At 38.5% G+C, this 72,089-nt stretch overlaps 3 protein-coding genes across 4 annotated transcripts in view; 2 read left to right on the top strand and 1 right to left on the bottom strand.

Moving 5' to 3' along the window:
• The first annotated feature begins 3,523 nt into the window (after positions 1-3,523).
• Positions 3,524-5,189, top strand: LOC123236262 (inositol 1,4,5-trisphosphate receptor interacting protein). The gene has a single exon (XM_044662564.1). It carries the CDS (start codon positions 3,537-3,539, stop codon positions 5,187-5,189), a length of 1,653 nt encoding a protein of 550 aa, XP_044518499.1. The 5' UTR covers positions 3,524-3,536.
• Positions 5,190-18,858: 13,669 nt separating this feature from the next.
• LOC123236261 (glutathione S-transferase omega-1-like) lies at positions 18,859-42,779 on the bottom strand. 2 transcript variants are annotated; one of them, XM_044662562.1, is made up of 7 exons: positions 42,715-42,779; positions 38,564-38,717; positions 38,168-38,276; positions 36,905-37,127; positions 34,539-34,640; positions 20,317-20,423; positions 18,859-19,167 (listed from the first exon to the last, which is right to left on the bottom strand). In XM_044662562.1, exons 2-7 carry the CDS (start codon positions 38,595-38,597, stop codon positions 19,014-19,016), a joined length of 729 nt encoding a protein of 242 aa, XP_044518497.1. In that variant the 5' UTR covers positions 38,598-38,717; positions 42,715-42,779; the 3' UTR covers positions 18,859-19,013. The 2 variants fall into 2 exon arrangements, with proteins under 2 accessions (XP_044518497.1, XP_044518498.1); XM_044662563.1 differs by lacking the exons at positions 34,539-34,640; positions 42,715-42,779 and having other exon boundaries at positions 38,564-38,829.
• Positions 42,780-62,409: 19,630 nt separating this feature from the next.
• The window catches only part of LOC123234247 (cilia- and flagella-associated protein 43-like), a 178,095-nt gene continuing 168,415 nt past the window's right edge, over positions 62,410-72,089 (top strand). Inside the window, exons 1-5 of the mRNA XM_044660174.1 lie at positions 62,410-62,435; positions 63,184-63,437; positions 65,457-65,553; positions 66,610-66,777; positions 71,139-71,289. Coding sequence (XP_044516109.1) covers positions 62,410-62,435; positions 63,184-63,437; positions 65,457-65,553; positions 66,610-66,777; positions 71,139-71,289 — 696 coding nt within the window. The remainder of the gene's footprint in view (positions 62,436-63,183; positions 63,438-65,456; positions 65,554-66,609; positions 66,778-71,138; positions 71,290-72,089) is intronic.

Raw genomic sequence — 72,089 nt, 5'->3', positions numbered from 1 at the left:
AGCAGTGGAAGACAAGAGCTCATGAAAGTAAAATAACTGTATTTGAAGTCAGAGGACCTGAGTTCAAATCCAGACTTTGCTATAAATTATTTGTGTGAAAAGTTACTTAACCTGTCTAGGGCTCAGTTTCCTCATCTGTAAAAATGAGAAGTCTGGACTAGATGATGTGGAGATCTTTTTTCCAGTTCTAAATTCTTTAAGCCTCTTAAGTAAGGCTGCAACCTTCTAGAACACAGGGTGGGGAGGAGAGGGAGAGAGGAATTTAGCAGTATTTCCTGGCTATTTCCTGGCAGCCTGATAAAAACCCTACCCCACAAGGTGACCCTGATTTATTTTTGAATCTGGTTGCTGCTAACCAGATCCCTCAGTCTGTGTACTGCTGACTGAGCTGAGATGAACTTAAAGTGGTAGGTCTACCCAGAACTGGGAATCTAACGGGGGAAGTAAAGTGATTTTTTCCCCTTTTTTTAGGTATTGTTTTCTCTAAGTCAGGAAAATTATAGTTTTTGGCAAGTGTCTCATCCAGTTATTCTGAAGGAGTTGTCCTCCTGGGTTCTCATAATCAGAAAAAAATTCTTTACATTGCCACACACATACGCATACATTCTTTTTTTCCCTCACTGAGGTGTTTAATGATTTGCTTAGGGGTCACACAGCTAGGGAGTGTTTGAGTTCAGATATGAACCTGGGACATCCCATCTCTAGCCCTGGTTCTCAATCCACTGAGCCACCTAACTACCCTCCTTCTCTCTCTCTCTCTCCCTCTCTCTTTTTCTTCCTTCCCCCCTCTCTCTTTTTCTCCCTCCCTCCCTAGCCCATCTCCCTATCCCCCTCTCTCTTTTGATTCCCACCTGTTCTTTCCTGAAAATTCAGACCCCATGGAATTTAATATAAGGCTAAATTGGAGTGAAAAGATAACAGGAATTTCAAACTCTGGTCCCCTGAGGGAGATATGGTGAGCCACCAAGGCCCCACTCCCTGTTTTGGACCAGGTCCCCAGCCTCATCATTGTTGTGATGGTAGAAACAAAAGGGGCTCATAAAATTTAATGAGGAAGGAATAAAAGCTCTGCTCTCATATGGGAATCCTGGCCCAGGCTACCCAAGACCTGTTAATTTCAAAAAGGTGATGAGTCAGGAGCTGCCAGCCCAATGCCTCCTCTCCCCCATGGGAACCAACAGCCGTCCATCCAGATCCTCTGCCTTCCTCCCTTTGTTTGGGTTCAGAGTAGGCAGTGTTCCATTCAAAGGGCCCAGATCACCTTGTACGTCATGGCAACAACTCCCATCAACACTGTGCTTTAAGGTCAGCCCAGGGCTATTTGTACAACTCCTCTATGAGGTAGATGATATATAAATGGTATTAGGCTCATTTTAGGGGGCAACTGAAGTATCAGAGAGGTTAAGGAAATTGTGAAAGGTCACACAGTTTAGAAGCATCAAGGGGACAGGGATTTGAACCCATTCTCAAATAATTATATTATTTAGTCCTCCCAATATTCCTGTGAAGTCAGAAGGATGGAAATTATAAGCCTTATTTTTTTATATATATTTTATTGATCCTTTTTTGTTTTTAAATCAGAGTCCAAATCCAGTTTATGCATACACACTCTAGATTGAAGCCTTCCTTAAAACAATGGCAACAACAAGGCATTTAAGCCCAAACATCCAATGCACTGACCACATCAAACAATGTATATGGTGGACTGGCAATATTCCTTATCAACAGATGAGGCAACTGAGGCCCAGAGGAGGAGAAACCCAGGACTAAGATAATTTCTCCATGTTGGGTTTCTAGTCATTGACTTTCCCGAGTACTTAAGAGGCTAACTACAACTCTTTTCCAGTAATAAGAAAAAAAGACTGTTTTAGAAGCCAATTCTATTAAGTGAACAGAAGACTTCCTTATTATGAGTACTGATATAAGTATGGAGACTTCTCTCCTCCAGGTGGTCACTCATCTGTCCTATGGAGATTTCTAATGAGATGTCATATCTTAGTCAGATTTGGTAGATGACTTAGATTTTAGATTATACTCGTTAGAAAGGTGCTGTTAATATCACTGAGGCACTGAAGGCCTTGGTGATGAGCAAAAAATCCACCCCTGATTTCCACTGGCTACTGCCTGGAAGGATAATAATTAATAATGATGATGATAATAATAATAATAGCATTTATATAACATTTTAAGATACATAAAGTGCTTTGCAAAATTAACTCATTTTATCTTCATAACAACCTTAGGAAGTAGAAGTAGTTATTATCCCCATTTTACGGATGAGGAAACAGGCAAACAGATGTTAAATGACTTGCCCAGGATCACACAGCTATTAAGTGTCTGAGAAAAGTTGTAAGCCTGAGTCTTTCTGGCTCCAAGTCCAGCATTCTACTTTACCTAAAAAAGTTTTGATCTCAGGTAAATGTCCATCCCTCTGGGAGAGATTTTAATCCCTTCATTAGCTTGTTTTAATTTATCATAAACCATTTATATCAACAGTAGTCAGAAGAGCCTAAAAGCAGGTTTTCAAAGAGGGGAGACCAAGAGAGTGCTGGTGACCTAAGAGGGAGCATCAGGAAGAGAGGATAGCTTGACGAACAAAGAGCTTGCAGGGACCAAACACAGACTTTGCTGGCTTCACCCTTTTGCCAGTCCTGACTTCAGTAATTCTTTCCAGTGTGGTTTCTCTGACAGAGCGAACAGACCATTTGCTTGGCTCTGTTCCTTGGAATAATACTCCACAATCCCTCCCTCTGGATGCTCTACTTTCTCATCCTTTTCCTAGGTGTTCTTCTGAATGGGACCCTGGAGAATTCCTCTTGGATGGCTGTTCTTTTCCTGCCCTAAATTATACAAGTTTCTTTTCCCCTTCTGACTCCTGCAATCCCACTTTGCTAAGCCATATCTCAGGGGAGGCCAGCCTAACTGAGAGTGGCTATTGGTCAGTTATGGGGAATCTGTGGCCAGTCTCCCAAAGAAGATGCCTTCCAGAGATGGTCACTAAGAAAACCTTTGCTGCCGCTCCAATCACTAATACAACTAATGGTTTATCATAGGACTGTAAACCTCTCTGAGTGTGAATTAGTACACACCAAAGAGGAAATATTGAACTACGACCTACAACCTTTCCCAGCATGTGTCATCATGCAGCAGAGGGAAGGGTGGGAAAGGATTGTTTGTTCTCCTTGTCTTAAAAGAATGGCCTCAGCTGATTTCAGCTTGGGTGTCATTCAAGGAGCCTAGCCAGCTTAACAGTTGGGGAAGGACTATGAAACCCTAAAGACAAATCTGAACAACTTCATAATTATCATAGGCTGACCCTGCCTGTGCTATCTTGTCTGGGAGGTGGTGGGCAAATAACCAAGATCAGAAGGGAGGAGGAAGCCAGGAAAGGAGAGTCCTTCACTGAGAAGTTTTAAGGAGAGAATAAGTTTGCAGCAGAAAAGATCAGAGACAGCCCAATAATTGGGGCAGAAGTTGGCTGAATATTCATCTTTTCCTCCCTCATCTCTCTTTCTCCCATTAGGAAAGTTTTCAGCATGACAGCAGGAATCTTCAGGGTCTGCCTAGTGGTGGTCACCGCCATCATCAATCACCCAATCCTGTTTCCTTGGGAAAATGCCACAATCCCAGAAAATGAGGAGGAAATCATTCACAAGATGAGGGCACACCAGGAGAAGATGCAGCTGGAACAGCTGAGGCTGGAGGAGGAGGTGGCCAGGCTGGAGGAAGAGAAGGAGGCCCTGAAGCAAGCCACTGAGGATGGCCAGCACCAGAATGAAAGCCGGATGGCGTGGGACTTGTGGAGTACCCTCTGCATGATCATTTTCCTGATGATTGAGGTGTGGAGGCAGGACTATCTGGACGGCATCCCACCTGACTCTCCTGGAGAGGAGGATGACCTTCCCAGCTCAAGGAACACCTTCCAAGGCATTCATCTCCCTGACAAGGTGACACTGTCCCACTTTTATGAACGATGCATCCGAGGGACTACTGGAGACGCAGTCCGGACCCGGGAGTTTGTGGAAGGCTTCGTGGATGATCTGTTGGAGGCACTGAGGAGTGTGTGTAATCGGGACTCTGACATGGAGGTGGAAGATTTCATTGGTGTAGGGAGCATGTATGAGAACTGGAGAGTGGACAAGCCATTGCTCTGCGACCTCTTTGTGCCTTTCATACCCCCAGAGCCATACTGCTTCCGCCCAGAGGTCTGGTGCACCAGCAAGTCGGTCCCCTTGGATCTCCAGGGTTATGGCCAGATCAAGGTAGGCTGGATCAATGAAGACTCCGTGGGTTGCATCTGTGGCAAGACCAAGCTTGGGGAGGACTTACTCTGCCTTCTGCACAGCAAAAACGACAAGACAAGTCCTGGAAGCAAGATGGAAGACTTGCTGTGTTTCAAGGATTCTCCATTCCTGGACATGGACCAGGTCATGAAGTGGTTCCAGACAGCCCTTACCAGAGCTTGGCACCGCATCTCACGCAAGTATGAGTTCGACCTGGCCTTTGGACACCTGGATACCCCGGGGTCCCTGAAGATCAAGTTCCGTTCAGGGAAGTTCATCTCCTTCAACCTCATCCCAGTGGTCCAGTGTGAAGATTCAGACCTGTACTTTGTGTCTCACTTCCCCAGAGGACGGCCTCTGGGGGCCCCAGCCTCTACCACGCACTGGTTCCTCTCCTTTGCTGTCTATGAAAGACACTTTCTTAAGATGATTACCAAGGTACTGCCCGAAAATGCCTGCCACCTCAGTTGCCTCCAGATTGCCTCCTTCCTGCTAATAAAGCAAAATCGCTTGACAGGTGTCAGTGGCCTCAGCAACTACCACTTAAAGACAGCCTTGCTTCATCTGCTGCTGGCCCGGCCAGGTTCTGACTGGGGGCCTGGACACCTGGAATCCCGACTGAATGACCTGCTCCGCTTCCTAGAAAAGAGTCTTCTCGAAAAGAAGCTCTGCCACTTCTTTGTGGGCAACCAGAAGGTACCCAACACCATGGGCATTCCTGAGATCTTCAGATGGGCAGAGCCCTTAAATCTCTTCTGTCCCTTTGTCCTTCAGCGAAGCCTCTATCAGAAAACAGTAGATTCTTTCTATGAGATGCTGAAGAATGCTTCTACCCTCATTAGTGAGTACTCCTTGCACATCCCTGCTGACCACTCCAGCTCACTTCAGAAACGGACCCTCGCCTAGGGTAGCAAGAATGCAGCAGCTAAGGTCAAGGCTGGGGCAGGCATAGAATATTCCTCTCCCAGGTCCCAGGCCTTCAGAATTTCTTAGAAACCCAGGCCTGAGAAGAAGGGCAAACTTAGGAGTTGGTGTTTATCCTCTGGAAGAAGCCAGTGGCCCGTAAGAGCAAGGAATGTGGTACTTGGGTTCCCCAAAGCCAACAATTCAACTGCTTTTATGCTGGTTGGTGATTGATGGTTCCATTTAGTTTAGGAGTCATTCCTTTTTAAGCTCTGTTTAATTTCTCTCTCCTTTCTCCTTCCTACTCCCTATGGAGTTGGTGTTCTACATCAGGAAAGTGAGGAATAATTCCGAGCATTCTGACTTGGGTGTAATTGTTTTTGCTAGTTGTTTTTTTGTTTTGTTTTGTTTTGTTTTTAAATCAGGTCCATAATCTCTACTTGAATATCTTTGCTTTAAAGAAAGCAGAGCAGGGAGTCTCAGGAAATGACAGGAAGAAGAAAAAGGACCAATGCTGAAAGAGGCCCCTAGTTTTTCTTAAAACCTACTAAGTCCTTGGCTGTGGGCTTTTGTAAACAGAATTACCACCAGGGTCCTAATGTTAGAACTTCCAGACCTGGCCTCACATCCTTTATAGCCATCCTAGCTAATATTTACATAAAACCAGAAAAGGGGGATGATGGGGACACAAGGCAGTGGTAAGCTAAAGCCTCAGTTACATAGAGAATGAGTAAATGGTTAATTGAAAGGTTTGAAATGAGGCATGTTCCTCCAGCAGTCACAGTCAACTCCCTTGCCCCAGCCTCATAGCAGATGGGTTCAACAGACCACAAGAGCCCACTGTGTGTGCAAGTTCAGGCTTCCCCCTCCTTCTGCCCTTTCTTTTCCCTGTCCCCTTTCTGTGGTGGCCATTAAGTTGGCACTCTTGCCAATAGAATAATAGGGTATATATAAGGTTGGGTTGGGATATAGATTCTAGCTAAATATTAAAAGGATGAGGGACAGAAGCAAGATTAGAAAAAGATGTTGAGGCAGACTGAGAGAGGAGAGGAGAGGGAAGAAAATAATAAGGACTAATTTCAGAGCCGAATGATGATTGTGAAGAAAGCATTCACTTCCTACAACATTTTTGGTGCTAAAATCCATCTGTTCTCACAGTCTAGCCCGAGTGTCTGTCTTTCCCAGTCCTCTGTGTCTCGTGATTCTGAAGTCACAGAACTGAAGAAGGAATATTAAACAATGAGTGAGAGAACCATAGCCTAATGGGTAGCAGATATACCAGAAGGAACCTGCCCATCTTTCTATGGGGTTTCCATAGGACAAACATCTGGAAGGGCTTTGAAGGAGCCTGGGATGGCTTTTTGTCATACTGGATTTAGCCTTCTGGTCAGGTTTCTGCAAGATGCAGAAATGTGCATTGTGGAACCCATCCCTGCCTGCATTTCACTATATAAATGACTCAGAAGCAAAACCACATAATGTCTCAAAAAAGACAAAGAAAAAAGAGCCTTCCTGGGTCTCCAGTCAGCAGGCTCCCAGCCATTGTTGGAAGAGTAGCAGTGACTTAGCCAGCCTGGTCTCAGATGTACATGAACCCCAGCTGGTGATGATGGAGGATTTGGGCACAGGAATAAGCAGTTCATAAAGGAATAGACTATAGAAATGCTTCAGCATTGGAGTCTGGCATGGGTGGCACTGCCCCACCGTAGTTTTCACTTGCACCCTAGATTTCCTCTACTGGTCTCCCCTTGACGATAGCTCCTTCCCTGCAAGTGAAGCCAGAAAGAAAGGAGAGTGGGGGAAGGAGGAAAAGAACAATCAGCTTGGTACCGTTTCTCAATTCTATCCCACTCTCTGTCCTAGCAGTACAGTTACCAAATAACTCATCTATTGATCTTCAGAGGCAGGATCCCTGTCACTTCCTGAGAAAAAGGAACCATTTCCCCATCTACCTCTCTGTCTCTTGACAAAAATCACTCTCCTCCCAGAGACTCCGGACAGTTTGCTAAATAAAAGGTAATTCTCAGAAAAGGAATCCTGGCAGATGAAGGTCCTGGCTGGAATGAGTTAAATAAGCTTTAAAAAACTTATCTTCTAGTCCACAATGGCTACCACACAAGGGTACTAACTCGTCCCTGCCTATCAAGGCAGTTGGATTGAGTGAAAGTGACTTATGTGAAAGTGGGAGGCAAGAGGCAAGTTCCCTTTCTGCACTGATCTGGTCTCCCACAAGGAGCTACAGCCATCCTCGGGGTGCCCTCTTGGAGTATCTTGGCCCAGTCCTCTAAGGCACTTTGGCAGTGGCAACCCTCGAACCATGGATGGTAAATAGCCTTATTTATTATAGTCTTTTTTCTTTTCATACCCCTGTTCTGGACTTATCTAATGGGCTTTGAAGAGACTACAGGGATCAAGGACCAACATCTGAAATCCAACACGGGACCCAATCCCCTTTTGAGTTTCCTCTTTGATTCCATGAAATATTTTACTAAAGAATATATTCTGCCTTGGGGTTTTTATTGTTTTTGTTTTTTTGTTTTTGTTTTTAAGATAAATCCTAAAGGGGCAAAAGGGATCTTTTTTGTATCCAAATGCTGCCTCTAAAGCAGAATGTTTGTTGAAGTTTATGTCTGCACTCGGTATTTTATGCCGCTTTATTTATATTATATTAAAGAGTTAAGTCTTGTAAAAAGTGGTAATGTTGGTAGTGGTTATTTATAGCCTCAGGAAATCTCAGGGGCCTCAGAGGGCAGTGTTCAATGGGGAGGGTTGTGAATTTCCTATTGACACAAGGAAGCTTTCACTCCCTCTATATACTTTCAGGAAGCATTAAAAAAAAAAAAAAAGATTTTGGCTGGTCTTTGAAGCAGGCAGGGTGCTTGTGAGCTGTCAGCTATGGTGGAGAAAAGAGCCTTGTGAAAGAGGGTATCAGCATGTGGCTGCCTTGCAAATTGTTCATCCATGGAAGGAAGCACTGGCCCTAGAAGCAATGGAAAGTTTGGAGGAACTCTTAAAATGGAAGTGTTCTGGCTCCTTGGCATTTGACTTCCCTAATGGCACAAACATTCCTGTTACCCCCTTGGGAGTTGTCTGCTGCTTCCCAGGAATGTCCTGTCCTCCATATCACTACCTCTTCCAGAATTTTCCATGCTGTGTGGGAGACCATCAGATCCTTTCCCTGCCCCACTTCCATGTTGGTACAAAAGATGACAATGCCAAGCCTGGTCAAAATCATGGCAGGCTCATAAAACCTTAGAGTTTAGAGAGTCCTTTGCCATCATCTAGTTTCCCGGATTGATTTTAATCTAAGAATCTCAGAGAGATTGACTTTAAAAAGTTTAGTTTTCAAAGAACTCTCCCTTTTCTGCATTCTTTCCTCTTAGTTTGCTTCATTTTATTACTTCAATATCTCCTACTACCCCTAGCATCGTTAGAAGGGGAAAAAATATCTGATAAAACTCATTCAGCAGGTAAGTGATGGGCTAGGAAATTCTTGCAGCATGACTTACATTTTTAAAAGAATTGGGCAAGGTTCCAAGTCCAATGGAATGAGCTTCTAATGATGGAGTTTTCAGTTTCTTTTAATCTTGGAGCTGGAAAGGACCAGTGTGAGAGTCTTAAGATGTAAATTTTACTTCTAGATCTGAGATGGAAGAGAGATATACGAGAGTAAAAGGTCCTTCCTAGCATCCCTCAAATCATACATCTGTAGAAATCATCCTAATTGATCTGTATCTAGTTCTAGGAATTAAAGAACAAGATTTGGGTTCTATTTGCTATGGCAGTCACAACCATCTTACAATTAGAGATGCATTTTTCAAATGACCAGTATCTGAGAGGATCTACATGGAATAAAAGCTTCAAAAAATTTGCGAAGTGCTTTATGCACATTAATCAAATCAAGCCAGTACTAAAAGGGATTGCAGTCCCCATTTTAAAAAAGAAGAAGCTGAAATATTTGCCTTTGGTCACATTGCTAATATCCAAGGTTGAATTTGAGCCCAGGCTCTTGAGTCTAGCATTCTACTCTCTATTCCATATAGCTCAACAGAAGTATATGATTGAATGGCATCTAAAAAAATCAAATTTGAGAGGCATCTCTGTGGGAAATTGCAGACTTTTTTTCCTGCTGTATAGATGGAAAGGAAAAGGGACTATAAAAACCAAACTTGGAATGATCAAGTGCTCCAAGAAGGAACCCTAAATTCATAGGATTTAGAGCTAAGATAGACCTCAGATTATATCTGGCCTATGTTTTCCTTTTACGTATGAAGAAATTGAGGTCCAAAGAGGAGAAGTGATTTTTCTGAAGTAGGTAGCATGCATGCTTCAGAGACAAGCTACAAGCACAGATCCTCTGAGTTCAGGCCTTCTTCCAAATTCACTCCTGCCATCCTTGAGGAGCAGTGGGTTAAGATCAAGTATCTGCCTTCTGATCAGTTTAGCCCTTGACAAGTCATTGATACCCCCATTGCCTAGCCCTTGCCACTCTTCTGCCTTATAGCCAATACATAGTATTCTAAGAAGGTAAGGGTTAAAAAAATAGATTAAATATCTGCATGTGTAATTATAATCCACAGAGAGGGGCCAGTGGAATGAAGTATGTGTACTCAGATTTACCATTTGGATCCCAGATATAAGGAAGGGTCAGTTCACATGCACAGGAAATTTGCCTGGCTTTAATTTATTGAAATTAAAACAAAAGATACATGAGAACATGTGTCTCCCTTTGGTAGACGCCTGGGTATCTTTTTGTTCTGATTCTGAGGCATGTCAGATATAAGAGATCCATCTAGGGGATCTGCTAGTACTGACCGTTAGCCTGTTTTTTAGTTGTTTCAATCATGTTCAACTCTTTTACCCCATTTATGGTTTTCTTGGCAGACATATTGGAGTGCATTGCCATTCCTTCTCTAGCTCATTTTACAGGGGAGGGATCTGAGGCAAACGAGGTTAAGTAATTTGTCCAGGATCACATGTCTAGTGTCTTGAGAGCAGATTTTAACTTGGGTTTTCCTAACTCTAGTTCCAGGATTCTCTCTAATTTTTCATTTTGCCACTTGTGAACCCTGGTTCCATTCTCATCAAAGTACAAGCCCTTGGGATGAAGAGTTCCAAAGTTGTATCTCTCTTACTGTGGAAAGAAGAAACTGCCTAATTCCAATGACCAAGATCCCCAGTCAAAACTAAAGACTTTTCATAAGTACTTGCCACATTCTCTTTCATGTTAATATTATTTGTGTACCAGTATTATCACATTTTTATCACTAGGGCAACTTGGTGGCTCAGTGGATAGGGTACTCGAGTGGATAGGGGGCGTCAAGTCAGAAAAACTTATCCTCCTGAGTTCAAATCTGACCTCAAACACTAGCTGTGTGATCCTGGGCAAGTCACTTAACCTTCCTTGCCTCAGCTATAAAATGAGCTGGAGAAGGAAATGGAAAATTAATTTAGTATCTTTGCCAAAAAATCTCAAATAGGGTCATGAAGAGTCAGACATAAAAGAACTACAACTTACTACTCTCTATTAGAGACTGTAAACTTCTTGGGAGCAGGTACTCTTCTTTATCTTCATTTGTCCCAGAACTTCCAGTAAATGCACTGTACATAAGAGATACATAATATTTGTTTCATGTCAGTTGAATGAATTTGTCTCTCAAGTTCCCAAAGGTGTTCATGGTTCTAGAAAAGGGATAAACAAGCCTGTGTTCAACAAGTATTCAGTTTTCTCTTCTCTAAAATTAGGGGATTAGAACTCTAAGGTCTCTTCCAGCTCTAAACCCTAGAAAGCTGTGAACATGCATGATTTGATATCTACAGGCCCTTTTCAATTCTGAGGTTAGCTCCCTTCAACATATGAAGACTCAGATACCCTATCCTAGAAAATTTTGAAGCAAATATAAAGACCTTAAACTAATCATATTCTGTCCTCCACACAATGCCAGGACCCAGGACCAGTTTTGTTATCTAGGTAGAATATTCTGACCCCATTTGAAAGGCTGGTGTTTTATAAGTGAAAATGGATTTTCTACCCTGTCGATGTTCATCTCAAGCTTCACAAAGAGACAAATAAGACTGTCAAAGAGAAATACAACAAAAGATTTCACAAAAAAGACCAAAACAATCAACCTTAGAGAGCCAAGTTCAAAGATATTTCTATAGCATCTGTGCCTGAATGAAAAGGCAGCTCTTAAATAGATAAAGCAAAATTTTCAGGGGAAGGGGATTGGGGAGGAAGGTGTTAGAGTTTGGAGAGTTTCATTCTTGGCACAGTCATTTCTTTAAAGTCAACCATGGAATTAAATTCCATTTTGTTCTTTATGTCACCTCATATCTGTCCTATAAAAACAAAACCAAGATTTGGTTCCTGTGTTTGAGGAGGCTGTTGTTTCCATCTCATAAAATCCTCAGCTTCGTTGCTCAGACTTGTCTTCCCATTGAGCCTTAGGCTGCAAGGACTTGGGGTTCTGAGAAGATGATTCATATACCCTCCCTGCCTGAGATCTGCCATTCATTCTTTCCTGTAGGCTTAGGCTAGGTTGGGCAAGGCTCGATCTGAAAGCCTGGGAAATTGATTGGACTCCAGGACAGACTCAAAACCATAGGTCTCCTTTAGGTGAAATCAGAATGTTGAGACTAACAAGCCCCTGAAATACAGGGATCTCCAAGTCAGCTCTGTAGAAGGTCCAAACCAGAGCTAATTAGGTCAGGATATGATAATCAGGGCTCAGGCTAACCAGAGAATATCTCAGAGAATCATCTCTAGGTCTGCAGTATTATTCACTCCCAGGTCATTTAATAGGCAGAATTAGAGAAAGAACTAGAAGGCAAGTTAAAGATGGCCTATCTTTCCATTTTACAGATGAGAAAACAGACCAAAGGGGCTAGTGATTGTCACATAATCAGTGGCAGAGCCTGGTCCCTAGACTGCTTAGTCCAAGGCTTTTTTCATTTGAAACTTTCCATTAGGAATTTTTTTAGGCATAGTTCCACATATTTGTTTCCTGCTTTTTTCTTATAATAGCTTTATTTCTATATTCATTTTGGGAAGTCTATCTACCAAGCCCATCTGTGGTCAAGACCTAATTTTCAGCAACAAGCCTGCTGCAACCCAAATCTTTAATGCTAGAAAGAGAAAAGATATGCCCTGCCCAAGGACAACTCAGTCCTATGTCCTCTCTCTATGTTCCAGATGTGGAAGTCCAGATGTGATATTCTGCCTGCTTTCTAAGACCCATTGCTGTCCACATTTCTCTAGAAATTAGACAATGCTTTTCCAATTTAAAAGAAAAAAGAAACAGATTGATAAATTCCTAAATTGAACTTAAGTGCCTTCCAGGCCGGTCCAGACGATACCCCATCCTAATTAACACTGGCTTTTTTGTTTGGGGTTGTGTTTTGGGGAGGAAGGATTACTCAGCATGTTCAATTCAATAAACAATAAAGCATCTACTGTTTGCTCCACATTGCATTTGCTGCTCTGTTTGGTTTCAAATCCAAAGAAAAAGATGCCCCAGAATAAACTCATCACTTCTAATTTTTATTATCAGGGCTTAATCGGCTCCACCTTTCTCAACCTCCTCTCTCCTCTGTTAGGAGCACCAGAGAGTGAAGTACCAAATTCCTCTTTTATAGCGGGCAGAAAATGGACTCAACTCACTCCACTTGGCATATGCTGCCCTGCCTGATTTAAATTCCATGGAACCAGGTATTTCCTAGTGTCTTCCCTCCACTCCTACCCCACTGCCACCCCCCAAATCTGCTTCTTTTGAATGTTGTCTCACCCTATTAGATTGTAAGCTTTTTGAGGGCGGGAACTCTTTTTATTATTGTTTCCTCAGCACTTAGCACAGTGTCTAGCACATAGCAAGCGCTTAATAGATGTTTCCTGGATAGATGGATGGGTGCTAGGCACTGTGCTAGGTGCCGAGGATACAAAGAAGAAAAATGAAACAAACCTTTTACCTCTAGGAGCTTTCTTTTTTTTTGGGGGGGGGTATATAGATATCATTATTTACTATATTCATAATTAAAACATTTTAGTATCATTTATATAAATAATTTTGACCCTCTGGCCCTTTGCAAGGGTGTTAGGGACCATCAAGAGTCTCCAGACCACACTTACTTTCAAGGAAATAGAGGTGGAAGGGGTGAATGATGCAGTGTCTATGCAAGAAAACACATAGTATATACAACATAAAAACAAAGATTTCAAGAGAGGGAGAATACTATTAACCAGAGAGTTCAAAAAAGGCTTCATGTAAGAAATGGAACCTGAACCATTTCTTGAAGGAAGGTAATGATTCAAAGAACAAGATGTGAAGAGAGCACATATCCAAGATATCGAACCATTTGTGCAAAATTCACTGAGGTGGGAGATGGAATATAGTTTAGAAAGAATATCTAGTATGCCAATTTAATTAGAAGAGACTGAAGTTCCTCAAGATTGATCCCAACTCATATAGCAAAAGAAGTTTCCTACCAGACATCATACACACACATACACACCACACACACACACACACACACACACACACACACACACACAGAGGGAGATATCTTTTGTACCATATTTGCAACTTTTGATAAACTCAGATACTGGATAGTCAAGGTTAGATATAAAGGATAGGAAGATTTTAGGCTCCTCTTTCCTTGATTATTTGCCTTTATTTTTTATTCTTATTCTCCTCACCACTAGAAAGCTTCTGTTTGGAATGGTTTGATGCTTGGCATTTAGAGTCACCACAATCATTGAGCCAATGTGGCTCTGGCCAACTTTGCCACATCGCTGATTGAAGAACAGGGATGAGAATAGAGTAGCTGAGGCTTTTTCCCCTTGTTAGTGCCTTCTCCAGCCCCCAAGGCAGGAAGCTAGCTGTCTATTGGCATTTAGTCATCCCTGGCCTTGGAAGGTATTCCTACTAACAACCAAATAGACTGGGGATACACACTGTCTGTATAGGGGTCGGTGGTAATGGCTGATATTTTAAAATAAATTATAGGGTGGAGTATTTCATATTTCTTGTTTACGTAGCAAACTTATAATGGTTCTTTCCTGAAGCCAGAAGAGACCAAGGAAGGATTTTGTGTTCTAGCAACAGATTAAAGCTGCCTGGTAACAGAAAAAAACCCTGCTACCACTATTAATCATCTTTCAAAACCCTTACATTTTAAGCCTTGCCCTGGTAAGATGGGAGAATGGAAAAAGGAATCTGAATCCTCCTGTGACTTTGGACTTCTACATCAATTATAAAAACTATCACCAACAAGTATTTGAGAGTCTGTTATGTACCCACCACTGTATTAGGCATTGGAGGGAATTGTGGATAGGAGAAGAGAAACTACAAAAGAAATGAAAGACCTTTCTCTTAGGCAGCTTTCATTTAGTTAGAAACAAAACTAATACACATGAAACAATCAGAGAACAGCTACCAATTAACAAGTATTTAATATATTATATATTATATTATATAAGATAATATAATAATAAAGTATCTACTCATAAAGTATCTATTTTATGAGAGAGTCTATGCTAGGAGCTGATAAAGAAAACAATTCTTACTTACAAAGAGTTCACACGTGTAATCATGAAGCAATTTGTAAATACTTGTGGCTCAGTATGGCACAAATTGCAGACTAAGTGATGAGAGAAAGCAAAATGAGTGACCACTTCGGGGTGGTGTTAATCTTCTTGGGAGATACTAAATTTGTCTCATTTGTGATTATTTGAATAGACACGCAGTGGTGGAAATTCTGGGTAGGATCAGAACACAGAAGTGACAAATGATATTCCTAAGACAGAATCCAATCCATAACATTCTGTTCCTCATGTACCAAAATATTGGTCCAATGGTTACAAAACGGTAGGCCTACATAACATAACTCCAGGTATAGCCAAGAGGATTTTTTAGAACCCATGAACAAATGGCATTTTTAGAAAGGGGAAACAGCATTTACAAGGGTTTAGGGGTTCAAATAAGATCTGTTTGAATATGGCCAGAATCAATTTAGATGTCATAGTTCCTGTCTTCTAGGAATGACACATTTGAATTAGTGTTATGACCTCAAATGTAGAATTTAACTCTTTGGGTCAAACTGCCCAAATCAATCAGAAGCCAAAAACCATTCATTATTGGGTAGTGGCAGTACCTGAGAAGCCCAAGAGTTCTTGAGACCTGCTGCCACAGCTTCCCTTTTATCACTGGATTGTTATCATGCTTTAAAGCCAGTGTGGTAAATGTTTGCTTTGTACTATTATACATTGTGAAGATCTTAGTCAAGGAGAATCTAGAATTCTTGAAGAACCATTTACCAAGAGAAAAACAGAAAGGACTCATACTAAATAGGTGAGATAAATCTCATTGCCTTTCTAGTGGGCTTCCATTTTCTTCAGGAATTACCCCAAGATTTATATTCTATCCCTCAAGAAGAAAACAGTAGGGGTTGACCTCTTTCTCTACTGATAGCCATCTTTTCCAGATATTTAATCTTCTAAACTTCTTGTATTATTTTGTGGTTGAGACCCCCTCAAAAGAAAAAACACTCAATTTACCCCCTTTCCTGTGCCTGCACAGTCCATGTAACTCACAGTACTAATGAAGAGTAAGTCTGGGTTTATTCCTCCACATCATGATTCTCTCTCTTGCTACGCTTTGGCTCCTATATGATGATCAATCTTCTCCATTTGGCACAGGAACTTGACATTTTCAGTGACTCCTCCTTTTCTCTGGAAGGCTTAATAGAATCTTTGTGTTGTACACAACCTTCGCTAGTTCATAACTATCTCTCCACTTTCTTGATTAGTGGAATAACTCATATAGCCCCAGTATAGCTAAGTGTTCTTAGGAGAAATCCTGGGTAGGGTCAGGACACAAGAGTAACAAGTGACATTACCAAGACTGAATCTAGTCTTTAAAGCTCTTGTTCCTCATGTACCAAAATATTGGACTATAAACTATAAACAGGAAAGTGGCCTATGTAACTCCAGGTATGGCCATTATAGAGGATTTTTTGGAACCCATGAACCAAGAAAAAATGGGAGGGAACTTGAAAGCTATTTTCAGTGATTTAAAGGACTGGCACATGGAAAAAAGATTGGACTTGTTTGGCTCCAGAGGAAGGAATTAGAAGCAAAAGGAGAAAAAGACATGTTTAGGCTTGCTAGGAAAAATTTCCATTTAAGAGCCCTGTCTCTAACAGTAGCAGATTCCCTTTCATTGATGGTCTTCAAACAAAAGCTAGATGCCCAAAGAAACATGATTGAATCTGAGTTGGAAGGACTTGAGATAAATATTTGGGAAAATACATGGGGTTCTCTAATTATTGTTCCAAGGATGGTGACTTGAACTAAGAAAATAGTGTAGTGAAGATATGGAGGGGAACAATCAATAGGAAGCTTAAGTGGCTACAAGGAAGAAGTCAGATGATGTACCCCAAATCAGAGGAAAATAATCCACACCTTATAATTTAAGTCAAACTTCCTTTTCTTCTGCACAATAATCTTCCACTGTTACACAGCAAATTATAGAATCAGAGAACCTTCTGGCTGGAAGGAACCTGGAGAAACTACTTTGTCTGGACATCCTTCTACTTTAAGGTGAGACCCTACTAAAATCATTCCAGGCAGATAATAATCTTTCTTGTTTGAGTACCTGAAAAAAAATTTCTATATTCTCATGTTCTCATCTATATGAATATTTAACTATGATCACTGCTATGAAATTCTTCCTTATGACCCAGTTTAAGATGATTTGGATAATATTTCCCCTTCCCTGTATAAAAGCTTTTCTTTTCTGACTTTATTCCTCTGACCCATCTCTTCCCAGCATCACAATACTGTTTCCTTTTAATTTTCCTCACTGAATTTTTTTCTAACTCTTCATCTTTGTGGCTTTTTTCTAAGTTCTTCTATAGTTATGGACTCCTAGAATTGAACAATTCCAGCAGAATATCTTTTATGATATCCAGCATGTTGATATGAACTCAATAGGAATAAGGCTTTGGGTATATAGAGTTCCATATTCACATAATAACAAAATACAGTCTTTTAACAAACTCCAAAACATGGACTCTTTGGCTGTAGACCCTGCCAGAGAAGACCTTCAATTCCATGAGAACAGATGACTGACCACAGAAAATTTTCTCCTATTCTCTACCAAAGATCTGAGGGAAATGATTTACACATCAATTTTTCACAGTATAGCAGTCACATCGTTCTTGTCTAGGCACAACAGAACTCCAGTTATTTCTATGTCATTTCTCCTTCACTTAAACTGGTTTTTGACTACTGTTAGGGATAGGATAGGGATAGGAGTTGACCCTTTGGTTATATTGGTATAGGGAGGTGTTGGGCAATCTCTTCTACCAATGTAGGTTGCCCCTTTCGCCACAACTTTTATAAGCTGTGTATGTATTTACACAACTTATGTGTATTTATGTATACATATACGGTGTGTGTATACAGAATATATTCTCAGTTGCCTGGAGCTAAATGTAGTGACTTGTCCAGGATCACATATCCAGTATGTGTCTAAGTGGGGGGGACTTGAACTCAGATCTTCCTGACTTCAAGGTCAGCCTTCTATCCATTATACAACAATGCCTCTCTATTAACTCTTAATTTTTTAAAGCACTCAGAATCAGCAAAATGGTAAGAATGTATAAAAACGTCCATCGATAAATGTTACCTGGGACTGATAATGAGATATCATGGGAATGAATTAAATGGCTAAAAACTGCATATAAGAAGTCTTTTTGTCATCACAGCTGCCTAAAGGCTAGAAAAGAGTCAGCTTTCAACAAATCTGAAATTATAACAAGACAGTCCTGATACTAAATATGTCACTGGAAGGAACCAGAGGGAGAGGTAACCTGGCCTCAGGCTCTATGGCTCAGTTCCCTTTGTTGTCCTAAGTTATCAAGTATTGTCTGACCGATATAAGTGAGTGGATACTCTCTTGGGCTCTTGACAGGGATGATGTTCAATTCATCTGAATAAAGACCTACTGATCAACAATCTGATAATACAAACTACCAAATCCAAGATTTCATATGTACAAAAAGAATCCTGCTAAAGGAGACCATTTCTTTTAGCAAAGGTTAAACTGGGAAACAAGTTTATCTGAGTGACATTTGCCTAGGACTACATTTGGAATGTGCTTTATATTTATATTTTCAGCCAGGAAGTCTGTTAAAGAATATTATAATGCAGACATCCTGGCCCCTGACAATGCCAGTGAAATATGGGCTTGTTTTGCTCAGCAACATAAAGTAACCTGTTACTTCTGTTTGGGAGTTCTCTGTGTCATTAGAACTCTGGCATCGTCCCCAAGATCCATAAACTTTGCTTTAAGTAAGTTAGGATAACACACATCCCTACATGGATATAAACACAAACCTTTTGGATGATCCTAAATTTGAGTTCCTCTTCCCTCTCTCTCACCACTGGCACCTTCAAAGGTGTCTGGTGTATAATGGCCCACATCAACAAGGTTCTCAAACTCAACATACCAGCCCAAATAAAATGGGGAAGAATCAAAATGTCATACATGTTAAGTGAGAGAAGTTCTGAGCTGAACGTTTTCTGTTTAAAAGGTTCAATGCTTGGCATTTTCCAAACCTAAAAGTTGGGAACCAGTATTTGGGGAGAAGATGAATAGTTTGCTTTCCCTTAGAACATTTTAAGATTTTTATTGAGAGCTTCTTGGGAAAAAAAGGATTAGCAATCCTTAACACGAGCTCAAACACAATTATTTTGTTGTGAGGCTATAATTGGAAATATCCAAAGTGAAGCAGTAGATTCTGCAGCTAGTGCTCCAACAGAGCCCCTCACAGACCATAATCAAAGGCATCAGGATTATTCTGAAAGTAGAGATCATAGAAGCCTTTAAATGTCTTCACATCAGTGAGGAGAGCTGCAACGATGGGGTCATTCCTCATGGCAACAACCCATAGCTTCAGAGCAGGGGTTTGGTCCAAGCAGCTGTGCAAAAGAAACAGAAGCATGAGCAGAAGGAAGGGAAGGTGCCCCAAAATGGCAGACTCTGATACTGTGTTTGTTTCAGTTTTATTTTGTCCTTTTAATCCACTCTATAGAAGGACCTCGCTTTAGCTTCAAAGGACGTGGTTTTGTTTTGTTTTGTTTTTTAATTTGAGAAACAGGATTTAAAAGAGCCACATAGATATTATACCTAATTCTTCTATACTTCCAAAGAGGCTAATGCTGAGGACAGTATCCAAAGACTTCAAAGCCAGCTGGTATCCTGTGCCCCAGGCTAGAGCCTCAGTTACTCTGCAGAAACAGCAGCAGACTTCCCAGACCCCATGGATGGAAAGGAAAGATTCTCCAACTTTGGAATCATAGAGCCCTGACTGCTCTAAGGAGGAATCAAATGAGTTCTTATTGAGTTGTTCCTCCCCTGCCTGCATAAATAAGCACACCATCCAAGTTATTGCTGTAAGGGTCCTCATCTCCTGCTCTTCATGATGGCCTTCCATACCTATTCCTGTGCTTGCTAGTTACATATTTCTTCAACATTAAAGGGTTATGGCATTGTGGTGTTAAATAAAATGTACAATAGCCTGTGTTTTGGCAGATAACCTTCATGAGTTAGGAAGAAAAAACCAAGTGGCGGCCAAAGTGTGTTCTAGCTTTCAGACTCCCTTAAGCAATCTGGGCCAAGTCAGTATTGTATATAGACATTAGACCTAGAGAAACATCAAAGAATAACTGGACACATGGGCCTACAGAAATATACTCAAAGGACCAAAGCAGAAATATGGATGTAGCTTGGCCCTGGACATAAGTGGCAGAACAATTCATTTATGTTTAATACAGCAGTATCTTATTTTAAAAATTGGTTCTTATATAATCATGAATAGATAATCAAAGAAACTACAAAGGGACAAAGGAGTGAGAAATTGTTGTTTGTATGCATAACACTTTATGGTAAATAGTTTTGAAATTTTGTTGAATTTTGTTCTTAAAAGTTTAGTATAGTTATTTCAAAAAATGCAGAAGATGACTATCATAGCCTGCAAAAATCTAAAGGCTAAATAAGTAATACACTACTCCAACAATAATTATGCCCTACTTATAGGAAATCTACTACAAAGAAGTCAAATGTCTTACTTAGGTATCTCATATAGTTCCAACCGTTCAAACCAGGGCCAGATGAGGTAATCAATCATAGATACAGAGTTTCCACCAAGAAAAGTTGTCCTTTGTCGGTTAAGAACCTGAAAAATTGGACAGAACAAAATGTAAAAGTTTTCATTTATGTATCTATTTGATGCAGAAGCATTAGCTGAATCAGTCTTCATTTGCTGCTTTCAGTTATGTGTGCTCTCTATTGCCTCATCTGAGCAATTTAAATGAACAAGACAAACCCTTGATAAGGAGATACCATACCTGAGGGAATGGTGTAAATCATAGTTAGTAAAAATATCAAGAGTTTTGGGGAGTTAATAGCTATGTTAATGTTGAATTTAATTTGGCTATGTCCCCCAAAACACTAGGAGACACTTTAGCTATGCTACACTATAAGGGTAGTTAGATTTCCATAAATACAAGCTCTAAATGATAGCCTACTCCACTTCTGACCATGCAACAAAGCATAAAAATGTACCAGTTTTAAAAGAATTAAGGAGAATCACTTGGAGACTTCTCCAACAGAGTCCAAGGATGCATAGAGCCTCTAGAATCCTGTAGGAATGTTGAAATAGGCAAACTGGAATGGGTAGAAAACTGTAATCAAACAGTGCCAGGATTCTGGAGAGGTCCAGCATAAGCCCCAAATCCAGCAGGGTGGCCCTAGTCTAGGAGCAGAAGGGCCTTTGGCAAAGACCAGCCCAGAGAGACTGTGATGCCCCATGAAAGGAGCCCAGTGTCCAACAGCAGTGGAGAAAGCCCCTGGAAGAGCCTAGTACAAACAAAAGGGGCAGCTCTGATCTCTATAAGAGGAAGGCCCCAGGTGGGCCCCAATTCCATGGGAACCAGAGACCTTCAAAGGACAAGTCTAGTCTTGGCCAACACATTCAGGGCTAACAAGGATCTACCAGGGCCTTTCACATGTGCAGCAGCAGTGCAATAATCCAAGCACAGGCCCCCAACCTAAAAGCTGCTGCTGAGATAAGCAAACCAAGGAAAACATCAAATATTACCAGGAAATACCTTGAACTAAGAGATGAATAGAAGATAAACCCTGAAAAACAGCAATCCCACAACAAGATGAGAGAATCTGGCCAAAAGAACTATAATAGTACCTGGAAGAAATATAACAAGAGGTAAACTAGAAGAGCTAGGGAAGGAATAATGGTAATGAGAACTTATACCTTCAAAAAAATTGTGGGAAACCTTACCCCAAAACTGAATGCACTGAAAATTGGAATAAGGCCAAAGAGAAAACAACTACACAGGACAATAATAAATTGTATTAATATATAATTAATACAGAATAATAATAAATAATTAAATTAAATTAAAATATTGAACTCTTAGAACTAGAGTAAAGTAAAAATATAAATTTGTATCAGTCATCTCCTGAAAGAAACCTCAAAATAGAAGTTGTCAAAAAAATTATAGCCAAAATCCAGAGCTTGCAAGAACAAGAAAAAATATTACAAGCAGCCAAAAAGTAAGTTCAAGTAAAGATCACATAAGACTTGACACTTATTCTATGAAGAGGAGGAGTTTGGAATACAATATTCCAAAATGCAAAAGACAAGAGTTTCACAAAGTATAAAAATAAAAATAAACTTACCAGAAGAAAAACAGACTTTGAAGGAAATAGGATTATTACTAAACATTCATGATGAAATAGCCAGAATTGCATAGATATTGTGAAATGGAAATGTAGAAGCAAAGAGAAACAGGAAAGTGCACACTTTTTTTAAACTGTAAGGGAATATAGAGGGCTAAATTATTTACATGTTTGAAACAAATCTCCCAACCCTATTATCTTTAAGGGTCATAGAGAAGGTTGATATGACAGAGGACTTAGGTGTCACTTTATTTTGTTTTGATGGCTTCAGTTACTGATAAAAATGGAAGGGACAGAAGATTACATTGGAGAAGGAAAAAATGATTATCATATAATATATGTACATAAGATGAAGAGTACTTAATCATGGTAAAAGGATCAAGGTGAACAGTTATCTCATGAACTTCACTTTCATCTGAACAAAACTACACACACACAAATCTTATTACAGAAGTACCTTAAATTAAAAAGGAAACAGGAGAGAAAAGAGATAATGAAAGGAAAGAGAAGGGCATAAGAGAGAGGGCATGATATGTAATAGTTATAAGGAAAACAAACCTGAATGTTAAAAGAGTGTCAAGATGGGGATAGGAAAAAGGGCAGCTTCTCAGTGAATAGAGCCAGACCTGAAAACACAGGGTTCTGAGTTCAAATCTGCTATGTCACAGAAGGGATTTTTTTTTTTATCAAGTATGGGTTAAATGAAGGGACTCTGATATCCCTTCTAACTCTATGATTATGTAAAGTCATCTTACCCTCTCTGAGCCTCAGTTGTTTTATCCCTAAAAATGCAAATATTATTACCTGCAATACCTACCTTCATAGGGTTGTTTGGGGGGAGGGGAATCTTTGTAAATCTTTTGAGTTATTACAGTCAATTAATGGTTCAGATTTCTTCAGAGTAAAGAAGGCAACTTTGGTTAAATCTAAACCCCAAAATCTTCACTGCAAAATTCCAAAACTATTCTGAAAAATCACCTTCAACAAAGTCAACAAACATTTGTTAAATATCTACTATGTACAAGATAAATGTGTTGGGAACAAAGAATTTTATTCAGAGAAATGGCTCTGGGTGGTCCGTTAACTGCATAGTTACCAAGTTCACCAAACACAAAAGAAAGCAGGGAATGGTTCCAATTTATTCTACTTCACACACATTTAACTAGAGAGGTAATATATATAAAAGCACAGTGCTAAGCACTTTGGGATATAAATAAAATCTGGTTCATAGGAAATGCCCCCTCAGTAGCTATTCCCCATCCAGAATCTTCCTTATTTTGGTTTTATTCAATCATTTTAATAATTACGTAAGTTTTTAGCACTGTGTACTATAAGATTTTAAATTTCAGTTTTATGCTAAATATGAGAATTCTAAAGTAATATTGTGATCGCTGATTTTAAAATATTATAGCTCAAGTCAAAATGGCTTTTAGCAGCTTTTATTTACATAGATGTGGAAAGAGCAAAAGTGGAAAAATGTAAGAAGGTAGAGAATTGTCTAGCCTACCACCCTAAGTGCTGCTCTAGTGTCCAGGCCTCCCCAAGTCCAATCTCCACATGGATTTCCCCGGTAATCCTCAACCAGAGGTCCCAGTGGTGTCTTCAGCCAGGGTTCCACCAATTTAGCCTCCTCCAAAGCCAAGGCAGGGATCTCAGCCACTTACTCCAAATACCAGGAAGGGAATGAATCTCTGGAAACAAACTCTCCAGAAGCCAGGAAAAGAATGCATCTAGACCATGCTGGTCTCTTCTTTTTATGCTCTTTTTTTCCGCATCACTTCCTATCACTTCCTGTCATTTCCCCTTCTCCCTCTCATTTAAAAGCTCTTTCAGAACTTGCTATTTTAAAGGATTCCTCTGAGAAACTCATGTCAAAATGTGTTTTGTGAAATGAAAGGCAACGTGGTATAATGGAAAAAGGATACTAGACTCTTTCCAGTGAGGAGACTCTCTCTGTTCCTGTCTCAGTTCCAGTAAGTATTGTGTGACCTTAGGGAAGTCATTTGATGTCTTAGCATATTTACTTAACTGTAAAATGGATAATAATACTACAACATCATCCAACAACCTACAGAATTCTGCTAAATTAACAATGCTGTTATTCAGATGGGTCAGAAAATTCCAACTCACTAAAAGAAGTGACTAGATTTAGACCCTGATTAGATATCCTCCTTCCAACAATCACCAAAATGTCAATGCACAAAAAGCCACATTTAAATCTATTAGACCAATACTTCAGGGTGAGATTCTTAAATTGGGTGTGGACAACTCTTTAGACCTAGCTTAGCTAACAAGAGATAATCATACTAAGGAGTTAAGGAATCATCTCTGCTTAGAAGTCAAACTCATACAAGGCAGCATGACAAAGTGGATAATGATGAACTGGGTTTAAATCTTGCCGCAGACAATTATTAACTGTGTGGGCCTGCGCAACTTGATGAATCTTGGTCTGTTTCCCAAACTGCCAAATGAGGGAGAGTTCAATGATTGCTGATTCCTTCTAGCTCGAAACCTGTGATTTTATGTTCTTATAATAAAGGCTTTCAGTCCAACTCCTTCCCATTAATGACATAAATTGCTTAATGTCCTCTCTTTGTTGAATGAATGGTAAAGCAGGCTAAATTTGCTTTGGTACAAAGGTACATACACATTATCTATCCATGTCAGAATCATGGAAAAGATGGGCATCAAGTAGTTCATCTGACCTCAGTTCTATTTGTCAAAACCCAAATGAAGGAACTCTCTCCTCCCTTTTATAGCTCACCTTGAGAAAGCCAATTACAGTAAGTACCTCCTCCTCCTCTAAACTCACACCAAATCCTCTGCAATCTGGTTTTTGACCTCATCATTCAACTGAAGAAATTGCTTTGTCCAAAGACACTAATGGTCTCCTTCAAGTGTCCAATCCAATGTTCAGGTTTTTTTTTTCCAATCTTTTCCCTTCTTGACTTCTTTGCCACCCTCTTCCATAGAATATTCTTTCCTCTCTGGGTTTTCAGGACACTTATAGATTCTCCTCCTACCTATCTGACTGCTCCTTCTCAGTCTTCTTTGCTGGATCTTCAACCAGGCCACACCCACTAAACGTGAGCACCCCCCAAGGGTCTGTTCATTTTTGCATGTGTGGTCTCATCAGCTCCCATGGGTTCAATGATTATCTCTAAGATCTTTATCCAGGCCTAACTTCTCTTCTCACCTTCAAGTCACACCACCAACTACTTAATGGATATCCTGAACTGTATGACCCATACAAATCTCAAATTCAGGATGTGTAAAACACAATTCAATGCCTTTCATGCTAAACCATGGGTCTGCAACCTTTTTGGCTGTGAGAGCCATAAATACCACATTTTTTAAAATGTAATTTTGTGAGAGCCGTACAATATGTTTAATACTGAATACAAGTAAATATGCGCATTTTATGTAAGAACAACACTTTTAAAGTACAATAAGTCTCTGAACTATTTTTAATAATGTTATTATGTACTAACCAATGATGAATAAAGTACATTAATGTGACTTCTGGTGCTGCATGGTTTTGCTGATTATTAATCAAAATTATTTTGATTATTAATCAAAAAACAAGAATTAATGGGGCACTATAGTACTGATATAACTGCACACATACATATAAAACTCCTTTACACTAAGAAAATTGCTGAAATAAAGAGAGAAAAATTCAGGGAAGAATACTTTTTCCTCTCCCTTTCTCAAGTCAGGCAACAGGAGAAGAAAAAGCTGCCGGCCTGCTGGTTAAGCCATTTGGCCACATAAATTAAGTAGGAGATCAGGAGATTACAGAAAATAACATGACTTGTGTACAGGCATTAGTAGGTAGTGGGGGAGGAGGGTACCTTTTCATGGAAAACTGGTCAGGATACATCACACACATTTCCTGGCACAGGTGTTTATCAGAGCTGCCTACTCAATCATTCTATATCAAATGAAACAACTACTGGGGAGAAATGCTTCTCACTAATGAAGCATATGTAAAGATGTAATCTGACTATAGTTCCCCCTTAAGAGCAGGTAGAAAAGTTAAAAAGAATAACAATCCCACAAATAGGGAATGCAGACCCCATGAATGTACTGAGATAAAGCCATGTAAATCAGAGGCAGAGGGGTAGAGAATGTAGACAAAAGTGATCAGTCACTATACAGAACCCCAAGATGTCAGTAACAGGTGTGGAAAGAGTAAAAGGAGGGCAGAAGGAGGAATACACAGCACACCTACCAAGCCGAACTAAAGACCAGGATTTGTCTCATGCGGTAATATCAATGAGGGAGCTTCTATCTTAGAAGATAGTTGTGGTACCGAAAGGATCACGTGAAGTATCACGTGACGCACGATGTCATGCATAAACTGTTAGTTACTATGCTGCGGTTGACTTTATGGCTCCTGCAGAAAGAGCCATATCTGGCCCTCAAAATAGCCAGATATGGCTCGAGAGTCATACGTTGCTGACCCCTGTGCTAAACTCTCCCTTCCTCTGAACTTTCCTATTACTACCCCAGAGTACCAACATCCTCCAAAGCATCCAGGCTTGCAGTAATTATGTCACACTTGGCTCAATACTTGCACTCACTCCACATATCCAATTTGTTGCCAGATCTTGTTTTTTTTCATCACAATATCACTCATACGCATTCCCTCCTTTCCTCGGAACCAGCCACCACTCTCACTAGGCCTTCAACACCTCACTCCTGGACTACTGCAATAATTTTCTCATTGATTTTCCTGCCTCAAGCCTCTTCCCAATCCAGACGATCCTCCCCTCAACCAGCCAGCAGATCTTCTTGTGAATTACCAGGTCACCTTCTGCTCCATAAACTCTAGTGGCTCACTATTATCACCATGGTTAAATGTCAAATCTTGTTTAGCTTTTCACAAACTGGATCCTTCACACACTTCTAGGCTTTTTAAGCTTTATTCCTCTCCATGTACTCTAAAGATCTGGGCCACTGATTGACCCTCTTGTTGTTCTCCCGTCTCTTGACCCCATGCCTTGTCCTGGTTGTCCCTGATGCCTATCTAGACACAAATGGAAGGAAGGCTATACAAACACACATACACACAGAGGAACCTGCCTTTCTTTCTTCTTCCATGCCTAATACAGTGCCTGGCACATAGGAAGCTCTTAATAAATCCTTGTTATTATGATGAAGAGGTTAAAACTCAACAAAGGAGAAAAAATTCTATGGTTTTTAGCAGTGAAAGAGACAGTACAGTCCTTAAGGGAAGAATGATGTGCAGATTATGACATATTAGACAAACTGATTTGAAAGAATGAATGAGTAGGTTTGGGATGAGGTTTTAACTCAAGTAAAGGAAAAATAATAATCCCCAAAACCTATACAATGAAAGTCCCACAAATTTATCCTTGAAACTTTCTTAAACAATCTGCAAAGGACTATATGCTATCTTCAAACAGTTATAGATAGAAAGGATCTGAAATCTCTGAAAAATAAGGTATATGGATCTAAGACAATTGCTATACAAATTATATTATTATTTTCATTTTCACTATATCCAGCTAAGTTAGGAAAGAGGCAGGGAAAAAGGATTTCTACTCAATAAAAGAAAACTGGCAGAAATACTGGATGGACAGATGAGGATGAATTCTTGGAAGGATTTTGTCATATCCAGCTGTGATTTTTTTTTAGAGGAAGGTCTCCCCAATCCATAGCTGCTTCTTCCTGCTTCACTAAGAGGAGAGAGATGCAAAGACGCCAAAGGGAAGAGAGCAAATGAGACAACCAGGAATGCTGGGAAGACCCACAATGGCCTCCCTCCTACGAGTCTTCCCTATAAGCTAAAGCAGAACAGAGATTGTCTGTGAGTAGAAGAGGACAATCTAGAGGAGAGGAGGGAACCTAGACTGACTTGGGAAACAGCAAATTCTCATCTCCCAACCATCCCACACTGATTGCTTCCACGAAAAAAATAGTCTTCTCTCCTGGGCTCTGAAAATTGTTTTACTTTTTCTTTTTTCTCCTCTCTGTCTCTCACCCAATGGAATAATTAATTCAAGTGAAATAAATCTCCATTCCATTATTATATGTCTATAGGACAGAGCTGGAGGTTGGAGGTAGAGGGAGAATTATAATATTCAGTTATGATACCTGCCCTCGGGAGCTTACAGTCTGGTACACTTTCTACATAATAGCAACATTAGAGAGTTATAAGATAATGTGCTGCATGATGGCAGGTTGAAGGAAAGACTGTTACTATATAGGATTAAGGGTCAGGGTAAGGAAAGGCTTCCCACAAGAGGCATATTTGCATTCTTCACAAAGTTTTGAGGAAAATAGGTAGGTTATTATTCCATTATTTAGTTATCAGCCTCTTCCAGGTCCCTAGATAGTATTGTCAAAAGGCAGGCCTATAAAGGAGTGGTGGCGGTGTGAGTGGAGTGGGAGGAATGGCCAATTAGGAACTAGACAGTTTATCTGGAATTGGAAACCCTATCTTTAGGTCCAGTCCTTAGGGGAACTGAGGTGCCTGCTTCCTAAATCCAGGTTTGTAAGGATGAGCACAATCTCTGATTTGACAACAAAGGATCTGGTCCATTAGGCGAGAGGCTGGAAGTCAAAGCCTTCTGCTGTTAGACAATCCAATAAAGCTTTCTGCTTTCCCCTGCAGTGAAAGATAACCAGATAGTTGCAGGGGAGCAGCTAGACCTGAAAAGGAAGTGCTAGTCAAAGGGAGGCAGCACAAGTCACTGTCTCCTGTCCTTCCAGCACCTGCCACGAAGGGGCCCCATTCATCAAGAGATTCCAGCAACTGGGCACCAGGCAATGGAGAGTCAGGCAAATAGGACCTGACTCAGAGGGACTGGCTCCCTCTTGTGGAGAGCACAGGGGAGAGGCAAAGGCACAAAATCACCCATCTAAGAGAGAACAGGATCCTTAGAGATTATGGAGTCCAGCCATCTCACTTTACGGTGAAGGAAACTGAGGCCCAGATAGGGGAAGGGACTTGCCCAAGATGACATCAGTATTAAGTTAGATTGGCAGTGTGCCTGGGACTGAGGAATAAAGGCTGGATGGATGATTTTAGCTGTTATGTTTCCTGTACAACAAACAAAAATAGATCTTATCAAAAGCTGCTAGATCTATCCATCAATCCAATACTAGCACCTTTAAGTTGCATTGCTATGTGCCAGCGACTGAGCTGACATTCTGCTGAGGGGCTGGCGAGGAGACAGTATAGACATACATAGATAAAAACAGAAAAAAGAAAATCAATTCAAGATGGCTCGGGGGAGGGCACTTGAAGTCGGGGAGACTTGGGAAAGGCCTGGAATGGGACAGCATTTGAGCTGCTTCTAAAGGGATTCTCTGAGGCTGAGGGGAGGAGAGAGCAGCCCATGGGAATGGGGGACGGAAATGGAGACGAGGTTCTGAAGAAGCAGACACATGGTCCATTGGCCGGATCAAAGACCGACATTAGGACGTTAATGTGTAAAAAGGCTGCAAAAGAGGCGTTGCAGACACTTTGTGAGGAGCTTTAAAGCTAAACAGAAGGGTTTCTCTTTTCTCCCAGAGCAAGAGGAAGTGCCTGCGGTTTAATGAGTAGACATCTTCCCTTCAGAAAAGTGGCAGCTGTGGGGAGGATGCACCGGCAGAGGGGGGATGTGAGGCCTGCAGAGACAGACGTGGTGGTGGTGGTAGAAATGACAAGTTTTGGCAAGCCCTTGGATATGAGGGTGGGATTAAGAAGTCGAGGGTAAAATGGAGGTTCTGAACCTGCAAGTTTGGAGTGAAGGGCCTCTGGCAGAAGGGAGTTTGGAAGACAATTCTGTTTCAGGACATGAGGAGTTTCACATGTCCAACCTGGGGATATGGAACTGAAAGTCAGGAGACAGCCTGGGGCCCAATAGAGCAATCTTATCAGCCCAGAGATGGGAGGAGGAACTTTGGGAGTCATCAAATTCCTTTATTTTCTGGATGAGGATGAGGCCCAGGAGATTCAGTGACTTGCCCAAAGTCCTGGAGTAAGTATTAGAGGCAGGCCTGGAAACCAGATCTTGACTCTATAATCCATGTTCTTTCTACAGGAAATGGGTTTTGAAAGTAGAAGTTAGGAGGGAAAGGTTTTTGAAAGCAGGCATCAGAAAGAGAAGCAAAAGATCCTATATCAGTTCATTATGTCCCTAACTTTTACAGCTTTACTCATGTCACCTTAACATTCATCCTATGTGACAGCTTCAAAGCCAGCTTTTCCTCACTGGAGGATGGAAGCATCTAGGAAATTCTGTTAATACTAATTAGAATGAACTGAGGAGGAAGCATGGGCACAATGCATTTGACAAACTTTAAAGCATAATACAAATATTAACTATTGTAACTGTTAAAGCTTTATCCCTCATAAATTCTTATTCAAAGCAGAAAGTCCCCAAACAAGAACAAAAACAAATACTAATCACTGGATGACAGTCTATTCAGAAGAGAAACAGAACATGTTATGGCTCATTCTAGGTTAATATTTTTCAAATGTTTTATAAGAATCAAAGCTAGAAAGTTGCATTCAGCAGGCACTTAAATTCTCCCTATCAAATATGGCCTCACACTCACATGTTAAAAATACATGAGGGGGTAAACAATTTAAAAATCAAAACTATGAAATCAAGATTTTAAGAATATTTTTGTATCTTTGTTTTACCTATATCCTGTAGGTGAACACTACTGCAATCACTTTCTGTCACCTGGCTAAGCTACTTTTAATAGATTGAAAACAATCTTCTATTTACAAAAAATAAAAATATCCTGCTGTTACTGTATTTGGGCCAAAAAGATCAGAGCAAATGCAGAAAGTACTAGGGATTAAAGGAAATTACTTTCGGAAAAAAAACCCAACCATTCCCCTCTCTGAGGCCCACACTGCACTGATTAGTGGATGTGAGTAATAATCCACATTCTATCCAGGCATCCTGGGCCATGACTAGACATCCCAGCTATCTTCTCAAAAATAATCGGATTTCAGGAAATGGATTATTAATTTATCTAGGAAAATTCAGTAATGTTTGCTTACGTAAATGAATAAGATAGCAACATGCTGGATTGGATTAAAACAAAATTTACTGGAAAGGAAAAAGCATGGATGGATCTAAAATGGGAGATAATGACTAATTTTAATGTTAAGAAAGAACCTATTTCTAATAAGGCTCACTATCTCCAAATCTCACTAAAGTAACAAAGAATTCTAACTAAGAGAAGTTACAAAGCCTAGGTTCTGCTTGTATCCTGATTCCCATGACCATTAATAGGCCAATGGGCAGAAACTACATTTAAGCCTGTGTTTGACCAATACCTAGGGCTAAGATATCATGTCTATGACAATTTCTTAAATCTTTTTTTTTTTAAACCCTTACCTTCCATCTTGGAGTCAATACTGTTTATTGAATCCAAGGCAGAAGAGTGGTAAGGATAGGCAATGGGGGTCAAGTGACTTGCCCAGGGTCACACAGCTGGGAAGTGTCTGAGGCCAGATTTGAACCTAGGACTCCCGTCCCTAGGTCTGGCTCTCAATCCACTGAGCTACCCAGCTGCCCCCTAAATCCTTTTTTTTTAATCTTACCTTCTTTAAACCTTACCTAAGCAGTAGTCAAGGCTGGGCAATTAAGAGTTGAGTGACTTGCCCAGGATCACATAGACAGGAATTATTCTGAGGCTACTTTGTCCCCAGAGTCTCTGAACTCCAGGTCTCGCTCTTGATCTACTGTGACCTCGCTGTGCCCAACCACTTCATTCGAAGGTGGTTGGTGACAGAGAGTCTAGGGCTCTTATCAATTCCACAAGAAAGGCAGTTAACTAATTTTTCTGCTTATGTAGAGGCCTGCCTGATAAGAAACATCAGGACTTTCAGTTTCGGTTCTATCTCTGCTCAAGTTGTTTTAACTCCTGTAGGTGTTAAATCAATGAACGGTCAACAGATAAAATAGGTTAAGTTTTCTTTGGTATAATAATACCATAAAACATCTATGTATGCTAGAATTGTGTCAATGGTAGCTAGGATTTTAAAGAGCTAACCTGACTTAGCTCTGCTTGTTAAAAAACTTGGCCATAGTAGCCACTTAGTTCCTCTTTTGCTCCTCTCTTCTGGCCACAATGTCTCTCTCCCCTTGCCCAGCCTGGTCAATTAGTTGCTTGAGCCTAAGCCTTTGCTCTCCCACAGCTGCCTGACTTGCTTGCCTCATGTCTCTCTTTTTGGCTCCAGCTCCAGTTTTTGGCCCTAATGAGATTGTGGAGGGAGTCTGCTGGCTAGACAGATTTTCTTGAGTGGCTGATCTAACAAATTAATATTTTAAAAACAAAAAACAAAAGCAGAGATTAAAACCAGATCCTGCCTGAGGAAAAAATAAGAAAAAAAAAGAACACTGTATGGCAGTTGGTTCTTTCAAGGGAAGCAAGATTAACAAATTAGGGAGTATTACGTCTAAGTAAAACAAGAAAGAATAAGTAGATTTGGAGGGAGACATTAACTCAAAAAAGTATCCCCACAGTAAAGAATTATCCAGTAGACGCTAAACAACCACTCTAGTCCAACTATCAATAATATGGAATTAGGTCTTAATCAATGATACATGTAAAACTCAGTGGAATTGTGCATCAGTTGGGGGGGGGGGGACGTGGGAGTTTGGGGGAGAGGGAAAGAACATGAATCATGTAACCACGGGAAAATATTCAAAATTTAAAAATAAAAAAAAAAATGATCCAGTGATAAATTAGAAAGGCCCATGCCACTCCAGAGAGGCTAACTTACAGAGAAAGGGCTGCCCACTGCACCTTAGGCACATAAAGCCACTTCAACTCCCAGGGCTCCAGTTTCCTTATAACTGTAAAAGCTTTTCCCTCCTTTAAGTCAAATGGCCTCCAAGGTCCCTTCCAGCTCTAAATCTACATTCCATGATCAGAAGTGTGGATCAAGAATTAGATAATAACTATCTGGGAGGTTTGAAAAAGAGGGGATTGGATTAAGGTATTTATTTTTTCAAATGTTGTGTATATATGTAATTATGTATGTAGTGTGTAACAATACTGATCGATTTTACAAAATTTTTAAATTAAAATTTTTTCTCAATTACTTGGGCTATTTGGGGTTTTGATCAGACCTTTGATTTCATTGGCATAGATAAGGAACTCCTTCTGCCACTGCAGATGAGGACTTGCTCTGCAAAATTAGTCTTTGACAGTTGCCTGGAACACTCAGAGCCAGTCATGTGTTAAAAGGTAAAACTTGAACCCACGTCTTCCTAACCTAAAGAGCAACTCTCAATCCACACCAGAAACGTCAGGCTTTCTCCAATGTAATTAGGAAGTGTTTAACAAAATAAATAAAAATACAAAACATATGTAATGTTGATCTGAAGTCTTCTCAGTCAACATGTGGCCCACAAGGATCCCTTTCTACTTAATATCTCTGCACTATTCTACATTGCCTCTAAAAATTTTTTTTAATGATTACTTGTTGGAGAAACTTATTTTTGGTCAACCTCTCACCTCGTTAATGCTATAACCTAGATATAATGGAGTAAAATGAAAAGGGAAAGGAAGGGAAAAATAATTTCTTAGTTGGAGGCAGTGTGGCTTAATGCATGCAATACTGATTTGAAGTTAAGTTCTGGGTTCAGATCTTACTAAAAGTGTTGGGTAAGTCATTCAACCATTTGAGCCTCAGTTTCCTCATCTATAAAAGACCTAAAATCTACAGTAACCACCTCCCAGGTGTGTGGTGAGGCTCAAATGAGATAATGTATGGAAAAGCACTATATAAATAGCAGTTATTATCATTATTCTTCACCTTGGAATACAGTCCAGGGCTCAAGCAAGGACTACACCAAGCTCCATATTCCCAAAGGTTACTGGCCTCATTAGCAAACTATTCTAACTTGGTGGCTAGTTAAGAAAAAATAATTGGAGGGGAGCGAAACACAGGAATTTAGGAAGATAACTACAAGGGGCACGTTCCATGTATCAGGGTCAGGGATTTTAGGACCTGGCACACATTTGCTAGCTCAGATTGATAAGATTATTGATTTAGACTTATTAATTGATAAATTGCTTTATTGAGTTGATTCAATCAGTAAGAGATAGTCCTAATTATTAACAGATTAAATAGCTGCGTAAAGTTAACTATAGAATATTGATAAGATAATCATTTCAAGCCTAAATCATTTAGAGAAGAAGGACCACAGAAATGGCCATAAGAACCAGGCAAGTTTTGGTAATCACTAGCTTTGAACAAGAAAACTGTAAAAAGGTAACTTTGTTCCCTTTTTGCCTATAAAAACCTGTCAGTGACTAATGTTCAGGGTCTAGGCCTGACTGGATATTTCTGCAGACCACTGATTTGTGTAATTAGCTTATTATCATATTAAAGCCAATTTGCTCAGAAGCCTTGTTTTCAGACTCTTTTATAAGATACAGCAAGTATGAACACATCAATGCAGAATGAGGGAAACAGAGGATTTTCTGGATTTAACAAGATCTGACAAGATACAGAAAGCCTTGGGCAAGAAGGTGGAGGAAGGACCGAAGTGGTGATACTGTGCTGTGATTCATACAGGGGAAGGCAATGAACATTCTTTACCTCCTCCAATTTGTTGAATTCATTACAGAGTTCTTCTTTCTTGGGGGTACCGTGTTCATTGTTTTGAACTGCTGTAATAACATCCTTGGCCAAACCTGGTATCTAGATAGAAAATAAAAATTCTTAGCATATTAAGGATAACTACATTTTCCTTCTTCAGTTAAAATAACAGTGAAGCCTTTTTATTTCAATACTTTAAAGAAGCCATAATTTTTTTGTTTATTTATAATTAGGCAGGTAGGTAGTAAAGTGAATAGAGTGCTTGGGCCTGAAGTTGGGAAAAATAATTCAAATTCAAAGTGTTCTTCAGGCATGTCAGATTCTTTATGACCCCATTTGAGGTTTTCTTGTCAGACACTGGAATGGTTTGCCATTTCCTCCAACTCGTTTTATAGATAAGGAAAGTACAGCAAAGATGGTTAAGTGACTTGCCCAGGGTCATAAAGCTATTAAGTGTCTGAGGCTAGATTTGAACTCAGGAAGTTCTCGTGTCTTGTCTTCAGGGCCTGTACTCTGACCACTGGCACTACCTAGCTGCCCCTATATAAATGTTAGATATTATTTTTGTCAGTCTGAATAATCTTTAAATGAGGAGTCCCTTCACCAATAAAAGAACACAGCCACTCAGAAACACTAACAGAGTTTTCACAAACTGCTGTGGCCAAAATATGTCATCACTTGGTGGGCCCACTGCCTGGCAATGAGCCTCCAATCTTAGCTAGGCTGGAACTTGTCATGCTCATAGGTTTTTCCAGCTTGGCAAGACCTGCCATTTTGTTCCTATATGGCAGGTAAACCTAGAGTCATCTCTGTGCTGTGATAGAACCCTGGAGATGACATATTATTTCCCCTGTGAATAATAACTTTGTGGCATAAGACTTATTTTATAGGCTTTCCAAAGTATTATATAGAGCCTTATGTTCCCAGGAGAGAAAAGCTTATTTTCAATATGGGAGATCACTTTAAAAGAGGGATTTAGGGGGCAGCTGGGTGGCTCAGTGGATTGAGAGTCAGGTCTAGAGATGGGAGGTCCTAGGTTCAAATCCAGCCTCAGACACTTCCCAGCTATGTGACCCTGGGCAAGTCACTTGCCCCCATTGCCCACCCTTACCACTCTTCCACCTAGGAGCCAATACACAGAAGTTAAGGGTTTTAAAAAATATTTAAAAAAATAAAAATAAAGAGGGGTTTATATAACTCCATGCATAACTGATTTTCTTAGCATCATACAAGTAAAAAGAAAAGAGGCCCAGTTAGTTTTCATTTCCAGTCAAACCAAGCAGTGAATTGTCTTGCTCCCTTATTTCCCTTTCTTTCAAAAACCTCTCTCTCACAAGTTTCGAAATGTTATCCCTTTTATTACTTACTATTCCCTTCTCTATTTTATTCCCCTTATTCTCCCTAGGAACTTGGTCCCCTTTAATTAAGGACAGTCTTTCTCATGAACCCCTTCCCATCCTTATGTTCTTTCCCCCTTACAATACATCTTATAGCCATAAGTTCTTAATAATTATCATTAGCATATCTTTAGCTTCAAGCTTTAAGATTATTCTACAGCTAGGTGGCACAGAGGAAAAAGCAGCCCTGGATTTAGAGTTACAAAGTCCATGTTCAAATTTGACTTTAGATACTTTACTAGCTATGGACCTTGGGCAAATCATTTAATGTGTTTGCTTCAGTTTCCTCATCTATAAAATAGGGATAATAACAGCACTTATCTCCCAAGGTTGTTGTGAGTATAAAATAGTATTTGTAAAGGACTTTGTAATCCTGTAAGTAGCATGTAAATGCTATTATGTTGTTGTTGTTTTTATTATATGGGCTGTCTCAAAAGTACTCATATAGTTGATGTGGATATGATTTGGGATGTAGACTCTAAACTACCACCCCAGTGCAACTATAAATAATATGGAAATAGGTCTTGATCAATGACAAATGTAAAACTCAGTGGAAATGTACGTTGGCTTTGGGGGAGGGGGAGAGAAAGAACATGAATCATGTAACCAGGAAAATTTTTATATTAAAAACATTAAAAATAATTAACATAAAAAAATACTCCCATATCCTGAGCAACAGAAATATATGCTGTTCTCTGCTAAGAGCAAACATGTACCAGTTGATCATTTCTTACCTTTAATAATAATGGTCATAATACCAAAACCAAAACCAATTTCTGCACTGGTGACTATTCAAAATAATATTCAATATACTCTTCCTCTCCCTCCCCAACCAATGGCAGGAAGGGGAAGTGGCAAATATTTTTAAATGAAAGAATAGCATGGTAAATATCATTGATGAGGCTCAAAAAATATAAAAAAGTAAAATTGTATGGCAAGAATAGATTGAAGATGTAAAAAATTAATTACCTTACTTAACAATTCCAAATTCATCTTTTGTAAAGCTTTCTCATATGGATCTTCTGGAAACAGCTTCTTTCCTGGATAAACATCATCTAGATATTCACAAGTGATAGAAGAGTCATGTATCAGCTGACCCTTGCTATTCTCCAGAACTGGTATTAGACCAAGGGGATGCTTCTTAAAGAACCATTCAGGCTTGTTTTTCAAGTTAATATTGACGACCTCATGTCTTGAAAGATATAAGGAAAAAAAGTATGTCAAGAATTAAGATGTTGCATATCACATTACCAATTGCCTATTGCTCTTAGCTATTATTTCCATGTGGAGGTCCTAAAGGCATCTCAAACTCCAAATGTCCCCAGAACAGTATCATCTTCCCCTTCAAACCTTCCCTTCTTTCTAATTTCTCTTTTTAAGGTACCCACCATCCTTCTAGTCCCCTGGATTTGCAACCTCAGCTAGCCTTGATTGTCTCTCTCCTTCACCTTTCATAACCAGTTTTAAGTTGTGTCAGTTCTAGCTCTGTAGTAAATATATCTCTGATCCAATCCCTTCTTTCCATTCCCACAGCCACCAATCATCCTAATTCTAGAAGGTCCTCATCATCTCATCTCATCTAAGCTATTGCATACAATAGTCTCCTAATATTTCTCCTTCAATTCAACTTTTCCCCCAACTAATCCATTCTCCACACAGGTGCCAAATTGATGTACAGGCTTCTTAATGTATGGGAGTCATCATGTCATCTCTTGTATCATCAAGCAACTAGCCCAATAACATATTAAATTGGACTTAATAAGTGCATGTTGAATTCAAGTTCAGATTTAAATCCTTGGGCATAAAAATAATTCATGAGCACTGTCAAATGGCTTAAAAATCTGTTGTGAAAACATTTCTAAAGAAAAAATTGTGTATGTATTCAATTACATTACATAAGCACAGATGGAAAGCAAAGCACTGCTTAATATGCAAAAGGTGATATGAAGATAACTTCGGCAGACTCGGGTTCTGCCTTCGGGATTATAACAAAGTACAAGGTAGAAAGAAGATCTGGACACAGGTAGGTAGAATGCGAGTCACAATTCACTTGGTCAGTTGATTAATTTGAAACCTGCTTCAAGAATCAGCACAGGTGTTTTATTTCAAGAAGGCCCTCTGGCCCAAAAGAACCACTTAAATTTGCAATGAACCCAGGGTTCGTCAAGTCTCTCCCAGAAGTGTGGGCCCGATGCACGCGGTTCCCAGCTCCAGTGGGCATATCTCACTCACTTGATTCCTTTGGCCTTTAGGACGAGCCTGGTTCTCTGGGCAAAGGGACAGAATCTCATGCTGTAGAGCCGGATAACTCCCAACGGAACAGGGCCGGGCTGGGGACTGCCTGCAAAAAGGCCCAGCGTTCAGTGAGCTGACAGGCCGGGAGCACGCGCCCCCGGCCACCCCCTCCACCGGCCCTTCCGCCCCCCACCCTCCGCTGGCCAAGAAAAGCGAACCGAGAGCGGTGAGGCTGCTTTGGGCGTCCACTCTCACGGAAGGGAAGGGAAAGGAAGGGAAGAAAAGGAAAAAGGCTAGGGCTGCAGGCCAAGCCCGCCGGGATAACGGCACCGGAGCCCCGGCGATCGAGGACCCGGCGGAGCTGCTGCCAATCGGCAGCCACCAGGGACTCACCTTTCCCCAGGCTCCGAGGAGACTCGCCCGACATCGTGGCTTCAGGGGCTCGCAGCCACTTCTCTGGTCCGCTGCACTGTGAGAGGGAAGGTGCGGTGCCTGGGGTTGGCCCCTCCCTTCTCCTCTAGAATCTCTGGGGCTGCCTCGGGGTTATCTGGGGGAGGGGAAGAGAGGGGAAAGACAGGTACGGAATGGAGCCCGCTAGGTGCCAGGGACAGCAAAGCAGAAGAATCCCGGACTTCTTCCGCCCACAGCTACTAGCCCCAGACTCGTAGGCTTGGCTCTAAAGGGAAGGGGCTGCGTCACTAGCAGTATAATCGAAAACGAGCCAATACGTAGATGTTTTCGAGTAGGAGCCTGTAGCCATAGGCAACCTGGCTTGGATCTTTTTTTTCTAGGATTATTTAGGAACACAAATGCTTAAGATCTCAAAATATCCAATTACTTTTTCCTTTAGTTTTCGAGGGCGGAGGGTGGGGGGGTGGGAGGGGAGGAGAAATCGTTCTTCACTAATGATAGCAACTTTAATACAACACTTAAGAGCTTATCTTGATCAATAATAAATTTTTAGGGCTCTTTCCACATTATCTTCATTGATCCCAGGAAGGAGGGACTGTATGTAGTCCTCTTTCCAAGCTAGAAATGGCTTGAATATAGGATGTTAAATAAAATTCTTTCTGGCAAAATGAGCTTAAACTCATTATTTTATAAGTTCCTTGAGGGCAAGGACGGTTTTTTGCATTTGTATCCTCATTGCATAGCACACTGCTGACCCATAGGAAGAACTTAATAAATGCCTGAGTTGACCAGGGAGAGTATGATTACAAACTGAACCTCTAGCATAAATTTAATACATACTACCAATTCTCATACAAACTCAGGAGTAATGCTGGATTCCTCTGCTCTCCCACTTCCTTTTCTAAGTTTACATTTATTGAGAGGTGCAAACAATGTGGTAAACATCTTCAGCCAGTGAATGACCAACTTGAAAGGTTATCTAGGTATATATGTACTATCTTAAAGGGCTTTAGGAATGCTTAATAGTACTCTTAAAAATTTTAATCCTGCTTTGAAATAGCTAGGATGTTACACTGTGACTGTCACATATGGATTTGTCTTAGGTTCTTCAAACGCAAGTTTCCAAACAGCTGACTACAAAATTTGCTAAGTCATTCCTGGATATTATGGTTATTTAGTTCTTACTTCCTTGCAAAGGTTTATGATCTTCTGCACTTATCTGTCACATTATAGCTCCAAATGATAAGAACAGAGAATGTCAAAAGAAAAAAATGCCCAAGCAAACATTTACTGGGGGAAAAGGCACACATCTCACAAAAACTATATGAAGAAAACACTTTGAAAGGTAAAGTATCATATAAATTTGAGCTATAGTAATGTATATGAATTTTGTGGTTGAAGAAGAAAGGGGCTAGGGACTGAGGAATCTGAAAAGCCATGGTAATTTTCTTCAGCGTTCCACTGCCATATCTGACTAAGTGCATCATATAGGAAGCCTAATGGAGCCAAAGCCAGATATGACCTTCAAGATGTAGTTGGGCCACCTCTGCCCTAGATAATTGCAATGGGCTATTAATTGGTCTCAATAGTTCTTTTACTTTCAATTTTATTAATTTCTCCTTTGATTTTTAGTATTTCCAATTTAGTTTTTGTCTGGGGATTTTAAATTTGTTTTCTTTCTAATTGTTTAAGTTGCAAGCCCAATTCACTCATCTCCCTCCTCTATTTTGTTAATATAGGCACCACTCAAAGAGATAAATTTTCCCGAGTACTGCTTTCACTGTATCCCATGGGTAGGATGAGCCAATAAAATAAAAACGACAATCCTACCTAAACTAATTTACTTATTGAGTACCATACCTATCAAACTACTGAAAAACTTTTTTATAGAATTAGAAAAAATTATAACAAAGTTCATCTGGAAGAACAAAAGACCAAGAATATCAAGGGAACTCATGAAAAAAAATGGGAAGGATGGGGGCCTACCAGTACCAGATCTTAAAATGTACTACAAAGCAGTCATCATCAAAACAATATGGTCCTGGCTAAGAGATAGAAGGATAGAACAATGGAATAGAATAGGGGTAAATGACCTCAGCAAGCTAGTATTTGATAAACCCAAAGATCCCAGCTTTTGGAACAAGAACTCACTATTTGACAAAAACTGCTGGGGAATGAGGAAAACATTATGGGAAAAATTAGGTTTAGATCAACATCTTACACCCTATACTAGGAAAGATTCAAAATGAGTAAATGACTTAAATATAACTAGGGAAGTCATAAAAAAATTTAGGTGAACATAGAATAGTATACTTGTCATATCTGTGGGAAATGAAGGAATTTAAGACCAAATGAAATATGTAAACTCTTTTGTTTAATTTTTAAAGCCTTTCTTAACCCTTTCAGCATCATTATACATTACTCTTCCTTTTCTGAACTATTTTCTCATCTGTAAAATGGTGCAAAACCCACCCAAACTACCTTATAGGGTTCTGAAAATCAAATTTTGTAAACATAAATGCTTAATAAGTAATAGTAAAAACTAATTTAGATATTTATAAATGTATATGCAGATCTATTACTAGAATCAGCACTAAACTTTTCTCCCATCTAATACTTAGTTCTTAACACAGAACAATATTGCTTTCCAGAAATATATTTATTATCATTCTGCCAATTCTTTCCCTTAAATCTCCTAGGAAGTACCTTCCCAGTAAGGAATATTACCTGAGATGCCTCTCCTGCTACAATTGTAACTGCTTAATTCCCTAAGATATATATGTTTGCACCTGTACTGTAATAAGTAAGTTATAAGAGAATAACAATTAGCTAATATCAGTTAGGCCTCAAATTGGTTGCTATGTGAAACCTAACCAATCTATATTTGGAAAGCACTTTGCCAGATTAGGGGCTTATATTTTTTGGGACATGGAAGTCACATAAAATATTACATTTTTTAAGCCAGGACTAAGATTATGAGGGACAGGGATTGAGGTGAACCTAAGGCCTAGAACTTTTAAACCTTTCTAAAGTAGACAGACCACCAAGCCTGGCATAGGAAGAACTGGGTTCAAATATGACCTTAGACATTTCCTGGCTGTGACACTGGGTAAGTTACTTAAGCCTTCTGTCTTGGAATTTATATTAAGACAGAAGGTAAGGATTATTTAAATATATATGTTCAATTTAAATATATTTTTATTTATATATATATATACGCACATATAATTTAAATAAATATATATAATTTCCATTCAGTGGCAGAAATGAAACTACTTTAACATTTCAGCAGGATCCAAAAAGTCCTATAAAATTTAGGGTTTAAGATCCTTGAGTGTCTAGATACTGAGGAACCAGGAATGGTGGCATAAAAAGAAAAACAAAACTTTCACAGAATACCAGATTTAGAACTTATTTGTTAAATGTGGCCCACTGAAAAACAAAACAAAAAGTTGTTTAGCTAGGGAAAAGAAATCAAGTTAGAACAATTTAAGGGAAAGCAGAGTTCCTGTTGTGTTTTTTGGTCAAGATGTAGTCTTCCTCGCTGTCAGCAGAGTGTATACTTCATGTATTCATCACAACTAAGTCATTAATAAAGAAAAAATAATTTTGAGATGCCACAAAATCTGAATATTCTGCAGAATTTTCATGATCTAATAATTACCCCAAACAAGCTCATATGAGACATATTACTTTGTGGGGGGAGGGGAAGAAGAGGGGGAAATTGTGTAAAAACCGACCAGATGCTTTCTAAAAGCAGCAGATATCATTTTTTGCCTTTCCTTGTAATTCCAGGGCTCGGCATATTCCCTGGCAAGTAGTAAGCGATTACTAAATGCTTTGCCCAATACAATGAATGGCTGCACCGGACACTGTGCAGCCTGGAAGCTCTCCCTCTAAGCTACTTTTGGCAGGTATAAGCCTGCGGCCAAAGTGCAGGAAAGTAGGTCTTTCCCGACAAAGGCGGGCACTCAAAGGTCAGGGCCCTCTGAGAAGCGGGGGCGGTGGGTGGGGAAATCCGCTTCACAGAGACAGCCAACCACCGATGCCCAGGATCTAGTATCTAGATTCCCAGGTCTCATTCTCCACTGAGATCCCAGCCGAAGGCCTCCACCCCCTCCCAAGTGCCGTACCCACACTCCTGGGGCCGCCTGCCAGGTCCCTGGGAAAAACGAATTATCCGAGTTGTGAAGAAGTGCGGTCTAACTCCGCAGGCTGCTTGCACCCAGGAGCTAGAGAGCCCATTGTGCGGCTCCTCTGGATCCAGGTCTCTGATTGGTTGAGGCGTTGAGGTGTTTTCCCCAATCCCGTCGGGCTTTCCAAAGGCAACCCACCCCCACCCTCCCACCAATCTAAGTCTAAGCCAATAGATGAAGACGTTAAGGTCTCCAGGATACAAGCCAACTGTCAGGGGCTCCTGGTAATGACTAACTTTGTGGTCCGAGAACACTATTCCTGCCCCATTCTCGTGGTTTCCGTCCAGTTCCCTAGCTGGGTTTGCAGGTGGGGGTTGGGGGGAAGGGGTATAGGCAGGATATAGGCAGGGTATAGGCAGGGTATAGGCAGGGTATTAGCGGTTGAGCAGTGGTCGGTCCTCCTAACTGCCTCATAATGAAACAGCCCTAGGTGTCATTTAGTGATGTATGAGAAGACTTCTAAGACTTCTCCTCACCATCCAACCTCTTCCTGGTTTCTTATCATAACCTTTCTTACACTCTACACGAATCCTAACTGGACTGTTCCTCACACACTCAACCTCCACTTTCAACTCTGGAGCAGCCGTCCCCAGTACCTCGAAAGTGCTTCTTCACCTCCACCTCTTAGAAACCCCTCAAACAGCTTCCTTTAGATTCAGCTCAAATGCCTCCTTCCGCCATTCCCTCTGTGTGGGATGAACTTAAGTATGTAATTCTCAGAGTAGTATTTGGCTTGTAACTCCAATTTTCAAGACCCCTGAATATTATTATTCCTTAGACTAAAACTGTACCCCCCCCTCCACCCCATAAAATTTTTAGTTTTCCTGACCTATTTTCAAAAACCTTGGGAAGAGTTTATAGCCTGGGAAATATACCAACCTTGAGATAAGCTGAAGGAGTAAAGTGTTTCGGAGCAGCTGGGTGGCTCAGTAGATTGAGAGTCAGGCCCAGAGATGGGAGGTCCTGGGTTCAAACTTGGCCTCAGACACTTTCCAGCCTTGTGACCCTGGACAAATCACTTGACTCTCATTGCCTAGCCCTTATCACTTTCCTGCCTTAGAACCAATACACAGTATGTATTCTAAGATGGAAGGTAAGGGTTTAAAAAAAAAAAGAAAGAAAAGAAAAGAGCAGGGTGTTTCATTTGTAGCTTTAGTGTCCCAGGCTGAAAATCCCATGATAGTTATGTTTTTTTGTTTTGTTTTGTTTTATCATGGAGGTCTTTAGAAGTAGATAATGTTGAAAATCCCAAGCTCAAGATTTGAAACCTCACAGCCCCCTTTTCCCCTATTGGATAGAGGGAAGGAGGAGAATTTTGCATCAGGATTATTATAAAAGTCTATGATTTTATGTAGAAGGAGAGAGGACATTTTTGCAGAGGCAAGCAGCTTGTGTTTTCTCCAAATAAAGCTCCTTTTCCTCTGCCAGTATCTTATCAAGTTTCCAGTCTGCTCATTTGTGGGAAGCCAATAAGAGAATACATAAAATCTGAGACTCCTCTTTTGACCCCTTTTGTGATCCTTGTGATTTCTTGTTGAAAAGTATTGTGACCTTATTGAAAAGCTTTAAGTTCCTAGCAAACCTGAATTTAAAGGGTTAATTGCCCAGGAATGCAGCTACAGCCAAGGCCAAAACTTTAGCAAGGGGCAATTCAACCCTGAGAAAAATATTCCCAACTTGGCTTCCTGATAAGAAGCCAGTCAAAATTCAGCCTTGGCCTTGGTCTATTCTGAAGCCAATGTTTTGTGTTTTGATGTGACATAATTTGTAACTTCTGCACATCTGCAAAGTTTGTTTTTTTTTGGGGGGGGGTGTTCTTTTGTGTGAAATGAGTCTTGAAATATATATAATAAACTCCATGCTCCTGGAGCCAGAGCTGGAAGCATGAGGTAAAAGACAACTCCCTTGTCCTGTCCTAATTTCCTTATCAACTAAACTGTCCTTATCAGATTATCAGAGATGATAAAGAGATCTCAACATTTGGCACCTGATCACAGGGACCTTGAATGGTTGGAACACGGACCTTGGATCACTGGATTCAGGTAAAGGTTTGCCCTCCTCCTCAGACAACTCCCAAATTACGACAGTTTAGTTTCTGCCTGAAGAAGGGCAAGAAATCCAGAGTTTTCAGAACTCTCCCCTTAAGGGAAGACACTAGAAATAAAAGAATAGATTAACAGGATGGGACATAGTGAATCAAAGGAAAGAACTCTTTTTATTGATATAACTAAGCACACCCTCAGAAAATGGGGAGTAAAAGTTAGTAAAGAACAGCTCACTAAATTTCTTAATCTTATTCAAAATTGTAGCCCGTAGATTCCCTTAGAATTCTGGCAAAAAGTCGGCAATAATTTGAAAAAGTATTATACTGAGCATGGATCAGAACAAGTGCCAGAAAAAAAATTTCATCAACTGCTGAAAAAATAACTTTGTTATCTGGTCAGAATGCAGAGAATGAAATCTTTAAAGTTTCAGTGTTAGAATCAAAAGAGGAGTCTCAGATTTTTATCTATTCTCTTATTGGCTTCCCACACTCATTAGAGTGATTTCTGGGGTTGTGAGCTCCCCCAAAATTCCACTCCATTTAGATGTGGGTCTGCCTGGAATTCTAGAAAAATAGAAGTGCCTTAGTTTACCATATGAGCACATTTGAAGCCTTCTGTATGCTTCAAAAAACCCTGCAAGCAAGAGAGCAGATAAGGACTAATAGATGGAAGAGAAAAGATTTAAGCCATTATCCACAGACACTATTCCTTTGTGTAAGTATCAAAGAGAGTGGAAAGATGCACCCCATTTTCTTTAAGCTTGTGTAACTGAAGGTCAGAGAAAAGCAGCTGAGTAGAAAGTAGTGCAGTGCTTGTGTATGAGTGTGACTTTAAGAAAAAGAGATAAGAGAGAGAGAGAGAGAGAGAGAGAGAGAGAGAGAGAGAGAGAGAGAGAGAGAGAGAGAGAGAGAGAGAGAGAGAGAGATGAGTCAGGAAAAAGGGGATTTCTAATTAGGAAATTTGAGAGGACAGTAGGAATAATAAGGCTAGATGGAGTAAGATAATAAAGATGAGCTTCCAGGTTGGAAAGGAGAAATCCCTCTACTCTGAATACCAGGTGGAGAGATCCAGCAAGTATGATTAGTTAATCTGAGCTGGGATCTTGTCAGAAGCCTGTGTATGGTCAAAGAGAAGGGCAGTTTTCAGGGTGGAAAACAAAAGTAGCCTCTCCCCCACCCCCAGTTTTCTGAATAGATACAAGATAACTTAAAGCTGCACCTGAGCTGGTTATCGGGTTATAATCTAGAAAAAGAGTATTAATCTGAGCTGAGATAGAAGTGGGTAGAGATGGGGCAGCTGCGTAGCTCAGTGAATTGAGAGTCGGACCTAGAGACAGGAGGTCCTAGGTTCAAATCCAGCCTCAGATACTTCCCAGCTGTGTGACCCTGGGCAAGTCACTTGATCCCCATTGCCCACCCTTACCACTTTTCCACCAAGGAGCCAATACACAGAAGTTAAGGGTTTAAAAAAAAAAAAGAAGTAGATAGAGATGGACAATTATTAGATTTGAGCTAATTGGAGATGTTGTGGTGCTGCAGAGTTTAAGCCATTTGTATAACCACAGGACCTCTTTGTTCCAAGGCACTTGCAAGGGAAGTTTAGTGAGAGTAGGAGACATCCTGTGCTAGTCTTGAGACCTTTAAGTGACTTTGTACTAAAACTCTGAAAAAGAGAAAAGAAAAAAAGCCTTTTTATTTTTTACAAATGGCAAGAGAACAGTAAGGGATACAGGCTTCTGGATTCTACTTGAAGCAAAGGTTTGAAGGGGGAAAGAGTGGATATTTAGAGACTGAGGAAATTTAAGCAATTAATTATTTCATCTCCTCTCTTTCCAAGAAGGAGGGACAAACTATTTTAATTAAATTTATGATAGAGTAAGTGAAAGTCATTTGAATGGTAAAGCAAGTATAAAGTACAGAATAAAAAGATACAGAATTGACATTTACTGTATTAAAGAAGTTAAAGGACTATGAACATTTATTTTAGATGAACTTGAAGTAAGATTTTTAGAAGTCATTAGAATAAGTAAGCAGGATGCTTATTTGAAATTATGGGAAATGAATGAAAGTGGAATACTAAGGGAACAGGTTTTTCACTCAACTATAATGAGTAGGATTTTTTTTTTTTTTTTTGCCATTTAAGACAAAAGACTTACGGGAATCACATCTGATATTATTGTAAACTTGGATTTCAGGCTGTTTGATGATTGATTCATCATTAATATTGTTGAGAAAAAAAGATACTCAGTGGTTAAGTGAAAGTCCTTATAGGAAGCCAACAGGACGATCTTTCTGAATTGGTAAGGCACACTGGATTCTGATGGTCCCTGAGTGAAATAGTTATGGCATGAGCCAATGATAGCTTTACCCTGTGTATGAAGTCAGTGTAACCCACTCATTCTGTGTCCTTGAAAGAACCTTAAGGGCAGTTAAAGATCTTTTTCCCTGCCTTTCCTTTGTGACAAATTCCTATGATAAGCACAGGATGCAAATTTTATGATGGAAAGTTTCCATTTTCCAAACAAGCAAGTAGACTAGTATTTTAGTTAGAGCTAAACTTAAGACTATGGATTAGGGCCTCAGGAGTTTCTGTATATTTTAAAGAACCCAAGAGAAGAATTTATTTCATAAAATGTTAGCTTTACAAAAGAATTTTTTTCAATAGGAGAACCTCCTCCCCAAAAAAATTCTGCAAGCAACCTGGAACAGAAGAAGCAAAATCCAGAAGATGATTTCTGAAGATGAAGACAAAGAGTATCCAATTATGCTTAATCAATGTTATTAGTTATTATTGTTGTATATAGGGGAAACTGAGGCAGGTGAGACTTATACAACCCTGAAATTAAAAGGGGGAAGATTGTGTGGGATGAGATCCAGTGTGTAATTCTCAGAGAAGTATTTGGCTTGTAACCCCAATTTTCAAGACCCCTGAGTATTATTATTCCTTAGACTAAAAGTGCTCCCCCTCCACCCCATAAAATTTTTAGTTTTCCTAACCTATTTTCAAAAACCTTGGGAAGAATTTATAGCCTGGCAAACATGCCAACCATGAGATAGGCTGAAGGTAAAGAATGGTGTTTTCAATTGTAGCTTTAGTGTCCCAGGTTGAAAATCCCATGATAGTCACAGGTTTTTTTGTTTTTGTTTTTGTTTTAATCATGGGGATCTTTAGGAGTACATAATGTTGAAAATCCAGAGCTCAAGATTTGAAACCTTACAGCCCCTCTCCCACCCCCCACCCCACTGTAGGATTGGACAGAGGGAAGGAGGAGAATTTTGCATCAGTATTATTATAAAAGTAAGGAGAGAAGACATTTTTGCCACGAGCAAGCAGCTTGTGTAGACAGAATCCCTTTTCCTTCCCTTCCTCTCCCTTCCCCCCGTCCCTGCCACTGTCCTGCTGATTTCTCCAAGTAAAGCTTCTTTTTCTCTGCCAGCATCTTATCAAGTCTCCTGTCTGCTCATTAGAGTGATTTCTGGGGGTGCGAGTTCCCCCAAAATTCCACTCCAGACATCCTGGTACAGTCCCTCATCAGCTCATGCCTGGACTATTTCCAATGACCTGTTGACTGGTCTGCCTCAAGCCTCTTCCCACTGCAATCCATCCTCCACACAATTCTCAAATTGATCTTCCTAAAGTGCAGGTCTGACCATATTCCTTCCCAATTAACTCCAGTGGCTTTTATTACATCTAGGATGCAATATGAAATCATCTGTTTGGTTTTCAAAGTCCTTCAAGACCTGACCCCTTACTACCTTTCCAGTCTTCTTATAACTTATTCCCCTCCAGGTACTCTCTTTCCCCTTCATGTAGCCATCGATCTAGTGATACCAGAATAGCTTTTTTGCTGTGTGTTGAACACTTTATCTCCTAATGCAGAGCATTTTCATAGCTGTTCCCTTTATGCCTAGAACACTGCTCTCCCACCTCCCTGCCCCGCCATCTAGGTTTCCCTCATTTTCTTCAAGTCTCAGCTAATGTCCCACTTTCTAGAAGAAGCCTTTTTTAGTCCTTAATCTTAATGCCTTCCCAATAGAACTACACCCTACCTCACCCCCCATTTATCTTTATGTATATTGTTTGTACTTTGTTGTTTGCCTCATATTTTCCCTCTTTGAAACCAGGGATTGTTATGTTTTTAAACTTTCTTGTATCCTCAGCACTAAGCACAGTACCTGGCACACAGGAGATGCTTAATAAACATGAGTTGAATGATGAAGTGTCTTTACAGGAGATCTTTTCTGATGTCCTCAGTTGCTAATGTCTTCCCTGTAAGACTGGAGGTTATGTTCCTAAATATGTCTTACCTGATCCTTTGCTATAACCATCTTACATCCTTCCACTTGAGTTGATAATCAAATCAACTATTATTGTTGCTGTTGTGAAGAATCTGACAAATCTTACTGCTCTAAGGCTGCATTCAGAATCCTATGATTCAGAATTTCAGGCTATTTAGACCACCACTTATACCTCTCTGTGTTAGCCCCATTGTGTGGGACCAGGTGACAAACAGTGGACCTCATCACACAATAAGTTCCCAAACACGGAGCTGAGAGGTCAAAGCATAACACAGCAGTTTATTCCTTGTGAAAGGGACATTCCCCAGCTTTGGATGCCTAAGAAATGCCAAAGTATTGAGTCCAAAGACCCAATTTATGGGGTCTTCCAATCTTAGACATAGATTATATCCCAGGCACCCATCCATTCCTTTTTCCTACTCCAATTTACTTGCCTTTCCAATTTGCCCACTAGAATGTGCCTAGCCCAGTGATGGGAAAACTTTTTAAAGAGGGGCCAAAGGAAAGGAAATGCTCATCTGTCAGTCTATTTCTACAGCAACTCTTTTGAAGTTTCATTGTATTATATCCTACTCATATTCGTCAGATTAGGAATAATGTTGCGCAGCCAGAGAGAACATTTCAGGGGGCCGCATCTGGCCCACTGACCATAGTTTGCCCATCACTAGACTAACCTTTACCACTCTTTTGCCTTAGAACCAATACACAGTATTGAGTCTAAGATGGAAGGTAAGTTTTGTTTTGTTTTGTTTTGTTTTTTAAAAAAACAAAACTAGCCAAATCCCAACTAGTCCTAGAATCACAGAAGTTGAGAGTTTAAAAGGATCTCAGTAGCTAGGTAGTTCAATTTGTACTTGAAAAGGAACTATATCTTACCTCTCTTTCACAAATAAAAAGAGAAAGAATTGTCTATACTTATTGCTTCCATTTCCTTGTGTCTTTTGCAACTTGGTTCCTGATTCTGCTACTCAAGATCCCATTACCATCTCTACTCCATGGATATATGGATTATCCTTTAATAAATCTCCTTTGGCCTCAAGTTTCATGATTGGGCTTCCTCCTTTTTCTCTTCCCTTGTGACAATGGTGAATTACTCCAATGAATCACTCATTTAGAGAAGTCCTTGTTATGAAATGCAGCAATTAAATACAGCTGTGGTGTGTCCCTAAATTACATTACAGCAAGAACATCAAGTATAGAAAGGAATCTTCTCAGTCTTGTGCTTTTCCCACTATAGCACATTAAGTAAAAGGATAACTTTTTAAAATATGAGAAACATTCATTGACTATATATATATATATTACATATGTCATGACTTTAAAGGCCAGGGTATAATACTATATAAATAAATAACTTTCGTGAAAACAGTAGCAAAGGAAGCCAAAAATGACTGCTGGCTGGTTGCCAAAATATGCCTATTCTCAACAGTTTTATAATCTGGCTACTTGGAAATCTGTGTTTAGAAAGGGCGGTATCAAAATATTAGAAATAAGGCAAAGGTGAATGGACTTATAGTCTTTCAGATCTAATAATTGTGATTGCCTTTCATCTGTGGTAGAACTATATGCTTATATTTTTAACCTTGAAGAGAGTAATAAGTTAATTTAAATGGTGATTTTTCTTTATAACTCTCCCAAACTTTCTCCTCTTCCTACAAAAGAAAAAAATCTGGATAAACTAGGAGGAAATTATTTCCAAAATTATCTTACACAACACTAGGGAATTTGGCACAAAATGGTAAAATATAATATTCTGTTCTTATAAGGTGTCCTGCTGTTTAAGCAATGGTCAAATGAAATAATCAATCACGGATAGACTTTTTATCAAAGAAGGCTGTCTTCTGATGAGTAAGAACATGAAAGTTGAACCTAGAAAAAAATGAGTCCTCATTTTTGCATCTTTAAGTCGTTTATAGTCATTAGAAACAATAACAAAAAAATTTAGGAGGGACAAGGCATTTCCCCCTGTTTTGGATGGCTTTCTGTTTTACTCCTTACTTAGTAGTTTCTCTGATCTTAAGAATTTGTTGGGTGCTCAACTTTTTAGTCATATTCAATATGAATGGGTTTTAGATTTCCAAATGAAGTAAACAGAACTGAAAAAAAAGGTATATTTCATACTCAAGGTCGATGCTTAAGTGACTATTAAAATATAGTGAATATAAATGTTTGAGTTTTAAGAAGCTACAAGGTCAGTTGATCTTACATATGGTTTTTACTGAATTTTCATCCAAAAGGAGGGAAAACTGAAAAAAACCATCTGGTTAATTCAAATAGAGAAAATTATTTTAATCCACAAGACTTGCATAAAATTGCCTAAATTCTTCACTTTAACTATATAATGTTAAAGGTTTCTCACCTAGATTCCCTAGATTAGGCCAAATCTAAAGTTTGCTAAATATGCATTCTGGTTGCTCAATCATTCTGTACTTTCCAACCTGGATCACTTGGGCCTAGCATTTTTATAAGTAGTAAATCAATCAACAAATATTTACCAAATGTTTACTTTGTGCCAGGCACTGTGCTAAGTGCTGGAGATACAAAGAAAGACAAAAAATGAGCACTGACTAGAATAAATGAATCACAGGAGATAGAGAGATTATACCTATCATCCAGATAAATATTGGGAAGGAAAGCCACATCTACAGATATTAGCTTTCTATCTATAGTATACAAAACAGTGGTTCATGGTTGAGGCTTCATATTTGTAAAGTTATGAATTAAAGATAGTGGTTCTGTTATAGCCAAAAAGCTGAGACTCATAACTAACAGCTTGACAGCATCATACCCTGTTAAGCAGAGGGGTTTTGATAGCGTCATGCTCTGCTCAGCAAGGCAGTTATCTGGGGCTCACAGTCCTAGGGAAACCACTCCTCCCTGGCTGACAGTCCCAGGGACACCACCCCTCCCTAGACAGGACAGCCTTGAAGATTAAGAATCATATCCTGTGGCACCTGGAAACATCCCTACTCCCACTGTCTAGCTATTAGCTAACCCTAAGACAAAGGCACCTATATCTTAGAAACATATATATATATATATATATATATATTTTCCCTCCTTTGAATGCATCACTTGGGATTCTCTTGCTGAGTTCCCCCAGCGTGCACTGGCAATAAAGCTTTCTCCTGCTTGATTGTATTGTCTCATGTGTTCCTCTGGTGGCCACCCATTTGAACCCTAACAGTTCCTTTAGAAAAGATGTGTGCCAGGGTAGGAGGCTATACTGAACCAAACATATCAGGGTCTAACTTTATACTTATTACTAGATTTTCATGTTGAAAATTCACCAAACTACCAAAAGGGGGAAAGCAAACATCTAGAATGAGATTATGAATATTATTTAGCATATGAATATTACTTAAGAGACCATTTAGCTTATGGAACCCAGTATTCTGGTAGGTGGTGTAGTACCTGGAATTTTAACCTGTGATATATAATATGAGGCCATTTCCCTAGGAATAATATTGTTTATTAATAGGGGCATGCTATTTATTAACAAAAAAGATTAGTTAATTCTCTCTGCCTCTAACTGGAAATATATTCAGTAAACCCCGTCCCTCTCTTTTATCAGTAGATATGTCTTGAAATATGTCTTTTTTCTAATTGACCTAAAAGATTGTCCTTTGGACCTCTCCTGGCAGTCCCAATTGGTGGATATTTCAAAAGAGCTGGTAGACTTAGAGATCTCAACTCTTCTCCAATTATGTCATTACCGGAGAGGTGAACCTTCACTAAGCTAGGGAAACAAGTCCAACTTGCCTGGATTTCAAATGACTTAGGGAGGGAGTTCTTATTTAAACATTTAAAAAAGGTGCAGGATCCACCCATCCAGGTTTCCACCCAGCCATCAACAAAAGACTAAATTCAACAAAAGATTCAACCCAGTTAGATGCCTTGAGGGCTGAGAGTAAATTTCTTTAGCTTTAGAAAGTGGATTGTTTCAGCCTGACTTCCAAACCTCAAAATTTAAGAAAATGAATTATTTCATTTAGAAATATTAGTAATAAATGATATAATTCAACATTAATTTCCTCAGTGGAAAACATAGTTATGAGTCATGGAACAAACAATACAGCTTTTCATAATATATGTAATGTTTGGACTTGAACTCAGGAAGACCTGAATTTTAGCCTAACCTCAAATCTCTACCTGCTTTGTGAAACTGGGTAAATCATTTAACCCCTCATGGCCCAATTTCCTCATCTGTATAAAGAATTATAACTTCACAACTGGTTGTGAGGATCAAATAATCTAACATACGTAAAGCGCTATTTTAACTATAAATTGCTATATAAAGTTTAGCTGTTATTATTACTACTATTAAAGAATTCAGATTCATAGATGAGAGTTCTCTGAAAGGATGGTACTTAGAATTCTATTCACTTTAAATAGATCAGTGGACAGAAGCCACATCTAAGTTAGAGTGACGCCTAGTTCTAATTGGCTAATTAATAATAGATTTTTGACTCATTAATAATGAATAGTTTAAGCTACCATAGTTAAACAACCATTTCTTATTATCTGGCTGTGAGATGCCTCATGGTTCAGGTTTGGTTCAAGTAAACTCTGAGATCTCAAAAATACTAATTATACCTTTACTGAGTATATTTTGCCTTTAGAGAAAGAATGAGACTTAGAAGAGATCCACTCTTGGCTCCTAAACAGGGAATATGGAGCTATATTGTAACATAATATATGAAATATGGAGCTATATTGTAACATAACACAAGGCCAGTGCAGATTTTCTGATAGGCTCATTAATAGTCTATCGCCCAGCATATTATTTATGTCCCTGCTGGCCAGCATGTACCTTCTTCCTCCTGGATTAGCCCTCCTGGTTCCTTTTAGGAGACAAATTGATCTTTTCTCAAGTTTTGCTTCACCCCTAAAGGCAGTCTACATGAGAATCAAGGATACATGATGGAAGTCAGCCTCCCCAGTTTATCTAATTCCTCAATGGGTATGTCCTCTATACCAATGGATTTTATTTAGCAGTCATCTGGAAGGCAAGGCTTAGCCATTTTGGGGGAGCATTGCCTCACTCCCAAACTGCTTTTATCCTTCAGATGCTGGTTGCTAGGTCACCCAGGCAATTGTCAAAAACTCAGCCTACCTATTTGGGGACTTTCTCTCTCTCTAGAGTCCTGCCCTGGAGGATCAGGGAAAGGGGAGAGAAGTTACCAGTGCAAGGTCATGATTAAGTCCAGAGAGATAGTCACAGAGCCAGAAGAGGAGTGGAATGAATTACTGGCTGGCTGGAATACTTTCTCAGATTGGAGAATATATATTTATTATACGTGAAATCTCTAGATTTCCCCCCTTCTCTAATTTATAATCTTGTTTTTCACATTTAATTTTCCACTATATTGGCATCTAGGGGAACTTCCTGACTTTATGAACAATTGGGTCTTAGTAGAGGGTCACAAGAAACAGGGTCTAGCAAAAGCCCACTATACATAGTTCTGTTGAGATGGAGGGTTCTTAATCTTTTTTGTGCCATACACCAGTCTATTCAAATCAAGAAGAATTTATTGGGAAAGAGAATAAACATTTGTATAATACCTACCATAAAACTGCATACCCTTTGATCTAGTAATACCACCACTAGATCTGTATCCCAAAGCGATTTAAAAAAAAAAGGGGGGAAGTACAAAAATATTTATTGTATAACATTTTGTGGTAGCAAAGAGTTAGAAATGTAGAGGTTCTCCATTAATTGGTGAATGGCTGAACAAGTTTTGGTATATAATTGTGATAGAATACAATTGTGCTATACAAAAATGATGAGCAGGATGATTTCAGAGAAATCTGGAAAGATTTACATGAACTAATACAAAGTGAAGTGAGCAAAATCAGAACATTGTACACAGTGACAGCAATATTTTTCAATGAATAATTGTGAATGACCTAGTTATTTTCAATAATGTAGTGATCCAAGATAATCCAAGAAACTTATGATAAAAAAATACCTTCTGCGGGGAGCAGCTGGGTAGCTCAGTGGATTGAGAGTCAGGCCTAAAGATGGGAGGTCTTAGGTTCAAATTTGACCTCAGATACTTCCCAGCTGTGTGACCCTGGGCAAGTCACTTAATGACCCCCATTACCCACCCTTACCACTCTTCCACCTAAGAGCCAGTGCACAGAAGTTAATGGTTTAAAAAAAAGAGAAAAATACCTTCTGCCCTCTGAGAAAAAACTGATGCAGACTGAAAAATACTATATTTCATTCAATTTTCCTTTTCCTACACCTTTTCCTTCTTCTTGTTCTCCTCTTCCTCTTTCTCCTTTCTTCCACAAAATGACTAATATGAAAAAATGTTTTACATGATTGCACATGTAAAAATCTATCAGATTTCTTACCATTTTAGGGATTGGAAGAGGTTGGAAGGAATGAGGATGGGAAGGAGGGAGAGAATTCAGAACTCAAAAAAATTTTTAATGAATGTTTAAAAATCGTTTTTATATGTAATTGGGAGGAAATTATCTTAAAAAATAAAAGAATACTAAAAAATAAAAGATTGTTAGTAGAGGATGATAGAATCTGGGAAGCTAATAGCACAGCTGGAACCTTAAATGAATAAAATAAATGAGATTACAAAGAGAGCATTGTAGTTAAATAAAATTATCAAAATATTTTTTAAAAAACAAGTTCACAGGCCCTCTGAAATTTCTTGATAGACCTCTTGGAGGTCCATGAATCCTAGGTTAAGGTCTTGTGTTTAAATGAAATCCTGAGAGAGAATTTCAGTGCTTCTACATCTCCAATGCATTAATTTACTATTTTGTTTGTTAGTATAGTTACTTAACTCTGCATTATACCCTTATACATTAAAAGTTACACCAGAATAAGGATTTTGTTTTGTCTAAGCTTTGATTTTTTTTCCCAATTAACAAAGTGCTCTTAACTAAGTAGACCCTTTACAAATTTTTGTTAAAATAAAAAATAATTGTCCTAAACAAAATAATGAAAGAGATTAAATTCTCCCAGGCCTAGCAAAAGATAATCAGAGATCTCATTTTTTTCTTACCAAAAATTTCATTCATGTTAAATATTTAAATAAAAAAAAACTCTCAGTTAATGAAATCTATTCTATGAAACTACATAGTATGAGGGTAAGCTCTAAATTAAGAGATTTTTAATCTTTTTTGTATCATGGGCTCCTTTAGCAGTTTAGTGAACTCTATGGAACATTTATCAGAATAATGTTTTTTGATATGTAAGTTAAAATACATTGGATTACAAAGGAAATTTCAACTAAACTGAAATACATGATACTATACTAAATAACAAAACAAAACAAAAAACACCCTAATTCATAGACCTCTTTGAAGTCTATGGTCCCTATGTTAAGAATCCCTGCTGGAAAAAATGAGGGAAGACTGAAAAGAAAGTCTATGCAAGAAGAGGAAAACAAAAAGAATGAGATAGATATTGTGCATCATTTATTTTGTTGTGTTTGATACAGGATTCACAAACTATCCCTTTATCTCTTCTATTCTGCAGAATGCTGTACAGTCTTGTTTTATAGGAAGATTAGTCTTTGCCATACCTTACTGTTATGAGGAATTCCTGGATAATGATAATATCTAAACAGAAAAAAAGAAGTTCCTGGGATATAATGTTTGAGGATTAGTTTTTTTTTCTCTTTCCCTTAAAAAGTACAGTAGTTAAAGCCTACTTAGTACCTTGAAGCTTGAGAATTTACCAAACCATAGGTTTTCCATGCTCCTTACAGACATTTTTAAATCAAAAAAGTGATTTATTATGAAATGATTTATTATGAAAGTGTTAGACTTGGCTACAAAAAAAGAAATCAGTCCAGAATATCAAGAAAGTCCATTGCTGGAACTAAGTAAATAGATTTACTATTTTCATTAAAAAGATGGAATGATCTTTGACCAGAAGGAATCAAATGGTAATAATGGTACTATATGAGATGGTAGAGAAAGGAATTCTGGATTAGGTGAGAAAGTTGGTATAGTCCTCCATAAATGTGTATTTCCTGAAGGTTTCAGCCAGATGTGACTAGGGGTCTGGCATTCTATCTATCCCCCTTGCCTGTTTTGGGAACCACTTTCACCATGAAAAAGTAAAACAGAAAAAGGAGAAAAGCAATTATAGTCGTTAATACCAAAGTTCTGGTGGACAAGATATGTGCGTGTATGCATATTTCAGGGGCGGGACTACTATAAGGCATTCATTAGGGATGTGGGCACTCTCTGAAGATACTCTGGGACTGTGTAGCTCTGTAAGACCTAGACTAAATGATCCAATAAGACAGAAAAATATCTTTCTCATTGAATTGGGACTCTGTTCACCCAAGTCTTCCAGGGAATTTTTGCCACATGCAGCCAGTACTCTCAAGCTTGTGACTCAGCAGGGGAAGATGAGTGAGGTTTAATCTGTCTTCTACATTCTGGGTCTATTCTACTTGAATCATCACTTGAAGTCTGTGCCCATACTCCCTGCACAGTCTCACCTCTGTCTGCTGCTACCATGGACCCTCCATATTCACTGACCATGAGTCCAGCAAACCGTCTTAGTTGGACCACAAGATAACTTCAAGTTGGAATTTATCCTAAATAACTCCAGTGGCTTTTCACCTGAAAGAGTTCTTATACTAGGTTATCCTCGAACAACCCTCAAAAAGTAGGCTATTAAAGTATTGTTAAAGTATGTAAAGATTGGGTCGAGATAAATAAAAAACAAGTGTGTGTCACTAAGAGGGATTGTTACCCATCATATTTACTGTATGCCTTGCCAGGTCAAGAGTTCCTCACTTTTCTCCTGCTCTCTCTTACTCGGGCCAAAGAGGAAATCCCTGAAAAAAAAATCTAATGACTTCAAATATCCCTTCATCCTTTTTTCTAACTCCCTGGGCTTTTCTTTCTTTGTCCAAAATTTTCCTTGAAGGTTGCCTAAAATGGAGTATGGGCTGGTCTAACTGCTTGAACATAACTATTTTCTCAGTCTTTTTACTTTGATTTAATATTTCTTCTTGTTTCATGAAGTCAGTGCCTTTCATTGGTCCTATTTGCATTTTTTTTTCTCTTATTTTTTTTTAAACCCTTACCTTTCACCCTAGAATCTATACTATGTATTGCTTCCAAGGCAGAAAAGTGGTAAGGGCTAGGTAATGGGGGTTAAATGACTTGCCCAGGGTCACACAGCTAGGAAGTATCTGAGGCCAGATTTGAATTTAGGACCTCCCTTCTCTAGGCCTGGCTGTCAATCCACTGAGCCACCCAGCTGCCACTCATTTTCATTTTTAGGAAGTTTGTTGCTTAGGTAAGTTTCTGTACCTCTTATGTCTATCTATGAATCTCTGTTTCAATTCTTTTTTCCATAGCTCTCATTTTTTTCTCCCAATTCTTTCCTCTTATTCTAGATTTGTGTCTTGAATATCCTTTTATTTTTAAATGGTGGGATTTTTTGTTTTTTTTGCTCATTCTTCCAACCTCCTTCCTGACTCTATATACTTCTTTTTTTTTTAATTTTTTTTTTTTATTTTAAACCCTTAACTTCTGTGTATTGACTTATAGGTGGAAGAGTGGTAAGGGTAGGCAATGGGGGTCAAGTGACTTGCCCAGGGTCACACAGCTGGGAAGTGTCTGAGGCCAGATTTGAACCTAGGACCTCCTGTCTCTAGACCTGGCTCTCAATCCACTGAGCTATCCAGCTGCCCCCTCTATATACTTCTAGAGATAATGTCTGGGCTGGTCCTATTGCTGCTTTCTTGGGGTATAAAGTGTTGAGCTGTTCCAGGATCTCAAGGATAACTTGGGCTGAGGTCCTGTAACTTTTCAGTGATCCCCAAATAGTCTGATACAGGACAAACTCTAATTTCTCTCTGCCAGGTCTGAGCTCTACAAAAGTTCCTGATCTGGGTTTGGGTCTGAGCAATGAATGTATGGATTTGCCCCATTTGGAGTTCAAGTAGATATTTGATAGATTCAGCCTTTACCAATTATAACTGGAAAGTTTTGCTGGTTCAGAGTAACAGACATGTAGTATCCCCTTTGGTCTGGAATTCCCGCTCTGATTATTACACTGAAAAATGGGCTGAAAGCTGGAACTGTGACCCTTCTCTGCTAGATATGAACCACACAGCTGCTGCTTACTTCTGAGTTCCTTGCTCAATACAAAGGCCAGGGTCTAATGAAGCTCCTTAACTGGGAAGACCACCCCTAGGCCAATATCCCCTCTTCAGTCAGGCTGGATTAGTGACTCAGACAGTTTAGGACATCATCACCACCATCACCATCATGATAATCACCATCATTATCGTCACCACCATCAACATCATCATTCATTCATCATCTCCTGGTTCTACCAGCTGGCTCACTCCCTTGCTTCTCTGGTGGGTCAGCAAGTTTAAACTAGTTTTGTGTGGGGCTAAATTCCTTCTTTCTGGACACTCTCATTAACCCACTCCACTAATTAGTACATGTCCAATTAATCTAATTATTGATAGTAGGATTCCACTCTTGTTCCTTACTGGTTTATTTTCCACTACTTTAAAACATTTGTAATAAATAAATATTTATATCTTTTGCTTATACATTGCTCAGGTTTTCCAATATATTCCCCATTTCCCCTCCCAGAAAGCTATTCCTTATAACAAAGAAAAAAATGTTAAAGGGAGAATAGGAATTTAGTTCAACAAAACTAACCAACATATTGGAAAAAGTCTGTCATTATATTTAGAGTTCCACACCTCTAGACCATTACTTCTTTAAAGTAATGGGAGGGACCTTCTCACATCTCTTCTTTGGGGCCAAGCTCATTCATAATTTTGGAGCAACTGGTTTTGTTCTTTTCATTTACATTTTTGTAATCAATGTATATGTAAATTGAGCTTCTCTGGGCTCGCTCAGTTCTAATATAGAGATGTCATTGAGGGTTCTTTTGAGCATGAACATAAAGCTTTCTTCATTCCCTACCATGTAGGTGGGGGTAGACTCTTGATTGGCTGCCTTCTTTAAAACTGATGAGAATGAGCTGCTCACTTTTTTTTTTCACTCATTGTGGACACTAAGAACCCAGAAGGTGAGAGGGGAAGGAATTCTTTTGCTCCTTCTCTTTCACCTCTAGTTCCAAGAAATGGGCTGGGGGGGGGGGGGGTTGTTTTTGAGGTATTGTTTGTCTTCCTCAGTTTCAGGATTTGGGAGTTTAAGCATGGCCACCTTAGAAACAGAATTGAGGTGGGGTAGTGTAGCTAATCAATCCATTATGAAATCCTTGAGAAGCCAGGGTACCTAGGATTCAAGACTGAGAGGCATTTTGGAGTTGGAACTGGATCTGTGCTCTTTGGGAGCTGGGTTAAACAGAGGTAGTATAGAGGGGAAGGGATTACTCCTCCCACATGTTTTGGGGGGAATAAATTTATATATTTGTGATTATTCCAGCTGAAGTAAGTATTTCTGTGTAAAAGCTTATCTTATTGTTAGTAGCTAATGGAACCAGGGTGCAGAGGATCTACTTTTCTTACAATTGAGGGAATACCATCAGTGGGAGTATGTGTGTAATAAAATTAATTGGCAGAGAGACAAATACCCTAAATCCCCTTTAAGGGTACTAGAGTACCCTGGCTTCTGGTTCTGTTTACTTCATTTTTCATTAATCTTTATGACTTCTGATGCTTTTCTGCACCTATCATATTGTTTATTACAGCATATGTACCACATTTTATAGGATCATAAATTTAGCTCTAGAAGGGAACTAGGAGGCCATCTAATTCAGTTGACTTCATTTTAATTGAGCAAAATAGGGCTCAGGCAGCAATTTGTTCAAAATTACATAGGTATTTGTTAATATCAGAATCAAGATTTGAAATTAGGTCCTCTGACTAGATTCTGGACTCTTTCCATTCTACCACAATGCTTCTAGATTACTAGTTCCCTAATCACAAGGCATCTACTTTGTTTTCCAATTCTTTTTTACTTCAAAAAGTATTGTTTAAATATTTTAATATATTTATTATTTCTTTTTGTGATTGGCCTCTTTGCAATTTATAACTAGTAGTGATAACTCTGGGTCAAAGGATAGGACATTTTAGTCACTGCCTTTGCATAATTCCAAATTTGTTTCTAGAATGGCTAAATTACTTCACAGCTTCCCAGAGTATATGGAAATGTCCTTCTACAACCCCTCCAATCTTGATTGTTTCCAACTTGATCACTTTTTGCCAATTTGCTGGGTATGAGTCAATAGTCAATAATAGCCAATAAACCCACATTAAATGTTTACATGTGATAGGGTCTATGCTAAACTCTGGGGATACAAATTTAAAAAAAAAAAAAAAAAAGACAGTACTGTACCTGCCCCAAAGGAGTTTATAATGTAATGGGAGAAGTCATTAGCACAAGACACTAGAGAGCTGAAAAGGGAGAGGGAGGGTGGTGATGGTGGAGAAATCAGAGATCCAAAATTAGTGTATTTAGGTGGGAAAAGAGATGTTTGTGAGGGGAAATCTCAGTACTGTTTTGGTTTGCATTACTCTTATTAATAATTTGGGACGTTCTTTCACATGGCTATTAATAGCAATTCTTGACGAACTATTCATATCGTTGGAGTATAAAATCTACAGAGAAATGGTCTTATGCAGGGCACCTTCCCCCAACCCCCCAAAGCTTTAAATTTCACTAAGACTTTTGGGTCACCCTGTATATATTTGTTAGTTGTTTAAATATCGTGAATCAGTTCTTAACAGCACTTTTTAACGCAATTTCCCCCCCATAATTAGCTTCCCCTTTTGTCCTGGATGCATTAGTTTTGCTCATGCAAAAATATGTCATGTAATGGAAATTATTTAATCTAGTCACATTCCCATTTTGGGTAAACATTTACGACGGTCACTTCCATTACTCTAGTTTACCTACTCTTTACCTACCTACCTAATCCAGACACTTTGCCAATGCCCACCCGGTTTCCCCATCAGTCCTTCTCCCTCCCTCCAATTCTCCCAACATTCTGCCTTAAACTCGCTCTCGCCTTGGGGATTGGCTGCGGCATCAAGGTTTTTCCACCAACCACCTTGGTTTTCTAAGCCCCCCCCACTCGGAAGGACCAATGGGCATCAAGCTTACTCCCGCATACCAGTTTAAACGGTCGGCTCCAGCCTCTGCTGGTGATAAAGGAAGAGCAGTTGACAGCTTCTTTTCCGTAAAAGTAGCTCCTTAATTCTTCGCAGTTTTTGTTTTTTTTTTAACTTGTTTTGTTGCTTAGATCTATTTGACCACCTCCGGCTTTGGCGCATGTTAGAGAGCTCGAGGGATCAAAGGTCATGTTGCCAGCATCCCTGTCATTGAGGTGACCTGGCCGGCCTCCTACCTTCTCTACCTTCTTTGTCCCCCTTCTCTTTGGCTCTGGAGACTTCCGGACGGCTTGTTATTCCACTGACCTCTACCCCAGCCCCAGCTGTGACTCTCCCCTCAGCCTCCGCTTTCTTTTACTGACACTCCCCCACCCCACCCCCATTCCTGGAGATTACCAACAGCTTCCATTCCTTTCTTGGGACTCCTCCTCCAACTCTTCTCCAGGACTCTTCCAGGGAGCCAAAAGAGATGAATGCACGTGTTGAACTTTCACATTGCACTATAAGATGCAATATGGCATTTAAAAAATTTATTTCTATTTACGCACACCTTATTTCACATATTCAGTCCACCCAACTAACAATGATTTTGACTGCATCAATCCTGGCTCTTTCATTTGACTCGCCCTTCATTTCAGATCCTTGCCTTTTTCCTGTAGCTGTTACTCCATAGGCAGCTTATCCTGATTTATTCTCCTTTGTAGCTGCTCCTTAATCATTTCTTTCAGTAAATTACTATTAATACTTTCTTTTAGGAGCTGGAAATATCATTCTTCTTATTTCTGCAAAAAAGCATTCTTTTCACTTCAGCTAACATACTCAACAGATCCCATATCTGAAAAATAAGGAGGGATGGGGGAAATGGTATGGTTTTGTTTCAGATATTTTGATGAAGTTTTGTTTTCTTTTTTAAAAATGTTTTGATATGTATAATTATTGATGGCTGTATATTCTTTCCTAAAGATGGCTGCAAGGATTCCCTAAGCAGAATATTGATTTTATCAACAACAACACAATTTGCTACCCTTGTGGGAATTACATAATTTTCATTAATGTTGAAAATGGGAAAAGAACTTTTCTACCGTGTAAGCAAGGAAAAGTGGGTGCTATGAAAACTTACAGTCCTTTTCAAGTGGTGGCTTTTTCAGATAGGAGGCTTAAACCCTCTATCTATATATTCAACTTTCCTGAATTGACAAGAAAGGTAAAATTAAAAGGTATGTCTTCCTCATTCTGTAATTTAAATAATTTATCACAAAAATAACATAATTTTGGTTCTTAATAGAAAAGTTTTAAGGTATATCCTTAGAGATTGTATCAAGGCAGTAAGAATTAGTGGGGTTAGAGAGTTGAATTAGACTTAAGTTCAACAGGAATTTTTCTAAAGAGTAGCAATGTTTCTGTTAAGATTAAATTTAGGTGGATCAATTACAACTAATAAGCTTGTTTTCATGTCCAAAGTTATGGATAAAAGTAAGGGTTTATGAATGTGGAAGCTAAGGCTGTATTCCCTTTTTCTTTAAGGCTCTTTAGTTTAGAAGTTTTGAGTTGCTGAGACTTAGCTGATCTCCTGTTCTAAATAAATTCAGCATGAATATGTTGAACTCCCAAGGGTTCATGGTCACCAGGTTGTTTAAGGCAGGAAAAAATGGCCTAGATTTTAAATGGAACAGAACTAAATTTTTTTTCTTAAAAAAATTTTTTTTTATCTTAAAGGAATTTATTTTCTCTGGTACCCCCTACCCTCTGGGGAAAAGAAAAAAAGAAAAAATCCAAACACTTGTAAGAAATATGGCACATACAGACAAAACAAATTCTGAAACCACACTGTACCAGGAAAAAAGATTTCTGTGTTCTCATAAAATTTCATAAGGTTATGAATAATGATATGATACAAGCTTGTTTCTAAACTGCAGCAGAAGCTATACTTTTCCTACCTTTGATGGACCGGCTGTAGGCAGTCCAGACTTGGGAGACAGACAGGTATACTTCTTTGGACAAATGGCTAAAACTGCTGCCTTCTTGGCCTCCAACTTCAATTGTATTACCTTGCTAATTTCAGAAAAAGACAATTGGGTTTTACATAATTTAAAATCAAAGGCAATCTTTAATCAAATTTTTATAGCATAAATTTATTAATTTTTTATAAACTTCAATAAAGATATATATATGTATATATATACATACATATATATCTCCCTATGAGAGAGAGTGATAATAAATAACGGGAAAGAAAAGACAAATACCGACAGCCACATACACAAAATGAGGGGATGATAACCATGAAATCCAGTCAGAGAAATAGAGATATACAAAAGAGATAGTGACCTCAAAACAGAGATAGAGATAGAAAAAGGTACATAGAAACTTTAATGAAGACATCTTCTCTATGTTGTGGCCTTTTAGGGTATTTTTACTAATACTTTTGAAGTGTAATATCTTTACAAGCCTAAGCACAGATGGGCATGCTGTAGATTTAGAGAAGGAGAAAGGGGAAAAGAATAAACATTAAGTGCCTAGTATGTGCCAGGCACTTAGCTAAGTGTTTTAAAAATATCACCCCATTTTTGTAGGGACCAATAGTTCCTCCTATTCCAACCCTTCATTTTTCAGACAAAGAAACTCAGCTTAAGTTCCTTGTCTATGTTCACACAGTGAGTAAGTGTCAGTGGTGGGAATGAAATCAAGGGTTTGCAGACTCCATATCCAACATACTTATCTTTTATGCTATGCTGCTCTTGAATATTTTGTATTTGTCTTGAGGGTGTTAGAAAATGAAGCTGAAGGTTGAATATGACCTGAGGGACTTACATCCCTTATGTAAAGGTACCACAGAAAGTAAGCTAAATTTTTTTAAAATAAAGCAAATCGAAACTTAAGTTCATTAGAAATTTTTCATTATTTATCAGTGCTTTCTACACTGGTGAAAAGTTCTTCAATCACTTGAAATCATCCTAGGAAGTATATGATATTATGATATTAAGGATTAGTTCTGAAATGAGAACTAGAAAATATGATTTTATATTTTTCTTTTATCTTTTATCTCTAGACTCTAGTGTTCTTAACTTTTTAACAGTTTTACTCAGAATAAGTAAAAGGGGGAAAACCTAAGACTTTTTAGAAGAAAGGAGATGTGTGTATGACATGACATAACAATTAGAAAAAGGAAATTAACTATTTTATTAATGGTTAATTTGAAGACTGATAACTAAAATAGATGTGATTTTCCGCATTAGGGCATGCTCAGCTGGACTATACTCTACTTGAATTTAGTTATTGTGGTACATACCTGGCTTCTTACTCTGCAGTTCCAGAATATGAACTAACCCTTTGGTAAGTTTCAAGATTTGCAAGTTTTTGTTTTGATAAAAGGAAACTTTATGTAATATTTTTCATCCAAGGTGAAACATATTTCTAAAGTTATTATTCATTTAGAATTCAACTTAAGTTAATTGTTAAAAATATTTTATTTAGAGAATGAAACATTTTAATCTAGAATCAAAAAGCCACCTATGTGGATTTCTTAAAGACTTGACTTTTTAGATCGAGTTGTAAACTATTTTTTTTAATATTGACATTTAAGGGACATAGGAGACACATTAGTGGAATCCCAATTATCAACAAATACCAAGCCCTACTAAATACATCATATCATGCTAAACTAGGCATAACAAAGATGTGTAAGACAGTCTCTAATTCCAAGGAGCTTAAAATTTACTTGGGAAGTTAGGACACATATGTAAAAAGCTAGTGGTTCTTAAAATCAGCAGAATCTTTTTGTTGTTTTCTACTATAGTAGGATCCCAACAATAAATATTAGTTAATATAATTCATTACTGAACAGCAGACCTTAATATGATGTAATTTAAGAGGAAATTTGGAGTATGCATTTTTGTATCACCTGCAGTCTTACTATACATAAGTGTTCAATATAGTTTGTTGAATGAGTAATGAATAAATTCATCTTGAAATTCTGTTGATCTGATAAAAATAATGGTAGTTCAATTGATACCCACTAATAATCTTAGCATAATGGAGTAGTTATCTTACATACATATGCAATAATAATATGACAATTTTTAGAAATAAACATATTAATCTCATTTTGTAACATTTTGCTGCCACTCTTTGTGCTTTGGGGTTACCATTTTATAGTATACAGTATGACTGATATTAATGATGGAAATTAACAGGTTTTATGGACTAGCTTTGGCTTTTTATTATATATTTTAAATGTCACTTTGGTGTTCATGTACTATTCATAATGTTTTAAAATTTATTCTTCAATCACTCCTAAAGTATATATTTCACATATCATTTGACAAAATTTTGGTAAAATTAAATTCTATCATAATTATGTTTCAGAAAAGAATTTTTTTTCTTTATAAGGAACTGGGAAGGAAATGTTATTTTGTGTAGTAAATCACAACCAGGTGTGGAAGTAAGCCAGATGACTTTTAATCCCATGACCTGGACCCAAATGTGTCTGTCGAGTGCAAGTGCTCTAACTATATGGAATATTGAAAAATGTGACAAGAATTATCATCTCAAGCCAAAGTAAGTAACATTAAAACATGGAAATAAAACATACTCTTTGTATCACTTCACAGTGAACTTTGTCATTGTCAATGATTTCTAAACTTGAATTTCTGAGATTTTATATTCATATTAAATTAAAGATCTTAAATATGCAATCAAAATAACATGTATTCAGTACTTGATAGTTTCATTTTTATTATATAAAAATAGTAACTATAATATTATAAGTGATAGGCTTATTTTTGTAAAGTTTCTTAAAATTTGGTGCCATTGATAATATTATTTATTATTCTTTTTCAGATACTAATTCAGGGCCATATTTTCTTTATAACAGCTATAGTAGAAAATCCTATTTCATAGAAAAAATGGTAAAAAAAAATTTGTATCACTTGATAAACCAGAGAACTCAATTCACTTATAACCAAATCATAAAATGCTCAGTGTTAGTTATTTCTTTTGACCTACTATCACCAGACCACTCTATTAACTATCCTTTGGAAAATGGAGTAAGACCAAATGTAGTATATTTTCCACATGTAAATGTCTTTTGGGGACAGCTAGGTGGTTCAGTGACTAGAGTACTGAGCCTAGAGTCAGGAACACTTGATTTCAAATCTGGCCCCAGATACATATTAGCTGTGTGACCCTGAGCAAGTCACCGAACCTGTTTGTCTCAGTTTCCTTATCTGTCAAATGAGCTGCAGAAAGAAATGGTAAACCACTCTAGTATCTTTGCCGAGAAATCCTAGATGGAATCATGAAGAATTAGACACAACTAAAATGATCAAACAACAACAAAATGACTTTCTTTAAAACAAAATGAATATTGGTTCTTTAGCTTGCTCAAATGATTAATATTTTATTTTGTCATATTATATAATGTCTATTTTATTTCATTTTGCAAGGCAGATATTTGGAAAAAATTTAAATATATCAACATATTATTTTGTAAAATTATTCATAAGTCAAGTTTTTTTGTAAATATAATTTCTTTGCTAACCTTAAAGTACCATATACATACAAAATGTTCATCATCTCATCCCCAAAAAGTGGTATTTCTTCTTTGCCTAAGCTCATCAGTCAGATCAAGAAGTTTTGATTATATATGTTCATTATGTGAAAGGTGCTGTGCTAAGTCAGAGGGAAAATAATCATTGCTCTCAAGAAACTCATATTCTAATAAGGGAGACAAACATGAAAATAACTAGGTATACAGAGGATACATAAAAATTAATATCAAAGGGGAAGATACTAGCAGCAGGGTTGGGAAAGACATTGTAGAAGGTAAAATTTGAATTGGGTCTTGAAGGAAGCCAGGAAAACTGGTTCTCCAGGCTAGAAATAGCTAGTGCAAAAGCAAGGAGAAAGAACAGCAAGTAGACTATTGTGGTTGGATCACAGAGTTATGAAAGAGAATCATATAGTAAAAAGGAGCCAGGTAAAAGCTTTAAATACTAAGTACTTTAAATAGTAAATGGAAAAGTTTCTATTTGAACCTAGGAGAAATATGGAACCATGGGAGTTTAATTGAGTCTGGAAATGATGTCCTTAGTTAGTTGATTACTTTAAAAATTGAGTGGAAGATTAATTGGAGTGGGGAGAGACAGAAAGGCAGGGAGACCAATTTATAGGCTAGTGCATTATAGATGATTCTAACTCTGAGTTTTAGGTAGATTCTACTACATTGAGGAACGAACCCATTGTTGTAATCATTATGTATATTGTTTTCCTGATTCTGTTTACTTCATTTTACATCAGTTTATATGTTTTCCTATGGTTCTTTGTATTATATTCATCATTTCTTGTAATATAGTAATATTACATTACATTCAGGTACTACCACTTATTTGGCCAATCTTTAATCAATGAGTATCTACTTTCAGTTCTTCACACTACAAATATTTTGTTTTATATCAGACCTTTCTTTTTGCCACTGACATCGTTATGATTGTGCTCAGTGGATCAATCAAAAGGTGTGGCCATTTTAGTCAGTTTCTTTGTATAATTCCAAATTTCTTTCCAAAAGTTTGGCCACTTCCAAACTTCACCAACACCAATAATTTGTCAATGTGCTTGTCTTTCCACAAGTCTTCCAACAATGAATATTTCCATATTTTGTAATCTGTACTAGCTTGTTATGAATGAAATAAAAACTTAGTATTGCTTTTATATGATTTATTTTGTTAATAATGCTTTAGAACAGTTCATGTGGTTCATATTTTGTGATTCTTTTGAGAACTCTGTTTATATTCATTGACTACTTAGATCTATTAGGGAATGTCTCTTGGTCTGATTTATTTCTTTTGGTTATCTATATGTCTTATATATGAGATCTTTATCAGAAATATTTGATACAAAGATTTCATTTTCTAGTTGTCAACTTCCCTTCTTTTCCTAGTTGCATTAATGTTGTTCATGAAAAAAGCATTTCAATTTCATATGCTTGAAATTATTCATTCTACATTTTTGAGTTGCCTCTAATACTTTTTTTTATCAAGACTCTTCTTAACTATGCCTATAAAATGTATCTGAAGTGTTTATTTTTCTTTTTTTAATGATGTGCTCTTTAATATTTAGGTCATATATCTATTTTGAGTATATTTATAAATATAACAATATAGTACAAGATTAATGAATACAAACTTACTTTCTGCCAGATTACTTTCCAATTTTTCTGACAATTCTGGTCAAATTGAGATCCTTTTACTCAGGTAACTTATCTTTTCAGGTTTATCATACACTGAGTAATATTAGGTTCAATTATTCCTTATTCTTATCTGTTTAATTTAAAAAGTATCTTTGAACTCCCTTTTTCCTGCTAAAACTGTCCTGCAGGACTGTGTGGGAGTCTGGTGATGAGTGATTAGATCTGAAGGCTGTTGTAGCCATAGAGAGAGAGAGAGTCATCCTGCTAGGGAGACTAGCAGCTAGAGAGAAAGAATGAGATAAAAAGGAGGACAGGAGGACAGGAAAGATTGAGGGTCAGCATGCCTGAGAAGGACTGAGTGGAAGAATCACAGTATCATGACTGGGGGCTATGATCTTTGTTTATTATGACAAAGAGACTTTTATAATGAGCAAAATATTAAGCATTACAACATTCTTGGGGGTGTGTTACTTTCCCACAGGATAATGTTTATGAAAATAACTTCACACATGACCGTTACCAGAGTTGCTATTACAGACATAAGCAAGTGGAGAAACAGTGATTGCTAATCTGTTCTTAGGGAAAGGCAGTTTTGGTACTTTCAGTCATGATGTTACAAGGACTTCTTTACTCTTCAGAGTGAGGGGAGACACAGGGTTTAATGATGACCTTTGGATGAGAGTAGCAGTGCTTTTGTGTGAGAAACTGGGTCCTTGCCAGCAATCTCAGGCAAGCATGGCTGCTTTCCTCAGTGGGCTTCACACTTTGGACTTTCAGTTTAAAATGTCATTAGTGTGAAAAAAATGTCTTTCAACACCTTTCAAATGCCATGATGCCAGTCTGTGGCATATGAAAGGACTAGATAAAGAAAAGGGGCTGGTGACCTTTGTGCCACTTTTAACTTTTGTTCAGAATTCCCTGTTTCTGGAAGAGAATAAAAAAGTCACTGGACATGGGGAGCACAGTATATCACAAAAATGAAATTCATTTTTTAAAATGTATATAAGACATCACTCTGACATCACTTGTCCTTTTTGAAATTGAAGGACAAATAACAATATGGTTTAAAATACATATATAACATAAAGCAAGGCACATAGGAAATACAATATGCTGTCATTCACATATCTCAATATGTTGGAAACCACCAAGAAAGAAACCAATCCAGTTTCTATTCTAGGCTGTTGCCCTGCTTCATACCCTTATACCTTAATTTGCTTTCTAATTAGTCTCCCTGCTTCTTGTATTTTCCACCTGCAATTTATCTTCCATAATCTTTCATAGGTCTGACTTTTGCTCAAACTCCTTCAGTGGCTCTCTTGCTCCTAGGATAAAATACTCCTCAGCCTGGCATTTAAGATGTTGCAACAGTCTAATTCAAGGCTACCTTAATTTTTCCCTAATTTCCCCAAGATGTTAAAATTTTCTCTTGTCGAATTGCGTTGTAATTTCTTGTCTATTTACATGTTGTAGCCTGCAGTAGAATGTAAGTTCCTTGAAGTTAGAGACTATTTCAGCTCCCTAGATACTTAATAAATGTCTGTTGAATTAAATGAAAATATTTACTTTTTTTAATTCAATTTTTTAAGCTTCCTCCCACTTCTTTTTCCCCTCCCACTTCTTACTTCCAACTGAAAAAACAAGAAAAATTAGGCTATTAGATTATGTACATGATTACTTTCCATTAGTGATATTATTGCTTGTTGTAATGGTTCCTTCTGCTTTTTTTTAGGCCAGTAAACCTACCTGAAGAAGATGGAACAAGTACTTATGAAACAGATGGAATGTTCTCTTACTCAGAATTTAAAGATAATATATATGGATCTACACTAATAATTTCTTCCATTGCTGGGCTAGTTGGTGTAGAAGTAGAAACATTCAAGGTAAATACAACTATATTCTATTTGAGATTAATCAACCCATGCTATATTATAAGCTATTTGGTACAAAAGAAATTGTGTTTCTCTTGGAAGTTGGGTTATAAAGATATGGTCCAACATAGGAGATATGGAAAATTATTCTTAGTATTAATGGATAACTCTTGGAAATCTTCTATCTTATTTAATGTCCATTTTTTCCCCTGAAAAAATATACTCATTTTTGCTGGGTAGGTGACTCTATGTTGTAAACCCAAATCTTTTGCCTTTCTGAATAACATATTCCATGCCTTTTGATCCTTTAATGTAGAAGCTGCTAAGTCCTGTGTGATCCTGATTGTAACTCCATGGTATTTGAATGGTTTCTTTCTGGCTGTTTGAAGTATTTTTCCCTTGGCTTTGTGGCTCTTGAATTTAGCTATTACATTCCTGGAAGTTGTCATTTGAGGATTTCTTTCTGGAGGTGATCTGTGAATTCTTTAAATTTCAATTTTATTTTCAAAGATCTGTGGGCAGTTATCTTTGATAATTTCTTGTAATATTATGTCCAAGGTTTTTTCTTGATCCTGGTTTTCAGGTAGTCCAATAATTCTCAAATTGTCTCTCCTAGATCTATTTTCTAAGTCAGTTGGCTTTTCAATAAAATATTTCATGTTTTCTGTATAGTAGAGCCCTAGAAATCCTTGTTGATTGATTAAGTACTAAACTACATCAATGAAATAATGTAGATTTTAACAAAGTATTTAAGAAATTCTCATGTTATTCTTCTGTACAAAATAAATTCATGTGGGCTAAACAAAAGTTTA

Source organism: Gracilinanus agilis, chromosome 2, assembly GCF_016433145.1.
Source record: "Gracilinanus agilis isolate LMUSP501 chromosome 2, AgileGrace, whole genome shotgun sequence".
Classification (NCBI taxonomy): Eukaryota; Metazoa; Chordata; class Mammalia; order Didelphimorphia; family Didelphidae; genus Gracilinanus; species Gracilinanus agilis.
Note: the sequence above shows the minus strand (reverse complement) of the source record. Positions and strands in the feature narration are given on the sequence as shown.

Coding starts and splice junctions, on each gene's coding strand:
- LOC123236262 (XM_044662564.1), top strand. CDS start 3,537: ATGACAGCAGGAATCTTCAGGGTCTGCCTAGTGGTGGTCACCGCCATC.
- LOC123236261 (XM_044662562.1), bottom strand. CDS start 38,597: ATGTCGGGCGAGTCTCCTCGGAGCCTGGGGAAAG. Junction 38,277..38,563: donor TCCTCGGAGCCTGGGGAAAG/GTGAGTCCCTGG, acceptor GCCTTTTTGCAG/GCAGTCCCCAGCCCGGCCCT. Junction 20,424..34,538: donor AATTCAACAAATTGGAGGAG/GTAAAGAATGTT, acceptor CCAATTTTTCAG/GTTCTTAACCGACAAAGGAC.